This window comes from Eucyclogobius newberryi, unplaced genomic scaffold (genome assembly GCF_026437365.1).
Source record: "Eucyclogobius newberryi isolate DKJ021-1_F unplaced genomic scaffold, fEucNew1.0.hap1 SCAF_1, whole genome shotgun sequence".
Lineage (NCBI taxonomy): Eukaryota > Metazoa > Chordata > Actinopteri > Gobiiformes > Gobiidae > Eucyclogobius > Eucyclogobius newberryi.
The window spans coordinates 9,272,725-9,344,813 of NW_027315723.1; the positions used below are offsets into that span (position 1 = coordinate 9,272,725).

Genomic DNA, 72,089 nt, shown 5'->3' on the forward strand with positions numbered 1-72,089 from the left:
TCTTTGTTCTTGTCGTGATGTGACCATGCAGCACAAAGTCTTTGCAGCACCTTCAATTTTGAATAACTCAAAGAAAACAAAACTAAATAGCACAATGACCATTTAATATTCTACTTAAATACATGCGTAGTCATACATCCATGAGCAGATGAATTCTGTTAATACTCAGATCTACTACTTGGAAGAGCTCAAGAATGTGAGTGTCAGTGGATTAACACAACTACCATGTTGCTATCTCCGCTGACATTTGTGGCTTTGATATGTATCTTACTGAAGGTAGATTTAGATATCCCAAATCCCCCAGCACCTCATCACAACAGGAGCTGCTTTGAATGCCGTCAACACCTCTGCCATGCAAAACAGGGCCAACAGAAGGATGTTCTTCTAATATCATAAAATGCATTGGTCTGATATGTTCTTCAGTTATTCATTACTGTGGAATCTAATTATGCCAAACTATTGAGGTGTTTACAAGACACTTGTTTATGTGCAATATAATAATAATAGTGATGTGCTTAATTTGCTGATTGCTAACTCAATTGAAAATGTACTCAACACCTGTTGTGAATTGTGATCCATGTCATTAATAAAAAGCAATAATTGATTGTTTAGTTGTTATGATGTAATTACAAATTGCACTAATTCAAATATACACGATATATAATACACACACCTGTAAATGAATGAATGCAAGTGAAACAAGTTTTTTTGACATACTGTAGAATATTTCAGGCAAGGCAATGACCTTTCTATAAAGACAAACATGAGGCAAAACTACAAAGTGCACCTTAACAACATAATCAAATCTATCTAGAACATTTTCTTTTTTTAAAGCTACTGTTCCTAATATGGGTTACTTAAAATCATCCGCACTGAGTTACTATGTGGTTTTCCCAGTGTGCAACGTCCTTGCACCGGAGCCGACCCTCACTAACCTCCCTTTGGACCCCCCTGGACCCCCCAGGACCACCCCTCCGTGCACACAGTCCCTATCCTGTGATCTGGAGCGACTCGTATCCTCCTCCACCACTTACCCAGGCCCTGTGCCGGTCCCCGGGCATGCAGGCAGCGGTGTCCCAGAGCCCCCGCGGAGCACAGCCTCTGTCCCTCTGTTCCTCTGGTTCAGTCACCATTGAGCAGTGACACATGGGAGCTCCACTGCATCGGCCGGGTAAGCCCACCGTGGGACCACTCACACCCCACACATACTGTTGTCTCCCTGGTGCAGATAGGCCTGATCAACGCACTCACCAGTCGTATCCAAGTGATGCCTCAAACAGAACTCCATCTGCTCAGACTGTAGTCATGTTTTTTTTCTTCCTAACTCATGATTGACATTTTCGTTGTTGAATTAAAGGTGTGTTTGTGTGTGTTGTGTTTCTTTCTGATGGAGAGTCCGCCACCTGCTTGTCATTACCAGGTCAGATCCAGGAGAAGTAACCCCGGTCACTGGAAGAGCACATGTTTTTTAGCATGAAAAAGATGGATTTAAAAAAAAAACATAATAGTTCAATGACATACTGTGGAACATTCCAGGCTATGCAATAACACCTCCAAGGACCCCCTCAAGAAACAATTTATTGTGCACCTTTGAACTTGAATTGAACCCTGACCCAATCTTTTATTTAGTTTTTCTAATTATGTACTGGGTTAACCAATCTATTAATCTTGATGCAATTGACTGTATAAATGAGATCATGTTAAAACGTCCTATTGATTCAAACAGTATAATAGTGGTCAAGTGATGTCCTGTTTTCTTCAAGTGTTTTTCATGGTTGTAATGTGTGTCATTTTCACTTACAGGTAGACCTTTGTCTCAGACTTTTGAATTATTATTATTGAAAGATACATTTTATGAATCACATCCTAATCTTTTCAAAAGTCTTTATTTTTATTTTCTATGTCTTACCTTAGTTACCCAAGAAAATCTCATTATGTTTTGCATCTGGAAGAAACCTTTGCTGATGCAGGGGAAACATCTAAACTCATGAAAAGCCCAAAAAGTCCAGGGATTAAACCCAAGACCGTCCTGTTATATGGTGAGTGTTCATTTAGCAAATACCACCACTGTCACCGTCTTCTTAATTATTCATTTATGGACAGACATAAGGTTAAGGTGATTCTAAATTGAATGTTTTTTGAGGAAATAACATGCACTTTGAAATAACATTCCCTTTTTTATGTATGTCAAAATCGCTTAAAATGTTCTCCACCTATTTGTACAACGTATTGCTGTAGCAAAGGCATTCTAAAGCATAAAGTGTGGAGTGATTTCAGACACAAAAGTTTGAGTTGAAAAGCAGTTGAGTTTGTGACGGTCCATTGTAAAGGAGAGGTCAGAGCTCATGTCCACTGGCCAAACTGTAATTTTGAATAAGAAAGGAGTAAATGGAGCATAATTAGGCGGCAGAAGTTTGTGGGGAGAACTAAATGGAGGGAGGATAACGCTTGTCCGACGCAATCTCGTAACTAATGTGTTCTGATGAAGTTGTGTCTCCACGAATTTGCCATGTTGCTGCATCCTCTCCGGCTCTGACACATGCTATAACGGCTAATTAAATGTGATGGCTGGTATTATTCAATTCGGAACAGTCGTACCTCAAAGAGCAAAGAAAATTACAAAATTGATTTGATGACAGCTAAATTGCAAGCGAAGGCCTTGATTTAACCAGCCAATGTAAATGAGTCCAATTTAGAATCGTGTAATGCGGCCGAGAGAACGCCGCGGAAAATGATCGGGCCAGCCAGTCACAGATATTAAAATGAATTATATCTAATCGGAATTTTAGTCACGCTACATTAACTAATAGAAAGTTATTAACATTTCAAGAGCGCTGGTGGAAAGAAAAAAAGCCTTTGCCGGCAAAATTAACAGTGGCTGGGCTGACCTGTGCGCCTGCCGATGTGAACACAGTAATGACAGCATAATGGCATATTTATATTTAAAACCGCGCTAGCTAATATTCATATTCAGAATTAGGCGTTAAGTCAAGGAATATTTGGTTTGCCCCCGTGGCCCTTCTCACTGAGGTTTTCTCTCATTTTCAACAGTAGTCTAACTTTTAATTTCCTTCACTATTCCCGCTAATCTCAGGCATTTTCATCTCCGGACTTGTCACCGCTGCTAGTCTTAAGCCTTACTTTACCCCCTACCAGCACTTTCATCATATCTGTAGTAGCATCACTTGTTTTAGTCTTAACCCAATCTGTCAGAATGGGCCAGGTTTTTGTATTTTAACTTTTAAATGTTATTTCGCCAACATTCCTCAAGCTCTTTCTTAGGCGTCTTCAGTCCTCTACAAGTTCAAGGGCCTACGCAGAACACAGAGCCACCTCTAAAGACACACTTTTGAGGCTGTTGATACCTGCCAGCTTTCGCTCTCTTTAGTTTTTTTTTTAAAGCTAATTTTCAAAGTACAGTGAATTTCTATAATGAAGCTTGCAAGTCAGCCAAGGACCGCGGCGCATTCAAAGAAGTATCATTACTTATCATTGCGCTGCCCACTGATCCATTAGCATTCACAGCGTATTAGAAGTTTCACGGACTGATCGGATGAACTCAAAGCGGTCCTTAATAAAGCATCAAAATCTTTTTCCGTATTCGCAAAGTTTGTTTTTATGACCGAGAGGTTATTCAAATTCGAGTGCTTTTTTTTTTTCTTCCCCCGAACAATTTACAAGCACAGAAGCGTGGAGTGGACTGCCGTGTGTGTTCTAGCGTTATTGTGTTGCGCTGACCTCTTGGCTCGCCACGTTCGGAGCGAGCCTCTCCTTATTTCCACTCCTCCGCTCCGTCTCGTATAGGCCGGATGAAATTTTTACATAGGCTTGCTCCATAATTCAGCGGCATACAGGGAGGTGCAAGAAGACGTATTTAATGTTTGATAATATACAAAACGCACATGTGACTATTTCTGTGCTGGTTTGTCATTTTAAAAGCATTCACAAACATGCCAGACAATATCCAAGTTCAGAGAAGTCAAGGTCGCAGCATAAAATGTTGCAAAATGCATGTTGGTATTTGAGGAAAAGCTTGATTCTCTGTGACACTTTTAGCTTCTGACATTCATACACCGGGCGCGCGTGTGTGTGCATGTGTACATAGCGCCGGCGGTGGATTTTGCCAGTGGTGGGTCTGTTTAAGAAATAAAACACAACAAAGAGAAGACTTGGGCTCTCCTCTCCAGCCCACCATCTGATCCCCAGGTCATCCCAGCAAGCGCCAGTGCCTGCGAGCTCACTAACTGCTTTCAATATGCGCTCATGTGTGAAGCAAGCGCTAAGAGACCAGCAGTAGCCAATGCGCCTCGGCCTACATAGCAGCTTGCCCAAATAATCGCTCGGAAACATTTGACATTGTTTCCAAAAATTCTTAAAAGACCCACAGAGATGCAGGCTCCAGCCTCATTTGTTAATATAATGGCTAAACCAAGCCTGGGGTTAGCCAGGAACATGCCCAACCTGCCAATGTGAATAGTCTTAAGTTAAAATACAGCTTTTCAGAGCAATAATATTTCCATTAGGTGACACAAAATATTGAGGGACTGGACAGTGGTGGATGAGCTGTTTCAATGCTTGCCATGTTGATCAATTGATTAATTGAATATCTAAAAGCCACGAGTTTCGTTACTATAGCTTAGTTCAAAATCGTATTAGAATTTTTAGTGTCTATTTTTATCCATAATGGTGTACCATTCAGTGGCTTAGTTCCAGTGGGTCACCTGATTATAATCATTCTTAGAGCCCCGTTGTAGGTGTAATCAATTATAAGAGTACATGTAAGAGAATATGTTTATAAATCTAGATAAACACATAGTACTACCCTGACGATGTGCTGTGTGTTCTGTTTAATTCCAAGGATTTTTATCCTGTGCAAACTATTTAGTGTATACAGCTTCGCCACCAGTTATTTTTATAGCGACATTATTTTTCGTTTTCTCAGCAAAGAAAAATCTAAAGTGCTAAGTGCAGGTAGTGAACCGGTGTCTGGAGACGAGTGCTGAGGATTGATGCGTCGTGCAGTCTCTAAGGTACATGGAGAAAGTAATTGTTGTTTTTCATGGCAGCTGTGCAGAAAACTCAGTAATGAGGTAATTTAAGATATGTGCAGCCTGTTTGAGATACTTAGATAATCAGGCTGTGGTAATGGCAGTTCGCTCTGGCTCTGTTATTCTTAGGTGATGCTGCAGTGATGCTACTACCACCAAGGTGAGGCGTGTCTCTGTGTGTTTATGTGTTTGGTGTGCATTAGAAAAAGTCCCCCACTACTTTACAAATGAAATGAGTGCTGTGCAGCGGTGGATTAATATCATAAGGAAGGCCAGAGTGGCCCATTAGGGGGTGTAATGTTGCTCCGGGGCCCTGTGATGGATGGCCACGGGCGCTTCAGGCCTATTTGCACACAGTCACCTCTGTGGTGGCCACCATTAGCAGGACATGGGAGGTAAGGCTGCGGATGACCAAGGTTTTATTACTGAGGTGTGTGTTTGTTTCAACACAAGCTCAATTATCAATGTGTTTTTTCAGACGGCTCGGACCGTACAGACAGATGTTGCGCTCCCCGCCCTCCACTCCATCTAACTGTCTGTCTCTCTCAGTGGACGCTGCTAGCAGGCGGCTAACGCACACGCTGTAATTAAGACAAATTAGCCTGTGTGGCAGCTTGCAATAACACCAACATATGTCAGGAGATTTGTGTACAGAAGAATACAATCAAAATCATCATTAGTAAATTACTTATGGCCAACAGCACTTCTCCGCTCAGAGACGAACGCTGTGTGTTTGTGTGCTCCGGTCTGTCCTGCTCTATCGCTCTCATGTCACCCGTCCACTCTTCACTTCTCCCTCAACATTTCAAAAGAATGAATTACTTTGGGCCGTCACTTGGCCCTGGCCAAGAATTCATTTTTGTGGGTCAAGTGTTTCAAACTGTCATCTTTGACAGGAACCATCTCATACAATAACTACATGGATGGACCTTGACTTGGAGTGTTTTTTCCCTCCTCTTCATATGCATGCTAAGAAGATGGCAGCTATTGTTATGGAGGAAGCAGGAGGGAAAGATAAGAGTGGCTACAAAAAGGGCTCTAACAGGTAATATTACAATGAGCATAAAGGAGAGATGTTAGCGCTCCAAGGTCTGTCAAATGAATCGGTGTGTGTGAATCCAGGTTCTTGACTCTCTGTTTAACGTCAAGTAAATACAACATTGAAGTGAACGTAAAGCCGTGTGCTGTGTGTGTTAGACAGGGACAGCAGGGCTTCAATGGCATTGGGCTTGAGCAGACAATCTATTTACAGTGTGCTCAGGGGAGCTTATAAACAAATGTTGAGTAATTTCAGCCAGGAGTAATTACCCTTGCCGCTGACAAGGAGAGTGTGTTAGCTCTCCCCTTCACCCTCGGCCCTGTCCAGAAGGCTTCGCGTGTGTGCACGTGCCCACAGGAGCACGCACGAGCCCATAGGAGCACGCACGAGCACAGATGCACACATTGGGTCCAGTCTGTGTCCGGCGCTCGATAAGGCAAACACAGAACAGGATTTGGAACAAGCTGATGAAATAGTCCTCTCGCTGTGAAATAACCCAGGTTTTCTGAGCTGCGGCCTTATAGGTTTAGTCCACATTGTTTACTCTGGGATTGTATTAAAGTGCTTATCCATACACATCCCATTACTTACAATAGATAGCCACTAAACAAACACAACAGACCAGGTTCAAGGATTTGCAATAGGAAAAGACACAGAGCATTCTTTCTTTCTTCAAATGGTTGTCAGTGGCAATAAACATAGTGTCTATGTATTAGCATCCAGAAGAACCATTCAAATATATTACAATATAAAGGTAATTACTTCAGAACATTTAGTAATAATAGTAGTATTGGCCTTGGGTTTGATTGGATTCCCATTCAGTCCCAAGTCATTGTACTGGTACTATAATGTCGATATGGAAGTAATGGTATGAATAGAAGTTATAGTGTTTGCATTAGTTGTGGTACTAATAGTAGCAATAGAAGTATTATCATTAAACTACTTTTTCCTTGAATAATCTTTTGAAATAGCGTTGTTTCTCACACTCCCAGTTTTAATCAAAATCCTACCTAGTGCTGATTTTCAGACTACAATTGAGATTGCTGGTATTCTACGTACGAGGCGTGTCAGTGCACTTTAACTCCACTTTCTGACCAAACCAAGCAAACAACATCATAAAAGTTTCAGTTTTCCTTTGTGCGTCTTCATTAAGATGCTGGCAGCGTGCACATCAGGCCAACAGATCATGCTATTGAATCAGAAACACAAGCAATCAAAGTCACATTCACTGCTCCCATTCTTTTACATTTTAATCATTTGCAAACCTTAATTACAGGATTGAAATGTAACTAACGAACAGGAAAATTAATTTTCACCTTAACCTTTGGAAACGCAAGAAGGCCACGGTATAGGCTTTATCCCATCTGATCGATTATGATCTCCGGACTCGAACCGAATGGATTCCCATGCAAATTTAGAGCAATCAATATGCATCCCTACACAATCAATGCAGCCGCTTCACGCCACCTTTCCTCAGACAACACTGTGATTAGGAGAGCAGTAATAACAGGAGGGCTGAGGCTGGGAGAAACGGAGGAAAAGGTTACATTATTATTTACAAAGGCATTTATCAAAATCACATTAGGTTTTCTTTAATACATATGTAGTATTCTTTTATCAAATCTAATGTCAGTATTAATTATTAAAGGGTGCGCCGTGTAACTTTTCGATCGTTTCCATGGAGATGTTATTGCATTAATCTTATCTATCTGCATGGAGACAGGTGACAATATCAGGTCAAGTTGCCGATCAAATCTGACCTCACTATCAGATTTTAAATGTTTTTTATTTGATTTATTATTATGAATTTATTTTTACAATATGAGGGCCCGTAATTGATTAAATGCAAGCATAGATTAAATGAATGCCATACTGTGGATTTAATCAACTAATTGTGAGTAGTTGACAATAGAAAATAATAACTTTAGTCATATTTTTGGTTATAATTTGCGGGACAGGCTTTTGACGATGGCTAATGACCATTTATAACAAAGACAGTGGTGTTATTAAATTCAAATGTCAAAAAATAATTAACGACTTCAGATTTTCATGAATAAAACACTTGATTTGTAAATGTTTTTAATCTAGAAGTATTCAGTCACCATATTAACATTTTTATTGGGTTAAAAATGTACAGTATTCAAAAGTCTCAATGTATAATAGAAACAATCGTTTGATTAGTCGACTAATAAAATAACTGTTTGTTGCAGCCCTTTTGTGGAACATTAAAATTCTCATAGACAAGCAGATTAAGGAGCCATTAAAAAAGTTACATAGTATACCTTTAAGATATAATCCTAATTCACACTAAAGAGGCCAGTAAGATTAAAATGCCATTGACTTGAAAGCTGCAGAAGAAAAAGTATTTTTCTGGGAAACAAATCCGAAATGTCAAAAGTATTTTATTCCATCCAAAACGTCTGTAACCTCTGCTCCAAGAGAAGACAGTAATGTAGATATAGATAATCATGCAAACAACATCAAATGAAACTAGTCACACAGCGGCATTGAAGTTTTATCGACTTCTCGCGTGTCCCTTGAGGGTTTCCGTTCACACACTCGCATCATTTCTTTCAGCAGAGAAACTAAGGTCATTCGAGAAAAGTCACACTCTTCCATTTTACATTCACTCAACCATTTCAATGTTGAGTTTGCGTGTCCTCTGTAACATCCATATCGTGAATCTAACTAAACCCTCCTAAGCACAGTCTTTCTTATGTCATTATACACTGCATGCTGCATGTTGTTGTAGCTTTGTCCTCCTTTTGAACAACTTCTCCCCAGCCAATAGGAAATGCATAGAGGGGCCGCCTGGTGCTACGTTAGGTGCCATTGTGTAGAAGTCAGGTCTGGCACCAGGCCCAGTCGCAAGGTGAGGACAAACAGTACCCACTAACTCTACTTTCAATCCTGCAGTGAAAAAAGACAAAAAGAAAATACTATGCGCACGGTTAAGTCTTAAGTCTGTTTTGGACAAGCTTTTATCTCCGCACCTTAATTCCCCCCTAATTCCAGATTGGGGATAACCTGGGAATGGTAATGAATAGAAAGTGAGGGACAGGAAAACATCACACACATGGCTCTGGTGCCGTCTCCCTTTGAATGCGCTCGCCGTGGATTTAGGGCTTTTCCTCGAACTCTTTTAAGACGGAATGGTCTTATTAGTGGTGATTGTTAGTCATGGGATGTGGGCAGCTCCGGACCTGCCATCCTTAACCCTTTAGGCGATGCTCGACTCAGTTTCATGGTGGTTTATGATTTTTTTGCATTAATTCTGGTTATAGCCTTTTCCAGATTTAGTTTAAGATTATGTTTTTTATTGTTTTTTGTTTTTACTTATTTTTGAAGTACTGTTACGGGATAATACTGAGGCTTTGACATATTATTCTTTTGACTTCTGTATTGTAAGAAGTCTAGGGCACCTGTAGATCATTACTTAATATGTTGGACATTATTGTAATATTGGTTTAAAACAACCTAATAAAAATAAACAGTTCCAGTTCTGGTTTCAAACAGCTGCGATGATTTCCGTTTGCCCGTTTAGGGAATGTAATCATAAACGTCATCACAACAAAGTGCCGCTTTGCCAGACCATGCTATGGATAGCAACAGTTCACAGTAGAGAGCGCCTAAATGGCTACGCAATGCTGCTGAGTCCTACGTATTCAGCAGTATTGCTTGAAAAAAAAAAAAAAGAGAGAACAAAGTAAGCACAGAGCAGTGGGCATGTATGGGGGGTAGGGAAAACGGGAATTTTCAAAACAATGGCTGGAAGAATAAAGAACTCTCAAACATGCATTAATCTCTTTAAATACAATATTGAGTGGATGGATGAGAAAGGAAAACTTGTTTTTAGGGCCATGTTTACAAAAGCGAATAGCTATATAAAATCTATAAATGTTTACTTGAATACAAATATGTAAATTTATATTTTTTTCTGATCGCAAATGATCTAGTCACATACAGACTACATTGTACATGCATACACTCTGCTATATTGTACTCAGGTAATTACAGTTAATTCCATGTTTTTATGCATTCTTATAAAAATATACACTTTGATGCCAAAATATAAAAAGATAATAAATATAAGTTAAACATTTTTAATTTTAGCTACAGAATGCCAAACTTTGTCTGACTTGGACCTAGACATGATAATTTTAAGAATTGGTTCTACTTTGACGGAAACATGTCGCCCATTTTCCTGTGTGTTGTGTACTCTCTATCTTTGGTCTGTGGTATGTGCTGTCTTTTGGTGGAATGGGAGTTTAAACAGTAGATCATTGTATTAAGGATCCTGCAAAGAGTGTTTTAATATGAGAGTTGAGGCTTGAAAATGAAAATAAGGTGGTAGCAATATAAAGAGAATGGTTGCTCCCTGACTGGGAAGTTTTGGAATTTGTCACAAATGTGAAGCCTTTGTGTAAAAGCCACTGAAAAATACAGTTTAATATAAGTGGCTGCACATACAATATACTTACCTTGTAATGTGACAATTTACATATCATGTAAAGCAGTTTTCAGTTCTACTCCTTCCTGTTTCAAGCTACGATGCACTCATAACATTTATCAGTGACCTTATTTGGTCACATCCAGAATTAGAGAACTGCTAGATGTCTCATAAATCTGAGTATATTGAAAAGAAATAAATACATACAAGCTATATGGGGTTACAATCAATTGAAGGGAGGCCCTTGTGAGCATTTCCTGGCTGTTTCAAAATGTCTTTAAAATGTCACTCGCTGATATTGCACCCGACAGTGTAAGTCTATCATCTAGTCATTCTATCTATTTTATACCATATCAGCCATTACTTTTTTTGCCTCTAAAAGACCCATGACAAATTACCCTACATTCCCTGATTTACCTAATTGAGCTGTATTATGTCTTTGTTTAATAGCTAAGTCTACATCTTCAATTACTTCAGTGTGACTAATTGATCCAGCCTGAAACAGTGCCGCCCATAGTTGCGGGTCCCTCATGAGTAGACATCCGCCCTCCAGCAAGGCACAACCAAACGACCACTAATTGAAATGATTTCGATTAATACGCAGCCAAATCAGGTCTAAGTGGCAGGTCGGCACAGTTACAATCTAACCTAGATCAGCTTTAGTGTTTTGACAATATCGGCCCTCCTCGACACACAAAGCATCAATTCATCCCGCGGAGAAGAAAGAAGGGGAAAAAAAAATAGCACTCGGATCGATAAACAGTGATTTATTTACCGCTGTGTGTTATGTAGAGGCAAGGGTGGGGTGCAGCGAAGTCTTGTGATATGGCCACAGGCAGCCGACATAATGGGACCCTCTCAATCTTGGCTGAGTGGCTTGTTGGATTGTCAGCGTGCTTTTCCGACGCCGCTCAAAAGCACTATGCGATCAAACCCGCGGAGACGAGAGCACGTAGCAGACACATGATTACTCACCATAAACGATTCGACAAAAGCGGGAGAAAAAAAACAAGGAATGACTGCAGAGGATATTGATGACTGTATGGACTCAGTGACAGGCCATTTCATTTGTGTGGAGACAAAGTGTTGAGCGGCGCGGATCAATCATGATACAGATGGATTATTGAGCATAAAAAGCAGGTTTAATGTCATTAGATACGCATCTTGCTGTCTGTCTTAGCCGCGTCCGTTCTCTCTCTCTTGAGTCCATGGAATATCAGGCAAAACATTACGACCACCTGCATGTTACTGGTGGCTGTCTAATCTCAAACTCAATTTAGTTACAATGCCTCACAAATTATGACAATTAAAAGGAAGTTTAATCTTTCTAGTCTTTCAAACTAACATCACCTTTTTCTAATTCAGCACTTGTTTTAACCACATTTAATTTAACCACTGACTTAGGAGGCAGAATATATATAAAATATTTATATTGTGGATAATGTCTACAATAAAAAAAATCCTTTTTTCCTTCTGCAATCAGATTACTGAGAATTGATTTTTTTTTATTATCATTGTTATTTTTTAAAATCATTATTACCCTTTTTACTGTTTTTACTTTTTTAAATAAAAAATATTTTTTGTATTATTATAACACTTTTTTATTGTTTTTATTATTTTATCCAGCCTGCATGGGACCGGTCATGGCATATGACTTGTGCTCTCCAACCAAAGTATAATATGTCTAGACTTGTGTGTGTGGTTAATATAACTGCCCTTACTTTCTATGCAATGCTTAAACCTTACCTTAAACCAATACATTTACAAGCACGTTTTTGGCACATTGCTGGTGGATTGTAAAAATATCATCTGATCCCATAAAAAAAGCTATATTTTTGTTTATCAATATTGCCCACCTCTGCTCATGACATTTGGATGCTCAAATCTATACACCTACAAAAACTCTGCTTCTAACTCATAAACTTGGAAGGCAAGCCTGCTAAAAGAAATATAATTTTTTTGGTTCACTTCCGATGTCAGTGGTTAGAAAGTTATGCTTCATGTGTGCAAATGTGCAATGGGTGAATAAGCACACACAGCTCCAAGGCAATGATTTTTGGAGGTGGCGACTTCAAGGTTTAGGTGGGACTTTTCTTATTTGGTAATATCTGAGGCCGTCCAATAATGTGGCACAATGCTGATGTCATCACATTTGGACAAACTTCTCAGACTGTCGTGACCTTGGCAGGACACACTGCACTGCGCACTCGCCTCTCATCTCTGTCAAGCTGCCAATAGCCCAGTATTCTCCAGTAGACACAGAGATACAGGAAAACACCATCATTAATGCTGGAATGAGGAACAGGAGTAAGACAAAGACAGGGGAAAACATGAAGGTTGCATAATATAATAGTGTAAACAAAGACGTTTTATGCATTTGTTGGCTGGGGTACCTGACTTTTTTTTGTAAATGAGTTAATTTTGTGTTTTTCCTCAAAGACTATGTTGTAAAAGCAGCATTTCTTGACAAAATGAAACCATTGTGTGTTGTCTGTCTCTAATAATACATTTGTTTGTGTCTCATTAGCCTGGAAATAAGAGCTAAAAAACAGGATAAAAAGCAGTTTTAAAGCAAGTCCAAAACGTAATATGCTTGTGAATATTAAGGGTGCCAAAGGGTTTGTGAGAGCTAGGGATGAATTACATAAATAAATAAAAAAAACTTCAGGTTTTTTTGTGTGCAAATTAGGTCGCCCAGGTTTAAGTTCAAAATGTTCTCATTGGCCTGTGGTTTGGTTTAACTGTCAACTGTGAGGCAAAAAAACTCAGATGAATACTTCTAATATTTGTTCTTGTTGTAATAGAAGATTTTGGGATAGGATTCAATTATTTTCAGATATAGCTTCTTACTATTGAGATATAGCTTATTACTATTTATTACAATTATACTATACCATTATACACATTTAATTCCCAAGTCATTAAATTGGGTTTATTATACCTATATTTCCAATTGTTCAAATGCACCTGCAGTTTCCATAGAGCCAAGTCTTGCATATACCAGGCCATCCACAGTGAGTTGTCCACACCCCCAAAAAAAATAATTTATATATTTACTCACCTGCTCTTTTTCTCATGTTATATATTATACCAGAGGCCCAGGTGCAACACCTGCAGACAGCGGTGGGCCACTGCTCCAGCATTAGACCTTGATCAATGAGTTTTAGCTTTTTATAGTTTTTTATATTTCAGATGCAAACACTGCAAATTGTGTTATTGTGTTTGGCAACATTCACAATGTTGTAAATGACATGGATGTCTATAACAAAATATATTAATTGGAACTTGGATTGGAGAGCGTCAGGTGATATGGGACAGGGACAATGGTGAATAAGAAGCAGATGATGTTTTGTGATCGTTGGCTGCTTTTATCTCAGCAAATTTGAATTAAATGGAGTTGGTCTGAAAGATTTGTCAATGGCTGTCAGCTAATAAGACATTTTGTACTGTACATATGATTGCATCAGTAACCCCAGCGATGCACTGATAAACCTCCTCCTTCACCTCCTCCCCACCCCCCAGTGCCGGAGGGCCTCACCCCGGGGCCCAACTGACTGACAGCTGTTGATTTGGATCTCTCCATCATACTGGGCCAGATAAAATGCCTTGGATCCAGGGCTCATTCCTTGCTTCTCCTCCTCCTTGTCCCTGTGCTTTCCCTTCCTGTTCCCAATAGCAATTCCCATTCCCAACCACCAGACTTCTCCTCCACGGCCCTCTCCTAATGAAGTCATTCCAGGCACACATGATTGTGGGAGATTGCCACCACCTCCAGAACGCTTTAGCTGCTTCTCCGTGCGGTCTGAGCTCCCCATCCCCCCTTCCCATGTCCGCTGCAGCCATGTGGAAAAAACTGCATCCGCTGCCTGCCTATGTATGTTGTGTGGAGGTGTGTGTTCTTAACTAAGCTAACACAGACTGACTGGATACTAATTGGATGTCTCCGTCGCGGCTTGTACATGGTGTGGCATTATGGCGGAGGGAGGAATCACAGCGGCTCTGTTCGACTGCACTGCACCTAACCACAGCACCAAGGATTTTCTTTCACTACAGGGATGTATCACACGACTGAAAGCACTGAGAAAAATGTCACATGAAACAAAGGCTATCTCTGTATTTTATTATCCAGAAATATTCTATGTAATATAAATCATATGTACAGATTGTGTTTCATATAAGGTTGTACATATTTAAGTATTTGGTTATTATTGATTTTATGAAAAGTAATTATATAAATGGCTTAATACACTCAAACCAAGGCATCATGTGTCACCATCTCAGTATGGCATAAATTGGTAGAATTTTTTTACTTTTTTCTATTTTAGAACAAACTTTACAACACAAGAAATAAGAGTGATGATGAATAGTTTATTGTACAAACAAAAAACATGACAAGGTTGCTACTACCGTAAATACTACCGTAAATACTACCGTAACTACTACCGTCACGTTTTAGGGACACAAAGTCTTATGCTCTGGTTGAAAATGAATGCATTGCCTTGAAATTGCAGTGTTAAGACAAGTGAATGTTGAGTTGTAACCTTTGTAACCTTTTGTAAAATTCTGCTTTAAAAAGAAATGTGTGAGCTGTTCTGACACACATCAGTGTCTCACATCAGAGAAAGTTAATTCAATATAAACTTTTTTATTATAAAAATGTCCATGTCTGTGTGAAGACAACTTTAGAAATGGTCCAATGGTGTCATGAACAGTTTTCTGTATGGCATGAAGGCTTATTCTATTCTCTATTTATCTTCTTTTACAATTTGAGGGTTTTAAATATAAACTGCTAGTTCAAAGCCTAAATATTTGTGTACAGCGCCCAGGGGATTCTTCAACCCATTTAATTCTGCAACTGACTAAAATGCCGTCACATCCACCTGTCCATCATTTACGGTCTGCTTTTATGATTGATCTGCAACACATCGACAGATAATGAATCTCTTAGTATGTCAAAAACAGCCCCCTGCTGTTCTCCCCCCGCTCAGCCTATAAAACACTACGCCACTGTTCAGCTTCAGTCCACAGAGAAACACCTCCTCAGTGAGTCGTCTCTAGTGTATCCTCTGGAGACCAGCTCCAAGCCTGTCCGTCTGAGGCAGCTCTAACACGACAGCACTGCTCTCAACACTCTGTATCTCCAAAAGCCTTGCCCGACTCACTGTTAAAGGACGTGCTAGCTAAGGGATCACATGATTTAGATTGTGGCGCCTTTGAATTCCAACAATGGACTGTGAGCTAGGTAGGAAACATCTGATAACAGTACAACTCTGATCTCCCTATCTTTGGCAAATACACATGTACAAGATACTTGGATTTAATGACTTGCTCTGATCAGTTTTTGTCTGGAAATTACAATATCTGAATGAATGTGAATTCAAGATTTCACTGTTGTTTGGTCATGTTGTCAATAATTGTGAATAATCGTAATCGTGTCCTACCATCTTGACGAAGGTATATAATGCCTCAAATGAGGTCTAAGAGGGGCATCACGTCCTTTGTCCCACACAGCATTCAGCTGCTCAATGAATTGTAATCCTTGTACTATGTTCTGTCACATGTATGACTGTATTTTAACATTTCTCTGTTTTCCTATATTCCTCAAAACTCCTAACATCTGTACTCTGAACATTTCAGAGTGTCCTTTTATCGTGGCTAGCCTAAGGCACACCTGTGCCCTATTCATGCTGTCTGATCAGATCTCAATATGCCAGACCTGTGAGGTGGGATGGATTATCTTGGCAAAGGAAAAGTGCTCACTGAAAAAAGTTGTCTTTTGTGTAAATAGAAAAAAGTTCAGCACCTGAAAATGGGAGCAAAAACAAGTGTTGAGTTTAAATATTCTGTTCAGTATATATAAGTTTAATGCCATACTGTGGAACATTTCTGGCAAAGCAAAAAAACATCTGTGGAGACACGCAGGAAGCAGATCTTTTACATAACAAAAGTTACATTGTGCACCCTTAATCAAACTTGCCAAAGCTGCCAAATCATGGAACGCTGATGTTTGTAGAGGAGGCATTAACCCTGTCTGTTGCATGGACCCGGCTAACTTCCTTGTTTTGTATTAGCGACGCCGAGTGAACCCTTCTGTCTGGTTGTCATTTACAACATCTGAATATCTAGTGTCAATAATTAAGCCTCAGACATAGCATTTGCATAACAATAAATTCAATGCATTATCAATATGCCAGCATCATCCATTATTAACGATGCACACCATTAACATACTAATGTATTAGCATAATCAAGACCGCTGTATTTGCATGGGAAATGCTTTTGGAAACCACACAGGATCTGAGTACATCAGCAGAAACAATGTTTTTGTCCTGTGGAGAAGCTGGTTAGGTCTTCATAACCACTGACAGATGAAGTTGTACAGAAACAAATGTGTGGTATTCAGTAGTGGTGAGTGTCGGCATCAAGAGGGACTGTAGGCAACAATTGTCACGGCTTACCTGGCTCTGCTCAAAGGGAGAGGAGAGTAATTGTGTGATTGTGTGAAGGTTGACAAGGCCACCTGAAGAAGGCGTTACAACAGCGCAGCTCTCACTTCGGCAGATCCGCACCATTTTCAATAATTTCACTTTCTGTACAGAGACCACAGCCATCATTATAGGTGTGACAAGTGTAATTCTAATCAGTGGAGTCTTTTAGTGCTGTCCACTCCTCTGCTAATGCTATGATGATATCAGAAAAGCCTAATACATACCCTTCATTCCCCATTTAATCAGGCAGGTATAGTTTTAAGTTTTGTTTTCGGAGTGTGCCCCTGATAAAACAAAGCAGAGCCACTTAGCACGTGTACTGCTAGTTAAGTTTCCTCTCAGCAGTAATACAATGTTTCCGAGTGTCTGCTGGAAAACAAGTGGAAGGTCAAGAACACCAACAATAGATGTTGATTCCAATTATGTGTAAAGCATTGAACAAGAAGCGCTAATGATGGCGTTGTTGCCAGAAAAAAAGGTGTTTTTGTGGACTCTCCCAAAGCCATGGAATAGTTTATTAAGCAAAGGCTTTATTTCCATAAATGCTGATAAGACTTCAAATGATTTGGCTGAAAAACAGTCCTGGAATAAGCACAGCCACGCAAAGCCGCGTGTGTATTCATCCGGGCGAGGCTGCGAGACAATCAAGACAAAGATGATAGCACATTTTGAAATGCAGCACACAGACGTAATGAGATTGCAAGCTACTTGAGGAACAAATCCAGACAAAATGTTTTTTAGTTTTTTTTTCATAAATGCGTCCTTGTTTTATTCAAAAAAGGCCATCGTTTTCAATTAATGAAGCGGGGAATTGAGTGTGAGGTCCTGTGGGATATGGATTAAGCACCGTGGCTTGAGGGCTCAATCTCTCTGAGTCTGGACGTGGTCTGTCCCTCCAGCTCATCCAGCACTCCTCAGCCCGTGAGGTGTGCCGCTTCTGCGAACACCGCTATTAGTGGTGGGGGGAGATAAAACTGTAAGTGTTGCTCCCAATTAGTGCATCAGTGACCGCACGGTGCCTCCTCCACGGTGCGGCCTGTGGGGAGGAAGAGAGCGATGGATGGGTTAGAGAGGTACTGATAAAGGGAGGACAAGAGAGACATAAAAGAGAGAGAGTATTGTGGGGGCGTCAAAGGGAAGCCGCTCAAAAATGGCTTAAGCATTCATTTTGAGTGGCGAGACAGCTCCTATTAACATTTAACAGCGTTTGCGCAACTTGGTGTGGAGGTTAGGATGCAAATGAGGAGGAATTAAAACTGGCCAGAGGTTTGTCATTGATGGATTGCAGTCTGGAGCTGCTCACCACTTCCTCGTGTCCATCACCAGCGATTACTGTATAATTAAACCTTATTTCTGGACTCTGCGACGCATAATTACTTGTGTGGGAATGTAACCGTCATCTAAAAGCTCCGGCGGAACGCTTTTGCATTTAGTCAGGCAGGCTGCAGTCATTTTCACCTAGCTATGACAGATAGAGCCATCTGACGATCGGCGAAAGAACAGTCACTTTTAATAAGTGCTGTGGAAAAAATATTAGGCGACAGTGTGCTGATTATAGGAAAATTAGGCTTTCAAGTGGTAAAGTACTTTTGTGTTATTTGCATAATTTATTCCAGCTTTACCCCCCTGTTCAACCACCTCTGGTTTTTCGTGAGCTGTGGGCAATTTCCTCTCATATTTGAATAGATTGCACATTTAAGGCTACTTAAGGAAAATGATCACTTAGCATATTTTAATTGTCGTGCAAAGACTTGAGTTAGTGCACGGGGCCCGGCTTCAGAAACGAGGGGCCCTTTAAAGCGACTGCTGTGACAGATAACCCAGAGGTTCATAATACAGACAAGCACATTATTAGCGCTTTACACCCTTAGCAAACGGGCAGAAACAAAGGAAGAAGCCCTGTGCAATATGTAAAGAAGTTCCTTTAGTGGAAACTTAACCTCTTTTCAAGTGATGGCAAACTTCTGGTTGTTTTAGTCACAGCAATACCACCAGGGGTGGTATATATTGACAACAAAGCGTTATGTCAAATTTTCTCTGCAACCTGCTTTTAATTGCCGAGGTCTAAACATTTCAGAAAAAGTGAATGAATTGTGAAATGAAATTTAACAAAGCAATGTAGAAATATCTCCTTGGACTTGGACTGAAAGATTGTACTGCAGCAAAATATTTTTTAGACCGTTGGGAGACAGGTTCTTTACCGTACTGATGATGTGTTGTTGCAGTAGTAATTGTTGCACACTGTTGCAGTGTGGAAATATATACACTATATATATATATATATATATATATATATATATATATATATATATATATATATATATATATATATATATATATATATATATATATATACATATATATATATATATACATATATATATATATACATATATATATATATATATATATATATATATATATATGGTGTATATATTTCCACAATGGAACACTCCTGAGCAAATGAGGGATCACACAGATTTACAGATATATACTTAAAGGCTTGTATCATAATTTATTTCTGATCACACTTCATGGTTGCAGAGCATTTCAAAGTGGAGAAATGAAGAAAACAGCAGCCCCCATGCACTTTAACCTCTGGCGCTGCGTTTGAGTTTTCTCGGATAATTATATAGGCTACACGGCAGCTTCCCACACCTCAGCAACAGCCATATAATGATACCTTGGAAATATGGCGGGTAAAAAAGCACATTATTTTCATTACCCATACTCACATAATCCAAATTCTTTGTGTGGGGGAGAAAAGGATAATTAATGCTTTAATGTTTTGGTCTTGCCACTCTTACCGCAGCAAGAGAAATGAATTGTTACATTTTAATGAGAGAAGCGACAGTGCTGGCTTCGCACAAAACACCAATGATTTTATAATTGTACACAAGGGTGACTAACTCAAGCCTCATTAAGATTATTTTTCAGATGGACTACTTTTTGTCAGGACAATACATTTATTTTCCCTCATAAATAAATAGGTTTGATTAATAATCCCTTTCAATATGACCCAAGAAGCGTGAATGTGACCCACAATGTAAAATAAAATAAAAAACAAAAGACAAGTACAAGTTAGAATCTCCCAAGAAAATGTCTTTAATGAATTGTTTGTTTCTGCTTTAACCTCAGATTACATGAAAATACATTAACTGCATGTATGGCAACATATTCACACATATAAACAAGTGGTGCATTTGTTTTGTATGTATAGGTATGTACAACAGAAACACGTTACACTCTGTTTTAAAGTTGTGCAAGTGTGTTTAATATACTAACGATTTATAAAATTCAACACACTAAATAAAAAAGAAGAGTGTGCCCACGTATATACACATTCACACGCGCACAACCACAGTAGTTCACAAAAGATTAAAGCAAATGTATTGGATTATACATTTCCAGGTCAGCCTCAGGTTGACCCAAGTGTCCACGGTTCCTCCCTCTGTAGTGTGGTTTGGATGTTCTCTTCATTAGAATAAGTGTGTAGGTCTGACACAGTTAGACACACACAAGGCTCTGCTGCAGCCCGCAGTGTTACAGCCGTGTGAGGTAGACTGCGCAAACTTCAGGGTGTTCACTCAACTTTTGTCTTTTTTGTTTAATTTCATTTTTCACAAATATTTGGAAAGACATAAATCAAATACCACGTGTTTTTGTAGCCATGAGGTAGAAATGCCTTAGTGTCCAAACTTCTAACTGGACATTTACATAAAAGTTACCTTAAAAAAAGCTTGCCACCATGTATGAAAAGGAGCAAAATGGACAAAACTAACAAGCATAGCATTGAGCGTTGTGTTTGAGTTGTTTGTCGGTGCTGTTGTAGTGCGTGCTCTGAAGTGCATTAGTGGTTTGTGTCTAAAGGGAGTCTCTCTCCAGAGGATTTGCTGACAGAAGGAATTCTGGTGCAGATTGTTTTGAGGGTGCTTTTCTGACGGACCACTCTCTCTCCCCTTTGCTGCTGCCACGCGGCCTGCCTGTCTTTCCTTTCCGTCAATTCTGCTGATGCTCAGCACTGTGCTTTCCCCGCATCAGGTGCTGCACTCTTGGTGCCTATAGATACCACAGGAACATAGCAACAGAGGCCTTCACACATACTCAACGCTTAAAAAGGTATACAGTCATGTTTAAGCCAACACCTTCAGGTGAGATAAAAACAGAATTGAACAATCCCAACACTGACAATGGCTTTTCAAAAGAGCAATAAAGCTACAGTCCCTTCAAACTGCCCTTACATATCTTCAGTAATTGCATGCCACAACAGAAAGCGACACCTGGTCACACAGTGAGATGGAAAGTGTAAGAAACTAAAGTACATTCCAATGTAATACAATGAAAGAACTTTGTGAGACAAAGGACAGAGCCTCATCCTCAAAGCTGTTCCGTAAACCCTGTTCAAACACACATTCTCTGTTAAAGAAAAGATAGACTTATGTTTGACATGGACATTTTTTGGGAAAAGCTTAACACTGATTCATCATTTTAATACATGAACATATATGATTGCACACCTTAAACTAAGCTTGTGACAATGAACCTTTGAGTCTGTAAATCTGGTCTGTACAAAGACCGTGAAACAGGCACAACAAAATTAACTTCACTTTAAATTAATTCAAGTCTAACAGAAAGTATTGAGCGTGAGACAAGGCCACTCTGAAGGATTTGTGTCACATCTACTGCTTATAACCAGCAGAAATAATACTGATATTATTATAATGATTATATATTTTAATTGGCAGGTGAAAACAGCCGTGTTCTTAAGAGTCCAAAATGTAGAACGTTCTTTAGTACCTCTTAAGAAATACTGGAGGAAAGCATCAGTTTAATTTTATGTTTGTAGTGATGGATTGAGAGACGGGCAAACATTAGCTATCAGTGAAAAATGAAAAACTATTTGCACTCACTAGTGATTATTAATTATTTTCAAACTTTACAGAGTACATTCATTGTCACCTCTTTGCCTTTGATCCTGACCTTTTGTGGTTCACCTATACAATCTGCTTCAGATTTCCTAGTTAGGCTTTAATGCTTTTCATCAACATTTCTTGAGGTACTGTACAATTCACAAACGATTTCCTGAGTTTGGCCTGTTCTGTCAGTTTGCGTTGCAGAAAGAAGATCAGAACCGGGTGAGTCAGGGCCCTTCCTGTCACCTCTGGACTTCAGCAATAGACAACAAAGATCTAGTTAGCAGCCTCTGTCGCTTCGCTTTGCAGACTCACCGCGCATGTTTTAAAGCTCTTAATCATTTTCAGCTCATGCTATGAATGTAGATTGTGAGGCAAATGAAAAACAAAATCATAAAGCACCACTTCAGGCACTTGGAAAGCCAACTAAACCATAAGAACAAGAACAGAACAATATATACACAGACACTGCAGCAGTTTTTCTGATGCCAACTTTTCTTGCAATTTGTAAACATGACCTGGCCATCAGAGTGTCTAGTTTTCAAACAAAACTCCTTTTCATTCACAGATAAACTGCCAGTGTTCTGAAACTGGGTCTGTTAATGCATCTAAAGCCTGTCAGTGAGAACTCATGGGCTTGTGTTGGCCTTCTGTGTGCTGCCCTCCAGCACAATGCTTCTGCCCTGAGGGGAGGAATTGTGGAAGCCTCTTTTTCTCAAGGGCGTAATCTATATTTTTACTGGCTGCAGCCGAACATTTTGTTCCACTCAGTGTACGTGTCAATCTCTTTCTGCGATATACTGGCCTGGAATTTACAAAAGACACTTTCAAAGTCCTGGTATGTTAGTGGCCTGAACTGTCCCCTGGGCATCATGGTTGACATGTCCATGCTTTGTGCAGATGCATGTAAGAGCCCCACCAGGGCCTCCTGACATAGGCGGGCCAAGTCCAGTCCAGAGAAGCCCTCAGTGCGCTGTACCAGCAGAGCCACCTCCTCCTCACTTAAACAGAACTTGTGCTGTGACTGGGCCAGCAGCTGGTTCACCATCTGATGTCGAGCTGCATTGTCTGGGAGGGGCACGAGTACCCTCCTGGAAAAGTACCTCCTCAGCCCTTCCTCCATGTCCTGGGGTCTGCTGGTGGAGCACACCACCAGCACTTGGCTGCCTCCGTCCTCCCCTGAGCCCATTAGGAGTGAGTCCAGCTGGGCCAGGAGCTCGCCCTTTAGTCGGTTGATGGGACTCTCTTCACTGAGGTGGGCCGACAGCAACATGTCTACCTCACTAATGAACAGTACTGATGGCTGCCGACAGCGTGCCACCAAAAAAGATGCTCGAATGATCTTCTCCCCATCTGCCAGCCATTTTGTAGCCAGTGTTGAGCCATTGAGCTGGAGGAATGGCGCCCCCAGCTGGCTGGCCAGGCAACGGCCCAACAACGTCCTGCCACTGCCCCTGGGGCCAAACAACAACACACAGCGTGGCGCAGGTCCTAAACTGCTGAACATGTCCGGACGTAGGATGGGCCAAAGCACCTCCTCTTTCAGAGTAACCTTGGCTATCTCAAGACCAGCAATGTCATTCCAATCCACAGGAGGGCCCTGCTGCACGATTTCAGAGGTCACCATGTCTAGAAGGTGAGGGTCACTGCTTTTTAGCTGTTCTTCGGCAGGACGTGACGATGAGGACGATGAAGACGAGTTAGGGCCAGGAGCTGAATGGGACATATGTAGTCGATGGTCTTCACCTTGCTCGCTGAGAGAGGGAGAGGTGAAGCTTGCTAGAGAGTCTGCCGAGCGTGAGCCCCCAAGGCTGGAGGAGACGTATGTGGGGGGAGTGAGTGGGCCACCTGTAGGCTGGCTGCTATACTTCCTCTGCTGCTGTTCAGAGCCCATGGAGGACTGTTTGGGTGGATTAAAAGGTAAAGAAGACTTGTCAGAGCTCCTGTCAAATCCACCTGAGACGGCCCCACTGGATCCTCCATTGGAGCTGCTGCTGTCTGCAGATACCCTGTACATGGGGCTCTCAGCTGAGCTCCTGCTCTGTCCATAGCCAAAGTTACCATAAGAAGAGTCCACATCACTCTGGCTGCTCATGTAGAAGGCTTTCCTTTTCAGTGAGTTGGATGAGCTGCTGGTGAGAGGGGTAGGGGCGATTGGGGTCAGGTTGTGGTTCTGGTATGGGTATCCAGGTAAGGCAGAGGAGGGAGGGAGGGGAGTTGGCGCAGCTATGCCTGAGGGGAGGTATGAGGAGGGCGGAGGGGCCCCCCCAGGGCTATAGCCTGGACCGACAGAGCCCTGCGCGGGATAGCCTGCTGGGGGGTAATTATAACTGGACAGGTTGGGAGAGCCACCGTTGTAAGCAGGGACTAGCGTGGGATGTGAGGGTGGAGGTGGGGGTGGCTGCAGAAGCCCAGAGCTGTGCAGGGGGGAGGGAATGGTGGCGGCGGACTGGGAAGTGTAAGTACCGTGAAGGTAGGAGCCGCTGTAGGCCGGCCCGTATTCCTGAGAGGACATAGAGGACGAGTGCAGGGCTGTGGCTGTGTGGCTCCCACAGCTGCTGCTGGAGTAGCTGGGCTCGCTCAGGGTGCTGGAGGCCAGCCCTGGGGAGCTGCACATGCCGGACACCACCTCTGAGGCGGATGCTACCCCACCCTTCCTTACTGACACCCCCTCGGGTATGCAGCTCATTGGGTACACTCCATCCTGCCAGGGCTCTGATTCACCTTTTCGTCCATTCATCACTCCGGGGCCTTCCGCATACACAGAGGGCATCTCCAAAATTCCAGAGTACTTTTCGGCATATTTTTTGAGAAGATTGGAGGCAGTCAGAGCAGAGATGTCATCATTGGCCCAGGCATACTGGTAGGTGGCAGAACGCTGCAGGTGGGTGGGTACTGCCCGGTACGCCTCGGCTTTGTGAGCTGGGGAGCGCGTGGTGGAGGAGATGTCAAAATGTTGCTCAGCCCACTGGCTGTGCTCGGGGGTCCACTGCATCTTTATGCCTGAAAGAAGAGAAAAAAACACACATGAACCAAATGTGCTAAAATCATGCTCACAATAATGAGAACAACAACACCTCTAAATTACAATTTACAGAAGCTCGTCAATTAAAGAGGTGACATTTATCTAGAGAGTGAAGTGTTGTTTTTTGGCTAATGTTGTTTACCGTATTTTTTTTTTTTTTAAATACGCTGCATCTAGAAAGAAAACTTTGAGAATACATGAAAAAATATACTGTATAAAAGGTACTATTATAAAACAGAGTGTTTCTCTGTCAAAACAGTGTGCAGTATACAAACAGTATACGTCTGCTCCACTCTACTATGGCTGTTCTTTCTGTACCTGCTCCAGCGCTGAGGACAGCAGAGCGTCCGGCAGGTATAGAGTGTGCTGCGGAGGGATGGCTGGTTACAGCAGCCTAATGCACCCCCGCCAGACCAATAAGACAGAGGCATGGAGGGTCACTCTATAATCCCGTCTCATCTGAGGTGGCTGGAGATGGGTTTGAAAATGTGCCTCGCTGAGTGTCCACAAAGACACACACACCTGTACATGCACACACAGTTCTTACACACAGGGACTTTTTTAAAAAATGAAAGCGCCTGGCTGCATTGAGGCGTGCTGACATGCACGCGCACTCCACTGACCCAGACGGACAAACACAGGCACGCACACAGAGCTGCAGCCAGCTATGAATTACAACACATTGTGTCTCAGCTTAGTTCCTGTCTGCACAGCTCCACCTTGACCTCCTCTCTCCTCCTCTCTCCTCCTCCTTCCTTTACCGCTCTGCTTGCCTCCCTGCTGCCTTGTCTTTTCTCACTCTTTGCTTTTTGTGTAATCCATTTTCAAGCTCCCTCCTGCTAGATCCTTCTTTACTTCTCTTCAGCGCCTTTTATTCTGACTCTATCTGTTTGGATATATATCTTTACTTTTCCCCTCTTATTTACTCCCCTTGTGCTTGCTCTGGTGCCTCCCCTCCCTCCTCGCCTGCTCCATCTCATCTCAGACACACTCACCTGGCTCTCCCCTTTATTGCCTCGGGAGGCTGGAGAGCCACTGTTTCCTTTAATCCCAGCCAATGCCATCTGCAAACACTGACAGTCACACAGCGACTCCATCGTCGTCTCACTATCAAAGCCGCGGCGCTATCAAAGGCTGGACGGGGTGTAATCACAGCAGCCGCGCACCGCATTGAACCCCGTTTGATTTGACTTAGTGCACACAAATAAAGGATAATATCGGTGTCATTTAGGCTGCTTCTTGCGACTTATTGACTAGCAGTGGTTGCATGTTGAGCTTCACAGCTGGGGGTCTGGTGAGCAATGCCTTCCTCAGAATTGGTTTATGTGTGTATTGTGTGAGTAAAGAAGGCCTGCACAATACAATCCATTCATGGAGGAGCACATCTTCCATTCTCATATCCATTTATGCTCCCACAAACACACACACATCCAGTATTCACCACTTTTTTCTGAGGCCCTGCTTGTTTGTTAACAACACAGCTAAAGTAGGAGGGAATCCCCAGACTCTTATTTCTTCTCTGATTCTCCTCTCAAGCCATTTCTCGGCAGACGCCAGTGGCTAATTAGCAGAATGGCAAGCTGCTAATTGTGTTAATTTACAACGTTTTAGGCGAGGGGAGTCTAGCAAAGGGCTGATGAGCCTGTACCACCCTTTTATACTGAGCGAGGAATGCCTCAGATATGAGAACAGTGCATAAAGTTTGCATGGATAATATGTAATCAAACAACAACTGTAATAACATAACACTTGGCAAGAGTCACTGTTCAAGTGTGTGTCACAGTGTGACGCTTTTCCTGCATATTTAGCAAACCACTGCTGGTAACAAAGCCCTAGCTCTTGGATGTAGAATACAGACAATTTGAGCTCATTGAATATAATTCTAGTGTCTTCCCTGTCATAGTTCACAACACCTATCCTCTCCTCTGAGGCTTTGTCACTGTAGCAGGGTCAAGCTACGCAACATCTCCTGCCTCTGCTGCTCAAATATCCATCTTCACAAGCCATTTAAAATGGCCTTCAGTGATACTCTATTGCGTGATCTAATTATTGACCTCTATTGGCGATCAAGGAATTACAACAATGTTGCAGAGAGCTTGACCTCGGCCGGTCAGCGACTTCATTCTAAAGTCCCTTTTCTATAACACTAGCCCTACACTATTATGGGGTGAAGCAGTGAAGAATAAGTCAAGTGGGAGTTGGTCAGCGCACTAAAGTCCAGTGGTGATCAGAAAGGCTGCAGCCGACACCAGTTATGCTCACTTTAATATCACTTTAACTGGCTGACAAAGTTACTATTGAGCACGCTGACCTCATTGTCCTTAAACTGTTGAAAGAATTACAACAATGAAATTGCTTCTTAGGATTTGTTCATGACAAGTTAGACTAATCTTCTGTTTGCTGTCTGCCTTTCTAATTCTTGGACTGGACTTTGAATTCTTACCACAATAATTTCATAAGAAATGGATAGTTATTAATACACACCCATAATAAGGCTGGTGTTGGCTGATGAAATTTTCCTACAGCAAATAGTTTGGATATTTTTGTGTCTGACAGCTTATGTTTTGAAATATAAAATATGGGGAAATGTATTTATATTTGTACCAATAAAGACATTGTATGTATGCTGGTAAAAAAATTCAAACTCTCTTTTGTAGTTAAAGTTTGACTTGGATTGACTTGGACTCCATCAAAGTGGAATATGTCCTTGATTTAAAGCAACATGGATCTTCCTAATTTGGTCATTAATAAAGATAACATATATAAAAGAGTGTGTCAACCCCCATCAGGGCTTTCATCTCTTTATAATGAGGTTAATGCAGAGACGCACTGATTACCCCAGCAATGCAAATGAAGGCCAAATGATAACTTGCACTATTTAAATAAGGTAATAGCGATTACTCTACGTTATTCAAATAAGGAAAGATGCTTTGAACTGAGCGCTTTGAACTCGCTGCTCCTTCAACAAAACATATGGACGAGAGAGAGCTGGATTGACTTTGGTATCATTCAGGGTGTATCCTTTAATTCAACGTGACGTAAACCAAGGGCAACGAATGGAGCAAAGTCACTCGGCACTGGGGCAGGGCTAACCCTCACAGCTCAAGTCATGTTTTGAGATAATGGTGCATGCATCAAAATCAAGTCTAATAAGTATTATCCCTTTTAAGTAAGTTATTTGTTGCTTTTTCTTTCTGTTTTATTTCTCTGTCTCTAAAGTGAGGTTTGATGCTAACATACAGTATGCATGAAATGTGTGCGTTTTTAAAGGCTTGAGAGAAACAAGGCAACTGGATAAAGAACAAAAGTGAAGAGTGTGTATGAGCATAAGGGTAAAAAGAGTGTTTGTGTTGTGGGGAAAAAAGAGGGAGGGAGATGGAGCACTCAGCTGAAACAACATGCACCTTCTGAAGCGTCATGTTGGCCCATGCTTTCCTCAGCTCCACATAGAAAACCCTAATCATTCTCATTACACTCTGCGTCCGTCTGCATCCACAGAGCTGCCTATTAGCGCATGTGTGTCTATGTGCTGTAAACAGCTCTTTAGAGAGCGCTAATGAGCTCTTTTAAGTCTGTCCGCTGTGTGATTCTGCATGCGGGGTGTCAGTGCAAACTGCCCATTTTGGTAACGTCATAATTAAGGCGCATGTGTATCTGTCTGTGTGTGCGCTGGAGAAACGATGACAGGAAGCAAGGCCTTTTCTGTCTTCATAACACAAACAACACGGCGTGTAATATTTTAAAAGGCTTTTCAGTAAGCTGCTAAAGTACCCGAATGAAAAGGGATAACTCATTAAGAAAGGCCTATTTTATTCACCACCAGGGAAATCCAAACAGCAGTTATTCACATCCTCACATACACCAGGGGGCATATGCTAGCCTCTCAATCACTGCATTGGCTCCACACTAAATATGTGCCTATTGTTTCATATAGATGTATTCAGGGGCTTGTGTGTGTCTAACAACCTCTACTACCTTGTTAATGAGTCCTGCACTGTGTGACTAAGCCACAGGCTACACTTCTTTGGCACACAAGCTACTGTACAGAGTACAATAATGTGATTAGGCTCTGCAAAAGGCCATTCATGATGAAATTAGTCATGAGCTTGTGTCAAAACTCTTTTGCATTTTAAGATGAAGCAAAATGAAGATTAAATGTTTAGCACCTTCCCAGCAAGTGCCAAGACTTTAACAAAAGAGACAAATTATGACGACCCAGGCTAAATACAAAACTAAATTTTTGATCTTTCCAACAAGTCTGCTCCAAAAGGCAGGCTTCTCCCTCTGAGGAGACGAGACTCTTTGTCTTCAATGCAAGCCCACCACAATTTACCATCACAACCATGCCCTGTCGCAAACAGCAACAACAACAACAGCAACAACAACAACAACAACAACAACAGACAAACAGCAAGTTCAAAGTCTCAACGTGGCTGTGACCGGCAAAGATGAGCTGTCACTAACTCAAACACCGTCACAGCCACATGACAGCTCTGAGCTTCCATATAACAACATGTGACAAATGACGGACGCTTAAAAAATCCAAAATTCATTGTAATCGTCACCCTTTTCAAACCTTTATAATCTCTTGCCATCAAACCACTATACTTCCTAAAATATTCAAACACAAATTGTTTTAATGCTGCTTTTAAAATATTAGGTTGGGATTAGGAAGTATTTAATGAAAGCTGCTGTGCTAAATTTAGCTCGCACAAGATTTAAACCAGCCTAACTAAATTCCAGAGGCGTACCGCGGTGGCCCCAGCTGCCTATCAGATATTCCTTAGAGCTGTATAAATTGACACAGTCTAAATTTCCTTTTACTAGACAGACTATTGAATGGGTGGGTTAAATGGGTAGGGCGCAGTTAAACAAATGCTCCGGATCAAGGAAATTGTGCGTGGCTTCTTTTGTCATTCAGAGAGGAAATTGAGAGATATTGGGCGGGGGCTCTGAGCGGCTAACGCATGGCATTCATCTATAATGCACTGGGCCTGTCCGTCAGATACTCCATTTCCTGTGACCAGCGCAGCGTGCCTAATCACCCGGCTCCATGTGGAACTCCTTCCTCTGGCTCGCAGATACACACACGTGCCAGCACATGGGGGAGAAATGAAGAGTGACACGCAAACATGCACAGCAAAGCGCGCCTGCTGAGGCAAACAGATTATTCTTATCTCCTCAACAAAACATCTGTAAAGGCTCTTGACACCACGGTGCTTTAACAGTGTTGTGACCCTGGGCGCACATCCCTCTTTCATCATTTACACTCAAATCAGCGCGCGTTACAATAAAACGGAACCACGCAACCAACGGGAACAGACACATATGTGACTTTAACCAAGGGAGACAGCTGTTTCTGAGGTAGGAGCACTGACTTAATACAATTACAGATGGCCGCTACTTTATTTTATTCATCAAGTCAAGTTGTCTCAAAACTACTATTGTCTAACTTTGTTTAAGAAAAAAACAAAAATCCACAAAATAAAACGCTTATACTGGTAGATCATGTCCTAAAGCAAACAGCACGAACACTAACTCTGTGTTAGCAAACAGCAATGATTCAACTTCAATAACCAAACATATTTCAATGTTTGGTTATTGACTGGTAAATAAATACAGTTATTTAAGTCTCAGATATTTTTTTAAACTGTAATTAGTACACCAAACTTGAACCAATACGAATTGTACGTTAAGTTCATGTCATGAAGCTGTTACTAGAGTTTGAGTAACTTTGCAAAGATAATTCACAGCTTTTGAATTGAATGAGTATAAAGTAGATACTAACATAAAGGTAATGTAATGGTCAAAGTTTGGTAATTTTGTAAAAAAAAACAAAAGACATAAAAATAGAGAATCTGTCATATTGAATTGTACACTATTCACCGGTTTTATGATCTCAAATAGGCACATTTACAGCATTTGTTTGTATTGCAAACATACACACAGACAGTAGTCTAATTAATCTCCCAAACGTCTGCATGTCCAGACAGTTAAACTGGAGGCAGAATCACATGACTGCAGTGATTTATCAGAACTGCTCACTCCGTCACTGTGGGTCCTGGGTGTATTTATGTGGTAGGGTGAGGGTGATGTGGATTTTTCTATGTTTACAGGACACTGAGTGTTATCAAAACATAACCTGAAAGTTACACCGCTCTAATCTTGAGAAACTTTTGAAGAGCTATCTTATATTTCTAATAACTTGTGTATAACAAAGCTTTCAATGCCACAGAATGAATAAGCAATGACTAACGATTATCAAACTTGTGTTTAAGTGGACAAAGGGAGTGGGAGTCATCTTGTCTGGTGACAGGTGGCTGTCCATCAGCATTCAGCCTCTCGCTGAGCTGAGCCAGTGAGATCTTTAAGAGCGGCCCCGGGGTTAACATGGGGCCACACGCTATCAATACTCCTCCGACGTCCCGATCCATAGCTGTGAACCAGCAGTACTTTGTTTACCTGTGTGTTCAGTAATTAAAATAGATTTCTGTGAGGGTCCCTAATCCCTTTAGAAATGACATTGATCCCAGAAGCAATGCAACACAGCCACTGTGTAATTTTGTTAGCTTTTTTCTCTTAACACTCTTCCCATTCATTGGAGCACACACCGCCTTTTCCTGGATGAAACTTTGGAAAGTCCTCGACATGAAGGACGTTATTTGGGGCAGGTGGAGCCGAGAGGGGGGGGGGGGCAATTGGAGATAATAGAGAGGAAGCCCCTAACCTCGTCTGAAGCTGTCTGTCTTCGTAAATAAAATGAGATAATTATTGAGTGAACAACATTATACGCCAACGACACACTCTTTCTTCTCCCCCTCCTGGTGCCAGGTTGTAAATCTCAACAAACACGGAGCTTTTGGACATTAAGTGCTCACTAAGCACAGTGGATGCATCATATTTCAAGAGCAGGCGTTGTGTGGGTGGGGAGCTGGGGAAAATGGAGTGTAATGGTTATCCATTATCTTATACGGCAACGGCGGTGATGATCATTTTCAAGTGACTCATTTCTGGAAGTACCTATCTATTGGCCACTTGGAGAGAAGACTTTGATGGCTAATCCAAAACAACTATTCAGAGGTCATTTACTGCTGTAGCGCACAAGAGACGGCTCCAGCCTCCCTCATTATTCAAATACAATCCTCAGGAAGATTCACAAACAGCAGAGTGGGCGATTACCTCCACAGCACACTCCAGCCAGAGAGAAGCATTAGCCATCAACAAATGAATTTATCACAACACATATCTGTCAGGGGAATTAAACAATGATATGTGAGTGTTAACATATCAGTGATCCCACTTGTTGACTGCTTTTGAGTCGATGGATGGGATGGATCTGCCGGAGAAATTTCGGATTCGTCAATGGTGCCTTGTATTCATGTGGGGCGGTGTATTTATAGGTTTGTTTGTGTGGTCTGGGCTTCACATGAATGGTTACTTAACAGCACACTGATTTCCCTCAGCCCATGCTCAATGATGCATCTCAGTGTTTGTTGCCGGCAGCCTGTGTGTTGTTCTGTCTGTGTGCGTGTGCGTGTGCGTGTGCGTGTGCGTGTGTGTGTGTGTGTGTGTGTCTGTGTGTGTGCGTGAGTGTCTGCTGGTGTGCGCTTGGTGGCATATGCGTGTTGCTTTGGCAGGAGGGACTGAGGAGTGTCACCATCTGTGGACGTTTCTCCTGTCTCTGTCTGAGCCTGTGTGGGCTGCACTCACTCACAGTGGACTGGACGACAGCATCTGCATCCAGCGACACAAGTACCTGCACAAAATACCTGTCAATCTTCACACACAAAAATACATATAGGTTCAACATAATATCCTCCAAACCTTTCTTCATCAAAACAGAATCTGCCATCTCCAGACGCTGATTACATATGCAAATTTATGCCATACATTCAAATATTGTAAAAGTTTTGTTTATCTATGTAGCTGTCTAAATTTGACTGGGAGCGAAGCTTGTATTATGTAAAACCTTAAAGATTCTTGGTGAATTAGAGATGTCTGTCATTGCGGGATCAAAACGTATTGTGTCAAGTTTGCAAATAAGTTTTGAAGCTTAAGTGACACTCAATCAGGAAAAATCCTTGAAATAGGCCCTCAATATAAAAGCTCTTGAAACGTTCTAGAATAATGTACTTCAATTACGGTGTCTACTTCTCCTGTACTACTAGGCTCAAGTGCTCCCATTCCTTTTATGTTTTAATAACTTGTGTGTAATGCTAGGTTTTCTGCAGTCTACTTCAACTATAATCAGGATTTTTATTAACAATAAGTGCCTACTCGAAATCTCGAACCAGGCTGACAATACCTTTGTGAACTTAATAGACAAAGTTAATATCTCAAGCAATTTTACATTGATAACGCATTTACTATACTAAACATGTAAAAGTATTAGACACTTCACTCTAACACTAACGTACAGACTTAATGCCTTTTCACTTCGATCACCTGCTGAAATAAAACAGCTTTGGACGTGTGTTAAATGGTGGTTAAGGTGGATTTTTGAGGCGTGTGAAACATTTGGAGAGCAATAGCAGCATTTGGTGCAGATTAGCAGGGCCCTGAGTAAGCACGTGCAGGAAGGGTGCATGCATGTGGATTACAGAGCAAGCCTGGTTGGGATCACCTCTATCTCTGACCAGGACACACAGAATCCTCCGGTCTCTATTTTAGACAGGAATAAGAGCAGCCAACTGACACCTTTGTCTAAGCACAAAAAAGTGCATACGAGAGTCTGGTCGAAATTGTCTGCATCACTTTGGAAGAATATCAATTTAGATTTACAGCTTCATTGTCACATAGGACTTAAAGGAGAGGAGCGGGGTCAAAAGGTCATGGTTACAATTTAGATTTATATATCTACAGAAAAAAAATGATAAGGTGTAAATAATAAAGCAAGCTGCGTGACTTGTTGCATTTTGGAGCTGGTAATAAACTTGGGAGTCATCCATCTTGGTGTCATGGTGTCGCCTTCGCAGGGACAGGACAGGTGAAAGGGGAGTTGAGGTCACACTGTGCGCTCAGGCTCCAGCCCACACTGAGTCACAGGACGCCCCATCACAGGGCCCCATCAGAGAAACAGCGGAGGTCCTGCTGCATCACACCTGGACGACAATGCACACATGAACTGAGCGTGTGAGCTGCTCTTTAAATCCACTCGGGCTCACATTATGCTGCAATTCACAGCGCTTGTCTAAACAGTCACACACTGGATCAATACGCCTATCGATTGGTGGCATTGAGACTGAACTGGTCGAGTGGAGGGGCAGATTCTTACTCGAGCTCTATGCACACACTCCGAGTACATAAGGGAAACCTAGGATTTCAGGCACAAATATTTGTAAACTCATGTATAGATTTTGAGTTTCTCAGCCATACCTTCCTCTCTACTGGTGCGTACAGCGCATCTTGAAGACTGCGGAGTATGAACACATGCAGGTGATGTCGGCTGAGAGGAGCAGTTTGTCTCAAAGTGAGCCCGTCCACTCAGCTCCAGCAGTGGAATATCAAGCTGGCTGCCGCCGCGGCTCCATGCGCTCAACTGACACAGTCGATAGCTCTGCATTATTCATGGGGCCGGCGGGGCCCGATGAGATGGCCTCTTGCTGAGGCTGGATTTCAGACATCCCAAACTTTACAGGGCCTGGCGCACGCCTGACACCTCCAACAACTGTTTATCATCAGCCAAAATGACAAGCACAGCCATGAGAAAAAACATGCAACAACTACATTTAATCCTGTACATTTGACTATCTCAAAGCGCACATTATAAGGCTGTTCTGAAGTGAAACAGCTACATGAAAATAGTACAAATTAACACTTGTCAGCTCCTCTTGTTTGCAATCAAATCAATAAACACAGATCACAAAGCTAACATGACAATCTGAAATGTCTCTTTGCACTAATAAAATAAATAAATCATAATTTCAATTGCTGCTCATCCGTGTAAGCTGATTTCCATTACACAGACAAAAGACATCAATTAACAAAACGGCGTCTGTTCAAACGGAGAAAAAACACACAGTTATTGGGAGTAAATCAAACAAGAGGAGAAACGTCAGGCTGCTTGATATCAGATCTCAGAGGAGAAATTTGATGGGCACCGATGAGCAGAAGGCCCCTCAGGAGAATTGGACAGAGGAGAGATTTAATGTGATCATAGGGGACGCTCATCTTTCAGGGAACGGGCTAATAATGAGCAATCAATAACATCCTTAACAGAGTTAAAGCCAGTAGTTGACAGCAGATGTAAGGCAGCGGCTAACAGGCTCTGTCTCATCTCACATTACCACAGTGAATTCTGGTTTAACGGCGCACACACAAGCACCAGTACAGTAAAAGCATATGGGTCCCCTAACACATGAACACACTTCTTTTACTCAGCCTCTCCTCAGGTGACACCAGCAGCATCGTGTCATTGTGGATCGATCAATAGCTGTAATCACATTTACTGAGAGCACACACTCGCGTTTATCCCAAGACGCCTGATTTCACGGCCCGATGTGACAAGCGCTGCTGGGAGATTGTATCAGCGCTACTTAGAGGGCAATAAAAAACATGTTTAACTGCAGATTACATACACTGGCATTTTGAATAATGTACCCAAGATGCTGACTTTTTTTTTTACAAGACATTTTGAGCTGATTTATTTTTTACACTTACAGTAAAGTCTCATTTGTGCAGTTAAATAAAAACAAATCTAGTCTAAATTGACAATAATATTGGTTTAATTTGGCAAAGTAAAATCTGAATGTTCCGAATCTGAATGAAAAAGTAAGAAAAAAGTATTTTCTAAGGTTGATAAAAACTATATTTAGTAACATTCCCAGCTTAGCTCAAAACGCCACAAAGTTGGTTTTGTGCCAATAATATGTCATTAATTTCCTGCATTTCCTGCAGCTGGACAAATGTCAAAAGCTGGATAAAGACTTCCTAATTGGTTAACAGTAAGCCATGGTAGTTATTGTTTTGAAAACCAACATCCACAAGCTACAGGCAAGAATATTTATCACATTCGCCTACATGCTCACCATCGTTGAAAAGACAGTGCGCGCCGTAGCCTGTGCTCATTAGAGACCATATCAAAGTGCAAATCCCATCTTCTAGGAAACAACTTCTAGAGTCTTCTTCCTCAAAGTCACGAGAGCTGTGAACCGCACACAGAACAAGATATTGAATCCACCACTGCTCTGCATTTCCCCTGCAGTCGTGCCTGATCCTGAGTGAGAGGAGGACAGGACCTCCATAAGAGTGGATGTGCATCTTTGTGTGTTTGCAACTTAATATACTTTCACATATTTTCACAGCAATATCCCTGTGAGCGTCCGCGGTTTCAAAGTCTTGTTTTCACTCTCACTAAATAAATAATTACGGCTATATTACTGTTGGCCGCCGCATCTCTAAGCCTGAGGCAACATACAATTGGTTCATGCTTGTCTTGAAATGAAAAATGCTATCTGTAAAGACAAATGATCAGCTAATATTAGGAGTCTAAACATTTCCTCTCTTTGTGAAGAAGATCATAAGTTGTTATTTACCCAGCTCTACCCTGTGTGTGCTCAGTTTGTGGACTTTGGCAAAAGAAAGACTGCAGTTTGTTGGACTCTACAAAAGAACACCGAGATCTCTTTGAGAAAAGACCGGCAGAAGGAGTAGCAAAAAAATGCAATTCGGACTTGTCACATAAGATAAGACTGAGGCGTCCTGCTGGAGAGGGAATGTCATTCCACCACTGGGGTCCCACGAGGGAGATGAGTCAGGGCCAAGGAACGAAGGGCCAGCAAACAGCACAAGCTCAAATTCAGGATGTGATATTTTCATTTTCCAAAGCCGTGTTTGTTGTTACAGCCATTTTTCAGAAAAATAAACCACTTTTACGACTGCTGTGTGGAAATGGTCTCAAAAGTGGGCCACTGTGAAGATGGATGACAAATAGTACTCAGCGATTTAAGTAATTAAAGCTACAAGCAGTTAGAGTCAGGGAGTCTATAGTGTCTTTATTCAGCAAATGCAGCAAATGACCAAGCTCTTGTCCACAGCTTGTTGTAAAAGCTGACCAGATGTGTCCGAGGGTTTGGATGTCTCCTAGCAACAGGAACTGTGTGCTAACCTGGTCTGATGAAAGATGCTCGGTCCAGCTCAATGTGAAGTCAAAGAAGTCGTCATTTTCGCTGTGGACGTTGTAAAGTTAATGTACGTACTTCCTAGGAGTGCATCTGAAGACAGCCCTTCCAGAGGCTAAATCCTGCCTCATCCGTTCATTAAGTTGTTAGCCGTGCTCAAGCTCTCCCGACGCGGGCTTCTTATCTTATCAGTCAATCAGCAAAAGTGTGCAGGATATGAGACGCACAACAGTGACACTTGCAACAACACTCATCTTTCAAGACACGCCGGCTCAATTACCATACTGTAGCAGCACAAAGGCAGGAGCGATATAGGACGGACTGCGTGACTGTGAGGTGGAAAAATGGAATTGTTGACTGGATACAAGCGCAGTCATTAGTCACAGCTATATAGGGAAAGTAAACACCAGGGGAGGACACAAGTGTTGTTTTATTTGGTGTAGTGTCGCAAAACAGGAAGCGGTAAACTTGTAATAGCCCAGACAGAAATCTGCATTTTTTCCGCCTGTTTGTTTGGTCAAGTTACAGTTGCAGCCTCAGTCAGAAGGGAGCGAGAGGGACAATATAAAAATAGGAATGGGACACAAACTGAGGAGGAGATGGAGAGCTGGCTGAGTGGACTTCATCCCAGGGGATCACTTACTGGTTACAGACACACAACTGCAGGACAGAGCACAACAAGGGTTCATTGGCCAAAATCTCGGCTCTGTACACACAGAGCACCTCCAAGCAATATTCCTGTAAGCACTGGTCCATGGAGACTGCACGCATTGACGGAAGAGGATAGGAGAAGGGGATGGAGGACAGATAAGGCGAGGGAAAGATTCAGAGCGAGGGATCAGGGGAAGTGGAGGATGCAGGGGGAGAAGGGAGGAGGAGGAGTGTCCACCTGGCTTGCGTCCAGGGGAATTAAACAGTCTGTTTACGGCTCTCAGCGCCTCGCCAGCGCCATGTTAGCCTAATGGCATGGACATGAAGCCAATTGATTTGTGGACCAATAGACCTGTCCCAGCGCACGGGCAGATTACCTAGATCACTGGCTCGGCATTGAGTAGACATCGCTTCTCGTTGGTGCCCCACAGGCTCTGGTGTGTGCGTATGTGAACCTGTGTGTCTAGTATAACACAGAGAAATGGTGAGTGGGTGAATTGATGCTGTCAGGTGAAAACTTAAAAAATGTTTCATCACACTTTGCTCATTGATTAAACATCCCTTAGGCCATAAAGGCTTGTTAAGATGGTTCTATAGGTGAAATATGATAATGTTGCTTTGTGAGGAACTATATGCTGGTATGTAAAACCCCAATATGCATGACATTTGACGTGGTGCACTTTTACGAATCATTATACAAGCAATAATTCATTCGTCTTAATGGTAACATTTCAGAGATATCCTGTCAGGGTAATAACGTGCATGTGTTACAGATATTGGAAGTACTTCAGAACAATAACATGTCAAATTTGCTGTGGTTGCGTTGGCAGATTTGAGGCGTATTAACAGAGTTCCCCAAACTGGATGTCACAGCCATAAAAACCTTAAGGCAGAACAATAAAAGACCACACAGACTTGAAGCTACAGTTGTCCGAGTGTATGGCCCTGGAGTGAGAATAATTCCGCATTCTCCACAGTTTTCACTCATGTCAGTGTCCCACTTGATAAGCATGAAAATCCATTTATCTACAAAGAAACTGTAAGACCCATATTGGACAATGTCTCCTTTATGGTCCCTTGTGGGCTCTTTTTGGTCCACAAAGCCACCCAACTGACTCCACAATCTGTAATAGGCCACATTCATTGATATAGAAACATCAAGAGAGATATTGCAGTGGTTTCGCGGTGCATCAAGAGAAGTGGAGAGACGGCAATATTCGGCACACATAAAAGGACAATAGATGCAAGGCGCTGGCAGTTTAAGGGAGGGAATAAAAGGAAAAGGTGGACATCACATAGTACCCGTTTCTGCGTATACAGACAGTACACAGTCAGAGTTATTGTCAGCCCGTCCCAACAAGACAAAGAATTAGGCTGCTAGTAGGAGGAGTCGGCAGATTACAGATTAAAGGTGGAGAAATGCTGGGATTAAACAAGTGCTGCGGATGGAAGCCTGGCTAATACAGCTCACCACAATTCATCGAATTGAGTCCCGCGGATTAGACGCCTGTTACTGAGGTGACAAACCGCAATAAGGCAAACATTTTCAAACCACTCTCCTGGAGACGGTTATCGAAAGACTTTGGTTAATGTTATTTATTACTTATCTAATCCATATCTGTGTCCAGAGCTTTTTACAGCATATGGCGGACACAAAAACCTCTGAGACCCAGGTATTAACAATGACGCTACGTCTTAACCACCCTCAGGCTAATGCAGCTAATGAATGAGAAAACGCTAGCAGGCTAACGGCTCTAATTCTCCTTCACAGGCTATCATGTTGCAGCCCAGAGACAGATCAATACCATTTGCTCAACACACAGGAGGCCTGGGAATCTATAAAAGGGCTTTTATTGAGTAATTAAACACCCATTACTGTCCCGTGCAGCCAAACAATAAATTTGATCAGGCTCTCAGGCGCAGATCCAACAGTGATTAATACTGTGCATGCATGACATAAAGGAGCACAATGACATTTTGCCAAGTCCTGTCTCAGACCTGTACGTCACCAAGAGAAAAGGGTTGGCTGTTGTCTGAAGCTGAACTAACAGTGTCTTTGGGGCCTGTGTCTGAGCACACTGACCTGTGTTTGAGTCCAGTCCTACCTGCAGCCCAGGGGCCACAAAACAAAGCACCACACCTTTAAATTTCAAGCCTGAAAGGATCCAGCGGTATCACACAATTCACAAACTCCTATCAAACTTCAAACTACTGGACTAATGTTAAAATGTTTTCTCATTTTTGTTTAAAATTAAAAGTACACATCAGCCCACTGGTATATTTAGTCAAAATTGTATTTTAAATTATTACACACTTGTTTATCACATACAGTATAAGTATCAGCCATAATTCTCCAAAGAAAAGGAAAAATGTGTGTTAAATTGCTTTTCTAATGGCAACTAATAATGTAATGTAAGAATGATCTCTTAGACATTAGCCTTGGCATTACTCCTCACCCTTTCATTACTGAAGGGGAAAGCTGGGGCCTTTTTCCTTAATTTTACAACGTTCCTTTCTACACTTGCACAATTCACAAATCTGTTACAATCCCATCCTTGTTGGAGAATATTTAGCGTTGTTGAGCCAACAATATGGCATCTGGGTGATTCTCCTAAATATGAATGGCCCATTCACAAGGCTCAATGGAGTCGCTTGGCAATGGCCCTTTTCTCCTCCCTCTTCCATACTCAAAACAATATTCAGCGCAGCAGTCTTGGCACTTTTCCCCGAAATCAACAAAAGAGGAACTCGAAGCTGTCCCTGAAACCCTCAAAGCATTAAGCCTCAGTGAGATGCAAGTACTTGGCACAAGCAAAGCGATTTAGCGACAATGGGCAAATCATACAGTGCTTTGTGAGATTTAGGGGATACAATAGCACTCGGTTTCCAAAGCACACATTAGTAAGCATGTCATTGGGACCCCCTGGGGGATTTGAGCAGTCCAGAAGATTGTGTAGTGAAGAGGATAAATATATGTTACTGGGCAAGGCAATGGAGCTGTGCCAACGCGTCCCTCCTTCTCCCAACATACACACACTGTGGATTATGATGCTGACGAATACATTCATAGAATAATCTTCAAACATGGAAAGTACATACTAACAAACTAACTGAACCCATTTGGCTTGTTAAGTGTATACATAGAAACACATCCAAAATCAATTTACGGCCATTTAGCAGGGCTCAAAAGGAGCACATGAGGAGAATTTGCACAAAATAGTTGCTGCCACGATAAGGGAAAAAAAAGCAAAGCGCAGAATAACACTTGTTATAAATGTGCGGCGCTTGCAGCCATACTGACCTCTGAGTGCTAAACAAAACCAACAACGGACAAGCAGACACCCACTCAAAAGTCAATACCATGCGTGCCTGTTCTTCCTCTTGTATGGTTAATGCATGATGCCAGGTAGGGGAGACAGACGGAGAGTAGGATCTCATTATACGCTGCATGCTATCATTAGCTATCTACCACATGTGTCCATCCTGCCAAGTGAGTGGTAAAGGCAACATCCTAATGCTCTCGCCTGCTTCCACAGGGGCAACTTGGCCCGCTCGTACAAACACAGGGCGCACTCCTGTACATAATCACAACCCCTCAGCCGGGCCCGATGCATGAGCATGCACACACAGGTTAATTTGTGTGTTGATTCAAGGCAACGCTCTTGACACGTCTACACTTAGAACACAACCAACGCTGGAGCCATTGTTTAGCTGTAACACTGTTGTTCACAGTGGATCTGAGGTTTGTGCCCATCTCCCTCAGGCCACAGGCAGCTCAGTGCCGCTGTGCCACACGCCCAGTCACTCACCAGCCTTTGTGTCCAGCTCTGGCATTATGCCAGGCTCACACACATTCAACTATTGTTCATTAACATGCACGCACACCTAAGCCCACTGAAGTTAGTGAGAGGCTTGCCAAAATCAACTCCAGAGAAAGATATGTCTATTTTTTCAAATCAAGACATTTTAGTGGCAGACAGAAGGAGGGGGGGAATGGCAGGGGGAGGAGGGACGGGGAGGGCGGCAGACGGCCACTATCTAGCCAAGGCTTGCTGCTGTTAACAAAATCAGATCATCCAGCCTGAGCCAGAGCGAGAGGAGCAGAGATTACAGTCAGATCCTTCCTCTCTCCTCACTGTCATTTCTGAGGCCATGTGAAAAAAGGCTCTCGAGGATGTGGTTCGGGCCAAATGAGTGACGAGCTTCTACGCATATCAATGAACAATTTAACTTAAGATTTCTATGGCAATAACCTAATTATAATGGTGCCTTCTCATTTGAAGCCACATTGTAAAGGATAAGCTGTGTGCAGCATATTGAGGTCTAATGGTGTAGAATATTCCATGTGGAAGTTTTTCTTTTTTTTTCTCATAATAAGCCCTTAGCATATTTAACACTTGCACACGCTGAATGTTTTAATATCTGCCAGGGAATCCGTGCCATGGGTGGCCAAGACTGCTGTTGAAGAGCAAAAGGAGGTGAGCGCAGGTCTGTTTAAAATTCAGAGAAGGGGCAGAGGACTGCAAAAGATGGTAAAAAAAAGCTTTGATTTGATTAAACCTGTGAAAATGACGCATTATATAAATGGAAGAACTTCAAACATTGAAGTGATTCTAAGTTCAAAGAATGTGAGATAGAGCTTTTAATTCCAGAATTTACATGAAAATGAATTTAACTAAATGTCTGAGAACAAGAGCAAAATGAGGAGTGTGATATGGATAAGTGGAGGAATTTGGTGACACCAATTTAACATGACTTCTTTGATTTGTCTGGACTGACGCTCAAACTGGGATTCAAACCCCCCAAACATAACTATCGCGGATCACCTACTACATTTTAGTATTATTTTGAGGCCTTTCCCAAATGTACAGAATAACTTGGCTTAACATATACATAAATATATTACATTTGCATGCATTAATACATATTATTGTTGCCCTGAGTCAGGATGGCAGTGGCCTGAAGTCCACACTGCAGATTGTGACACCGGCCTGATGAATATAAATGTGTGTGAGCATGTGCACTGGGCTGTGCACTCACACAAACATGCTGTAGAAGGAAGGAGACAAGGGGATCAACCGGCAACTGTCAGTCAAAGCAACGCTGAAAAAAACACCAAACAATCCCAAAACCCCCATTTGAGGCAAAAATCCTGGCTTCAGTGAACAAAAGTGGAGAGGAGATTGAGTGGATCAGTGTGTCAAGGATTTTAAGGAATTGGCGTCCACTCATCTACAGGGAAACATGTCGGGGGCAGCGGCACTGTACGACAGCTGCCTGCCATCTTGGAGAGGAACTTAGATCTGCGAGGAGGGGCTGTCAGCATACAGCAGAAACACACAAAGACTACACAGCCCAGCTACAGTTAGCTGACACACAGCCCCAGCACTGTCTTCGGGGATGGAGATGGGGGTGAGGCGAAGAGGGTGGGGGAATAAGTGGACAAAGAGTGAAATAGATGAGAGAGCAGGAAGACAAGACAGGCTGACGCACTGTCGAGCATATGTGGAAAAAGAGGAAAGAAAGATGAGAAGACAGAGGAGAAATGAGAGAGTGAAACCGACAGACAGGTCCGAGAGGGATTTGTTCTATTTGCATGCGCCCGGCTCCCATGGGGTCCGGCTGCGCTCCGCGAGCCCACAGCACAAAAGATAACACTTAACGTATTTGCTAAAAGATGACAACCCTGCGTGGATCTCGTTTGAAGAGGGTCTTTTGTCAGGACATGCAGACAGGAGAAGTCCACTGATATGGATGTGACTGGCTCTAACAACCATCTCTCTCTGTCTGTGGAAAAGCACATTTCCCCACTTATATGTGTGTCTTGGCACAAGTCCCATGAGGGTGGGCTAGATCGCACATAGGTGACTTGAGGACGGTAAAACTGCTTTTAACGGTAAACATTACAGACTGATAGAAAGTGTCAGGATAATTTATTTATACAGTCCCATGGGGAGTAGCTTAGCCACCCGCGCGGCACACCGGCGCTCTCTATTCATTTGTGTGTCTCTGGGAAAGTCCGTATTTAGATAAATAAAGCCAAAAGAGGCAGAATAACAGGGTCCCTGTTTCTACAGTAGTATTTCTTCTTTTCCTATTCGATCTCCTTTTTCGGTCCCTATTAGCTGTATCGGGGGCTACCAGAGATGTGAGGCGATACAATATGTCTATAATGAGAGGGATTATTGCTACTGTCACTGCAACACGCGCACAGACAGCACATGCAGAGGATGGATCTTAAGCCCAGTACTGAAGCAAACAAATAGACTTGGAGAAATAAACAAACTGCAAATGAGCTACAATATTTACATTACACACCAAATCCACAACAGGATTGTAAATGCCGCTGTTCCCTGTTAGGTACATGCAAACACAGGAGTCCCAATATAAATGGATACAAACAAACAAACAAACAAACAAAAGTAAAGTCAAAATTGTAATGTAAAGAATTAAAATAAATGTACATATATCTTATTTTTGTATTCTCAAACTAGTCTAAAATGTCTGCAAGAGTTGGTCAATATAACTGCGGCCGCTTTGAACACACACACACGGCGGTGGAGAGAGCGGGAGAGAAAGTTCAAAGGTGAAAAGTTGAGTCCGCGCTCATAACGGCTACAAAAACCACAATGTGGGCCAATGTCAAAGTTTGTTGTTGCGTTCAAAAAAGAGGAGAATACGGCTCTGATCATAATGAAAAGGGCACACAATTCTCAGCTAAAACAGGGTTGGCTATTATTACAACAATAAACCATTGTTCTTTCACAATTGTATTTAAATGTTGTTGGAAAAAAAAGTTATTAATGCAAAACTCAAGTTGAAAAAAGATGATATTTTTTTGCATGAAAGATCAATTTCTTTCATCCTAATACATTGTGTAAATTTGACCTAAAAAAATGATTTCAAAATCCTAAAAAGATGCATAAAAGCACCACAGTATCATAGGCCTTCCACCACGCCAGCCTCTTAAATGAGGAAAGAAAAACAAAAAAATTAATGCTGTTTGTTAGTTTTTAACCTTATCTCGAATGTGTTATACCTTATCTCAAAGATTTTGAGATAGTGTGTGTTTAAAATACAGCAGAAATGTTGAATTGGAAATTCCAATTATTTACTTTTTACAAGAAAAGTTGTTTACATTCTCGGCAGTGTGAAATAGGCTTTGTGAACTTTGAGAAGGACAAACTTCAGTATAACAAAATAGAATATGTGTTGTTAAGCAGTTTGTGTGTATAGATGAAGAGTGCATGAATCTGTAAAAAGACTTACCATAGACGCTGCTGCTGCTGATCATGTCGTGCTGGAACAAGGAGAGGGAGAGGGGATGATAGCATTGACATTAATTTCAAGGAAAAAGTAGAGAAATCAAGTAATCACTCTACAATAAAAAATCTGAACATCATGAAGAAGCTAGAGGCAGTTATTTTGGAGCTGCAAGTATTTGAAGCCGCGTGAAAGGTGGGCCCTTCAGGTGGAGCTTGCAACTCAATAGGACGCATCCAACCTACATGCATCTCATTAGAAAGTGGACCCGGGATGACAGGCTGCGCGGTGCTGCTGCTGCTGCTGCTGCTGCTGCTGCTGCTGCTGAGGAAGAGGAGGGGGCCGAGGAGGAGGCGGATTCAACTGGTGCATGTTTTGGGGGGAAATCGTGTCTGAAGTGTCAAGTTAAATCTACCAATAACGCCCTAAAAAGTCTCGGCTTTTTCAAAAATACATGATGCGGTGTCACTGGAGCCGCAGCGCGCATAGGGCAACTTGTAACCGTATCAGCACGGCAGCCTTTCTGATCGAGCTCCAGAAAACCCTCCGCGATCACGCAACTTGTGTATTTTGTCGCTATAATAGGCGAGTGCCGCAAAGCGCACGGAGAAACACGGGTCCTACATTGCAGCCTCCGTGCCCGTGCCTTTGCGAATGTAACCGTGGCGCAGGTGCACTTCAGACAATTCAACATTGACAAAAGAGCAATAGACGCGCGGTGAGACGATGGCAAAACTTGTTATATGGGAAAGTGCACAAGAGTAAATCCGGAATAAGACGAGCTTCTCTCCTCTACGGACGCGCTGGTTGGGAGTCTGTCTGCTCTGTCCACTCTGTCTAATTGCACACGGACTAAGCGATCTTCTTACCTGCTTTTTTGTTTTTTTTGTTTGCGACAGGTCAAAGTCTCACGTGGGTTAGGGTCCCATCGATGCCGCGGAGGGCTTCTGCTGACGAATGTGGTGCCGAGGTTAAGCCGGGCTGCGAGCGAGCTGTAACCATCCCAAGTTAACGCAGGAAACACTGACCACAGCTACTGCCATGTTGGAATTTCACCAGCCCTGAACAGCTGCTTCTCAGACTGACCAGTGCGATCCACAGTGCGCATGCGTTTAGAGGAGCAGGGGAGAAGAAAAAAAACACCCTCTATTCCAATTATTGCCTATAAGGTTATTATAGGCGTCTGGTTAGTATGGCAGGGGGACTAGGATTTCACTGGTGAGCACAGATAAGGCAGCACAAATACTAAGAAGCTCGTTTTTGGATCTAATTAAGCAGCCTCACCTTTTCAAAGATAAGATGCGATGTGTGAGTGATATAGCCTTCAATAACTTTATTTAGCCTAATATATTCAGATGACTAAGAAGCCAGTCTTTTCTGCTATTGCAACCTTTTTTTTTTCTTTTTTCTATTTCTTATTTTGTTTTGCTGTAAAAGCAACCACCCCGATTATTTTTTAAATGACATGACAGAGTATGTAATGTGCAAAACGTAAATAGGCCTATATTTATTACAACACCGTGACGCGCTGCAATTTGGCTCTTTTCATAATCGTTGTATTTTACTTTTAAAAAAACAGTTCGGTTTAATTAAAACGTGATTTTCCTTACATGTTAAACTGTCTTTGGACCCCCCCGCTGCGGGAGACCAAAGCTCTCTCAGTGCACGCGCAGTTCACGTGAGAGCAGCAGCCTGCGTGCGCGCGCGCGCGTCAGCCTCTCTCACAGACACACGCGCATTTATTCACCTTTCGTTTTTGCCCCGAAATCTCGCAGTGTCTGTGTATCTCCCAGTGATAATTATAACAGCGATATGGAATTAGCAATTGAAGCCCTAATTAGAATGAAAATGTCCCAGTTAGCGCGTTATCAAAGCGTCAGCGGGGAGGCCATATTTAAACAAGACATCAAAGACGGAATAACTGTCAGTTCATTGTTGCCAATCATCCCCACAAGATTGCCATCACGGACTAGTTTATGTATTAGTTATTGACAATATTACATTTTTCTGTTACAGTGTTTTTGATAGTGGATTTGAACCACGTTGCTTACTGTCTAAAGTTTTAGCACCTCTCACACACACGCGTTCTGACTATGATGATGGGCGCCCTCCCGCGAGTGATGTCCAGGAGCCGCGTCGCGAGGAGTCAGCCATCTTTCCATCTCCACGAAGCCCCCCGTGCGTGCGTCTCTACATCTCCACACACACACACACACACACACACACACACACACACACACACACACACACACACACACACACACACATCAGTCAAACGTGCTGTCCTTGACTCCCTCCAATATATATATATATACGTATGCAAGTGCGCCGTGTCCTTCTCTCCACCTGCTCGCATCCTCAATCTGTAGTGCTGCTGCAAATTAGACTATTTACCAGCCATAGTCTTGTAAGTTAATTCATGCAATAAACACATCAAAACGAACTACTGTTGATAAAATTAACCCTGTTCTTATTGTCTATATTTAAAATGCATTTTCAGTAATTAATTGCAACTGGCAAGCCTCCTGCTATTGTTAGTGTTATTATAATTGATTGAAAACTTAAGTAATCGGTATGAAATAGCTTAGTGTAGACTCTTGCTCCTTTTGTTTTCCGATTATTAGCTTGTAATTAGAGAATGCCTCTTTAGTGAAGAAAACAGCTCGGTGTAGTGATAAGTTATAACCCGCATTACCAAGCCTGCTCTTTCCCTGTCTGATTTACATACAGGCAGGATCCAAAGGTATAATTCAAGTGTATTGAATATGCAGTGTTGCTATAAAAAGAAAGGCTCCCACTCTAAAATGAAAAATCATATGTAAAATCATAGGACACTGTACAGTTGCTTCTACATTATAGTACATTATCTATGATTTGAAATTAATTTTACCACACCATTTGGGAAAGCATTTTATCCCAAGTGCATGTGCAAGAGATTTAACAGCAACATAAATCCAAATAGATTTTAACTCATTATCCATTGGAGAGGTAATGATGTAAGTCTGCCACTAATGAGCTTAAGCTCTTAATTGAATAGGAGGGGGGTTGAGGGACACACATAGACAGTGCATAGACGCCCACACAAGCACACACCTCCAAACACATCCCACCTCCCCGTTTGTACGGCTGCCTTTGCCTCCTCTCCACAGGGTCAGCGAGGGGGAGGCCCAGTCACATGACCAGCCAAATTTCAACTCCAGTGCCTGCGGACCCTGTGTCGTCCTCTATCACTTCAGCACGTTTTGTCCTCCCCACTACGGCACAACACAGCAATAGGAAACTCAGCGGAAGAGGTATTATCAAGTCACTCATGCTATGATATGTAATTGAGACAAAAGCTGTTTATCTTATACAAGAGAAGACAAAAGACGTCCTCAGCACAATCAAAGTCATCTCTTCAAAGGAATGTCACACTAATCTAACATCTAATGAAAGCGTCCATATTGCACTATACGCAAAACACGCACAACACTCCATGCTTTGATGTCTCCTCCACAAGACACATCTTACACTTTTATTCATCTTTCCCCAATAATTATCAGCACTTAACCTGCAGTGTCTGCATAGACATAGAAATGTCAAATTCTATTTGGATAAAGAACAAAGCTTACAGGATAAAATGTCCATTTTCTAAAGTGTGCAATGCATTAGAATAGAGCACATTCCCTTGGTGATACTGTCTATGAAAATGATGATATCCAATTTCTTAGTGTCTTCTATCAAATACGAGCTGATGTAAACAAAGCCCTAGTGAATGGGGAACAATGGTGGGAGTCTCAAAGCAGAAATCCAGAGGGAGAAAAGGAGAGATTAGAAAAGGCCAGACAGTGTGAGGGTGCTCACTGCTCAGATAAAGCAGAAATAATGTAGCAAAATAAAAGAAGAGGATGAGTGCTCTGCCTCAGAGGCCAGTGTGTGGCAAATCCTCTCCATGAGGCCTGATGGGACACCGTTAGATTGGAGCAGAATCTACCGAGCATAAGCTGCTAAATTCAGCAATAAAGTGAATGTGATTTAGTGTAAGCTCCAGTGAGCGACGCGGCCCAGGGCACGTTACAGACAGGTACACTAACAACAGTGTAGGGCTGCTGTCTGCTCCTTCACACACACACACATGCGCGCACACGGCTGGCTGCGCTCAGCCTCGCGCAGCCACTCAAGCGGCTCAGCGCTACTGACTTTGACAAATAACCAGGAAGTCCTGGTGTTGGCTTAAAAACTCCAACTTGTTCAGTTGCAATTCTGCATTTGTCCTGCTTTAATGGCTGTGGAAGTGGCTTTGGAGGTAATCTGTCAGTGATTGATTAGACCCCGGCCAAATCCTCTCAGTGAACACATTGGTAGGCTGCAGCAGGGCCACGCTGCTGAGGGGCACAGAGCCAGTGAACATGCATGAGCTCTATGCTCAAATATTACATGTGACCAAATGTATCACACAAGTCTCACTGAAGGGTCAATACATAAACACAACACTATTAGTTTGGATTAGATTGGATTACTTGAGTATGGAGTTTAACATATTGCTCTTTATGATGCCATTATTTCAATTGTAAATTGTCACATTTATATAGTGCTTTTCTTCCTTCAAGGAGCTTTACATCAAGGAAAAACTAAATGGATCATAAAGGAAAATCAGATGCCTGAACCTTACAGATCTGCTTATAGTGTAGTTAGTAGTTTCATGTTTGTTTTTTGTTAGGGACACAAGCACGTACTTATAAATATTCTGAGATCTTTGCTTAATCCATAAGGACTCTGACATTGGAAATGAAGTAAGAGCTAAACAGTGTACCGTCCATTTTCTGAGCCCAGAAATGACCAGGAATGTTTTTATAGTCACTTCATTCACAAACATTCCACTTAAATTTTTATGCTTTTCTTTTCATAATCAAAGATGAACAAGTCCTTTTGGCGAACATGGCCATGAAAATGTTCTGTATGAATCTTCATATCACTTAAGTGATGAGAGCAGAATAATTATTTATTCTGCTCGCCACAAACCTGTCTAACAAAATGGAATTCAATCAAGGCCGTGCATAATGACAGTCATTATGAAAATAATGAATAAAAAAAGTAATAATGACAACCCTATCTGCATTCAGACCTTTTCCCCTCACATCTCCATGGTGATCAGAATCACTTTTTTCTACTGTGCGTTTGGCTGGCCCATGGCTGCTTTAATCACATTGTTTATGGTAAACCAAGCGTTGTATGTTTGGACTCATTTAATTAACCACTTGAGAGGTGTATCGGAGCCTACAGTCCGGCATTGTCTGGAGCCGTGCAGAGTGCTGACCAGTCCATCTCACAGCAGTTCTCTCTGCTGCTTCTTTGAAATGAGACAAATCTCCCTCGGAGCCAGAATCTGCCTTTCCAGGGCTAATGTGAAGGAAACACTGGTGTAATTACGAGAAACCCTCTCACCGGGGCTGTGGAGCAACACATTACACCTGCTGCGATGAGTGATAAGACATTGGCAGCTCTCACATATCACCACATGCCCTTTCATTTAAAACTTATAATGTTACAATTGATGCCAAAAGTGATGCCACTAGTTACAGTGCACCACTCTGCTTTGGTGTGTGCGTATGTATATATATATATATATATATATATATATATATATATATATATATATATATTCCACACAATGGATGGTGTGTGCTGGACCATGTCCTTGAGGTTTACACTTTTGATTCAATAGCGCTCCACATGGATGGACTCAATCAGATACCTCAAACTCACTGAAGGGTGCTGTTCAATGGGGCTGAAGTTACACTACAGCAGCCCCTCTGAGACAAGAGGCCTGCTTCTGTGCACATGTTTACATGTCAAAGCAAGACTGCACTGTGGCACCTGATTCAAAAAGTCTGCGCTGACTAGTTCCATTGCCCACATTAAAAACAATATTAGTAAAGCTGTGTGTGTGTGTGTGTGTGTGTGTATGTGTATGTGTATGTGTATGTGTATGTGTATGTATGTGTATGTATGTGTGTGTGTGTGTGTGTGTGTGTATACTGTATACTGTATACTAATGTATATATAAGTTTAAAGAGCTTTACTAATGTATATATAAGTATATTCTTGAATTTCTTTGTATCCCCCATTACATGTAAGTGCATAGAATAAAGTTTATCTTTGATTCTAATGACCAAATGATTAACTGCAGTTTCCCAGAACAATAAACAGCCTTAAAATGATGAGCATTATTATTCATAAACAGATAGTTGCATGTGTCTGTCACAGCAGGTGCTGCTCACAGACAGATGAATGTGACAGATGATTGTAGCTGTAGAATCCTTTATGATTACCTCCACCTCTCCACACACATGCATCCACAGAACAATGACTGCAGCTCTGACCAAAGAACTAGAAATGGCCAGTAGGTTTGCAGCTCCAGAAGCCATTACTTGTTGAATACCTTGTGGATAATGAAAGTGGGCTAAGGCAGAGCGGAGATGGAAAACCGTGCTGTTGAAGTGCACTGAGCCATTGCAAATTTCTGTTTGAACCATAACACTGTGGCCATGTGACAAATGATAGCAAACACAGAGCGGGCATGGCGCACACCATTATAGGCGGCCGAGCGGCAGACTAGACTCCAAAGGTGCTTTGAATCTTCCTGTTATGTCTCTGCTGACAAGAACCTATTTGTATCTTTGTACCCCACTGTCACATCCAGCAGTCACAGTCATTTGATTCCCTGCCACATGTCCCACTAAATATTATTTCTAAAAGTTTCCATTTGTTATTGCGTTCCACTGGTAAGTCATTTTATTGATTTTTTTTGGACAGAGAAACATATTGAAGGACTACCTCGACTTTACCTACTGTGAGTCACATGTCAATTTGTGAAGAAATGAGCATTGGTTGGGAGCAGACTTCCTGATTGGTCATTTTGAAGCAAGGAAGTGTGTGTTCGTGTCCTGACCTCTGCCCATTGTTTCTTCATGCTCGTGTATAACAAGAGCATCACAGCACCGACGGGAGACAGGTCTCAGCTGCTGTGTCTTATCAGAGCAGCCCGCCTCGAGGAAGTATCAGTAAACAACGCTATAGGGTTCCAGTGTCTATACGCTCAGGCGCTCATGCAAAATTCAGCACTTTGTATGTAGACCGAGACAGAGGCGAGCCAGCAGGCAGAGGTTAGGTTTTAACTGGTGAACCTTCAGAACCGCACCAGCCTCTCTGCACTTTCAGGAAATGTTTGCCAATTTGACCTGAGAGCCAGAAGCAGAAATATTAATTGCTGCTCTTCTACTCAGAGAAATGAGTGTAGCTCAAACCAGTTATGTCTGGCAGTCTCCTTGTGTCTGCTTTAATGGTGTGATCGCCCTTAACTCCACTGTAAATCTCTCCCCAACGGCTTTTGGCTCAAATTAATGGCCCTGCCATAAGTGTTTGAATTTCATGAATTGTAATAATACTTACATCACAAGACACATGAAGTCATGTCGCCGCTCTACAGTGGAGATATGATACATTTTTCAGGGATGCACAAAGTGGTCCCCTGGTAGGCCAGTGATGTATTCTAATAGACTGTGCTGGCCAACCCGCGGGCACAGATATTCATGATTCATATGAAGGCTTAGAACATTTAAATGGGACATTAAGTGGCCTGCAAGATTAAAACACTGTTAGCTTTGTGGAATCACTGGGAGCCCCTATTGTCGATTTATTTTTAAAATTAATTTCACTGCTTGAAAGAGCACCCAGAATGTTACAGTCCATCGCTCTATTAGTGATTTTACTTGTAGTCTTATATGATTTGCTGAAGTTACTGGTCTTCTTCTTTGCCTTCCAAGATATTCAATGAATTGGGGCCAACACAATCCTTGTGAGTGGACTCAGTTGCGCACCCCTCCCTGTCATAATGATATTTTAAGTTTATTCCAGCTCATTCGTGTTTGTGAGTGGGTTCTCGGCGGGACACACTTGATGATCCCCTGTCTCCTGGTGGCGGTGCTGAGGCAGCCGTGCGTGGTGAGGCTGCCATAACTACCAGTCGAGCTCTGTCAGGGAGATGACCCACTCTCTATTCAACAAGAACTGCCATTCTGACAGACAGACCCACTCAGATACCCAGGCACAGGAATATTTAAAACCTTAAATGCTAGGACTCACTGTATCACTTAAAACGCTGCAAACAGGAGAGAGTAGTAGGTGTAATTGGCCTGCAGCAGCACGGGTCAGAAGTCAATAGTCTTATTTGAGGGCTAACACCATTTAAGACTAATTTGAGACTATGTGTTATTGTGGCTTTAACTAAGTTTCTCAGCTGATCTGTACAGAGGTTCATTGTGCTTTTAAAAGAGACCTGGTGCCCTGCAAAAGGCCATCTAATGGTTTTTCAAACCCAACGTATTACTTTAATGTACCAGAGATCAAAGGATAAAAACTACCTCCTCTGCACACACAGGAAGATTTGAGACGTTCGCATGAAATCTCTTTTGGTTTATCACAATCACAATTCAGTATAGTGCCATGGAATCAAAATATTTCCTGCAAAAGCATTTTTCTAAGCACTAAGTCTTAAATACAGATAGAGGTACAAAGAATGAACGTATTTCTTCTTAGCGATGTTAATAGGTTGCAGTCACGTGACATCACAATATTCTAATGCCTATAGTTTTAAATTGAGCTGGAGGTCAAGTAAGAATTGTATAATAGAATAGAATAGAACTGTCAGATTCCAGAATTGCTGACCTGGCTTTATATCTCTGTATTTACTGAGCATATTCACATGAAACAAAAACTGGCACAAAGTCCAATGTCTTTTCTGTCAACATAAATAAACAAAATGTCTTTTTTTTTTTTTTCACAATAACTTCTGAAAGGTGTGATTTTTGTCAATTCAAATGACTTTTATCCATGAGATTAATCTGACAATTTTGTGGAGCCAATCCTTAACAAATAATTATTAGGTCTAGCGTTTGTGGATTTCTATTTTGGATACTTCTTTCAAAATGTCCTATAGTATTACTGTATATGTAGGCCCTTGCCCATCATCTGAAATTATGACATCATCAAACACAACCTATACTGTTATTCACCTAAGTATCATCGACTATTATCAGTCACATTATTATTTCAGGCAAGACCATACCAAGTTTTGTATGATATTGTCACATTTGACAACCCCCAAAATGTTGACTGTTAAATTTGTATTTAAAAAGTGTCATTTGAACTTTCTTATTGTACAGTACAGGCCTTGTTCCCTGTTACACAGTAGTTCAGGGCTGGGGTGTACAGTGAGTGGGAGTGTCCCGAGGCCTGTTGCTTGCCTTACCTGCTCAGCCTGTGCTCACCGTGTCACTGTTTGTGTGCAGACTATGGAGCTGAGGTCAGGACCCTGGCTGGAGGCCTGTCCCCGGAGAGCCAGCCTCCAGCGTGGCCAACTAACACTACAAACAATTAAAAAAGCAGCGCTGCTCCCCCCGGGGCTGCTCAGGCTTTATCTGGCACAGCTCGGAGAAATCTCTGCTGTGCTCTGCGGCGCACAAGATTCACTACCCACTAAGAGCCGGGCTATCTGGTGTATAACGATGGCGCGAAGGTGGAGCGGATCGATACGGCTACAGCCTGTGGACCGGCGTGGAGACAGGGCTATTATTAGGACGTCCTCTCTTTACCACCTGAGCCACTTACTCTGAGCACGGCCCCAGCACACTGTACAAACAGCTAATAGGAGGTAGCTGACTTAGTAACTGAATTATTGTAACAGACAACTTTGTCTTTGAAGCTGCTATGTTCCCTCAAAGACACAGGAGTGATGCAAAATGAGTCACAACTTTGAGAACAAATATAGATATAGATATTAGTCCGATATAATGCAGAGCTAAACATGGACAAAGGGCCCTGCGTCTACACTAGTCTGTTTGAATTAAGGGATGAGTGCAGTGGACACGGGCAACCAGTAAGAGAAGCAGCCAGCCAACCAGTGGTCTCTCTGGGCATATGCTGGACTAGCGCTGCAGAGGCGTGCTGTCAAAGCCATTGTGAATCCTAATGATCACAATGCAGTGCGGTCCTCGCTCCAGGGGTCCTGACAAACCCGGAGACGTCGGGCACTCGTCAGAAGACAGCAGAGCCGCATGCTCCACCTGCTCACTGATTCTTCCGCCTGGAGGAGCCTGAAGGCACTGCCATCACACCCTCCTTTCCACACACACGCACACACATGCCCAAAGTCCACCACTCTGACCCGGTCCATTTCCTCACAAGCATCTTTTATTGATGCTGAGGACAGAGGAGACAGGCTACCACTTTTCTGATGTCCCGCCATAAATCTAAAGTACACTGCATTGTATGCAGAGAGTAAAGTAGAAAGCTCCTCTTTCAAGCAAAATGGTAAAAGTTAGATCCAAACAGTTTGTTCAAATCTTTTCAGATCACCTATCATTTAGGTGACCACACTTGGTCCTTTTAGATCTTAGCCAATTTTATTTTTCTTAATAAACTACAAATACATTACAATACAGCATACAAATCTATTACTTAAAGGCGCAATGGACGATTTTTCTACGATTTGAGAACGCAGGCGGAAGTGCACATGCGCACTCCCCCGTGCGGACTGATGCAACACACATGTGCGTTTGTTTATTAGCGCAACGGATCGCATCGCATCTCTCGTCTCCCGTAGATTTCAGTCTTCTTCTGAGTCAGCTCGAACAGTCTTTCTCCGTCTTTATTTTGTCCCGTACACTGAGGGAACTATATTATGATAGATCAATGCGCTTAGGCACGCGGAAACGTGGGGACGAGCCACACGCGGCTGCAGGTGAGCGATAGGTGCGTTTTATGATTGATACGTGGCAGGACTAATCGGCCGTCCACGTCACGAGGAAATAAGACTCAAACAACCTTTAAATATATGTCTGTTGAAAATTCTTGCAGAATTATCCCACATTTTTCTTCTTGGATATTAAAAAAAAGGAAACATTTCAAAACTAACAATTTAAACTTCAGGCCATAAAAAAATACTTATTTTCATTGTTTTAAATGTTGCTTGAAACAAGGTTAACATTTTATGTTTAATATTAAGCCCAAATATGCAGTAGTGAGCATTCCTGCTTCTCCTGTTTGGTGCCATCAGCCTTTCACAACCTGAGGAAACATGGCAGATTTTGCCCTTCGAGGCAACTGCAGTTGTGATTTTGGGCATTGCAAAAAAAAATGTAGTTGAACCTCTCATACTTGGCTGCATATATGCTACATACAGAGAGCTACACAAACCTGATAAGTAAAAGAACTATTGCTGCTCAAGTGGACACACCAGCGTTCTATAGGGTTAGTACTACGAAAGTACTCAATATTAAAGGAAAAGTGTAATACTATTACATAATACTTCTGCTCCTGCCACTAAAAACTACTAGCCTAATATAGCTGTTGATTGAAAAACATTGTCCAGATGACTACATTTGAAACTGTTTCTTCAACTACTTTAACTAGTTCTGCTGGTTGCATTTACATGGTTGCAAATTACTACATTTCTGCAAAGTCAATAACGCATTCAGCAAACGAAATGAAAATGTTCCTCCTTGTTTGGTGACAGTATATTAAAAAATCCAATCTAAATTAAAACAATTTTTTGAGACAATCTGGGGAGTAGGAACTATATATGTTTATGGAAGTTGTAATAATCAATAAAGTGAGAGAAAGAAACAAAAGAAAATCGCGAGGAACAGTCTGCACAGCCTCAAGGCCTTTTCACTATCTATCAAATTCAACAAGTTGGCCCGTAAGCATGCAGCTGCCATATGTGCTGAACCACTTTTATATCCAGCAGCAGAGCACGATGGTGTGTTACCAAAAAAACCTCCCTGACAGATAGACAGACAGCTAACAGTGATGCACTTTACATTTGGTACTCATTTTAATCCAATTGGGTTTGGTTTTTATTTTTACAGATCTGAAACGGTGCCAAACGTGTACAATATGATAGGATTGTGATGTGCTCTCAGCCCAGCTCAAGCCACACTGGGGTTTGACAGACACACCATTTTGAGCTATCAGTCAAACAGAACCAAAAAGCAAATGGGATTTTTCTTTGCTAAAATGCGGCGATGCTGCAGTACAGCAGTAGAGCGGAAAGCAAAATGTCCACCTACAAACATGTCATGGGGAGAGTTTGGCGCTGGATAAATATTGAATAAGTTTGACTACTGTAACTTGCAGAGGTGGGAGTGTAGTTATGGAAGTGGGATGAAGCCATACACAACAGATAATAGTATTAAAAACAAAAAAGTAACTCCAACTTTATCAAATTCGGTGTCTAAATCATGCTCAGCTTTAATTAAGGTGCAGATTCTGTAGAGTATAAATTCAATCACAGTATATTTTTTGCACAGATTTACATTTCTTTAATCCAATTTTGGTTAGGGCTGGGAAAAATTGTCATATTTGCACTATTAATGGGTAATGTAACGATTGCAGTAGTAAGTGCAATTGAATGCTGTCGTAGTACACTCCACTTTATATACATTTTTAATTACATAAGTACCTGTTTAAAATGCGTTTTCATCCCTCTATAGGTGACAAGCAATATAAAAGCATTGGTTAGTGAATTTATTTGTCTTCTCCTTTATGCCATTTCCACTAAATAATGTGGACATATTTGTACCCAAAACAGGCCTCGTGCCCAACTCAATGTATTCACAGCACCAGAATGAATTAGTAATATGTCTGCAAGTGCCGGCCTTGGGAAAACCTGCGTATTTATAATTAAGCCTGTGGCACACATGGGTGGAACCTGAACTCAAACCTCTGCCTTTCCCCGCGGTTTGAGGAGAATGTTAAAAGCCTGTGCATCTAATTGGTTCCCCTGCCTCCTGTTTGTCCTGGGAGCCAGCACAATGCACGACTCCATCAGCTGCCACAGAACCAGGGAGGGAATCGTTTTAGAAAGAATGCATGGATTGACAGTAGAGCGTAGAGAAGACTAGTGTTACAAAGGAGGAACTTGGAGAAGGGATCTGTTTCCATCAGTGACAAAGACGTATAATTCACAATGGAGTTTGGTCACAGGGAATTCATAAGGCTACAGTAGTGAAAGTGGCAACAAATGCATGGGGTGTTTTCATAACATGATTATGTCACGCTCTCAGAGGGGGATAGGAGACTATTATGTATATTATAGTTGAATTATATTTTAACAATAAATGATGTTAAAGGCACACTATGTAACCTTTCTGCTTATCTCCATGGAGATGCCTTGAAAGGATGCTTTATCTAGATAGTTCTACAGTATGGCATTAAAATTGTCTTTCTCCTTGAAGACAGGTGAGATCTGTGGAGAGGAGGCCACACTCACAGATGGGATTGTACCTGTGCTAACTATTTATCATATAGTGTAACATCATTCAAATGGCAGTTTGTGAAGAAAAGTTTTAAAAAATAAACACAAAAAAGGAGTAGCACTGAGTTCTAAAGATAAATCATTCCATCTGTGTCAACAATATACGGTGCATTTAAATTCCATCCAAAATGCAGGAAAAATGTACGCTGGAAGGAACACAATTACCGTATACATTTTTCAACATTCATGCAACAAAATAAGGTGTTGTCATCCATATTAAATTTATTGAATTTGTTCATCAAATCATAATATAAATTAGTCAAGCTTTCGCCCTTTGGCTTTAGCCTCTGTTTACAGAGTTATTGCCGGGTGACAGTTATGGAATTACCTCTACATCACATCTGCTGCCCATGTGTAGAACTATAAACTTCACCAAAGTGGTCCAACAAAGGAAATCTAGGCCAGATTGTTTAGCTAAATCTTAAATATGACATTGAGACCCTCATCAGAAAAGTTACTTTGTGCTTCTATAAGAAACAGTTTGTTGAGTGCTTTTACTTGAGTACAAAGTCCTTCTCTCATGTGGGTTTTTAATCACATATAAGTAATGATAATAGTTTTATTGTACTGCACTTTTCCACTTCTTTGAGGGAGCTCTCCTGCTTTTTTATCAAATAGAGCACTCCATGTAGATTTGAGGAGCTATTTGCAAGTTAGAGGCATCCTCTCCAACAATAACCACCATTTGTGCTGCTTATCATGTGTTTGCACGAGGACCGTTCCCACACGGCACAATGATTTGGCTTCATCAGAAAGAAGTGGATCTTCTCAAAGCAACCATTCGCACCCGTGTGTCATTCCCCCTCCCTGCCCCACACCTCGAGAGACAACGCACTGCTTGATTCTCCTTTGTTAAGTGCCTCTCCAAACTTACATCACGTATTGTCGGGCCGCCTGCCATGTGTTCGCTATATTTGGGTGCTGGATTGAGTGTGTGCAGGTTAGTGGGTGGGCAGCAGGAGTGGGTTCTCTGTGAAGGGGGCAGTGGATGCCGGAATTCCTAATAGGAGGTAATTGAAAATGGTGTGCAATGAAGAGGTGTGGTAATCATGTGCTAGACTCCATACTCCAAACTAAGAGGTTATTAGGATAGTATGCATTATATAGGTAGTGGGTTTCTACAGATTAAGCATGACCAATGATGTGAATAACACAGATATACTCTTTTAGGCCTCTGGGTCAGTCTATAAAAACGGGCTTTTTGCCATAAAAGAATTTGAAAAAATAATATTTTTAAATAAAAATGTGAACATACTTACACTATAAAGGGCACTTTTATCTTTCTAAAAAACACACACACACATTTCGCCATCTCAGACATAAAATATTTTTTATTCTATTTTTTTTTTTATTTTGGACCGAAGACGTTTTGTGATGAGATATAGTATATTTGTAATTAAAATGGTCACAAGTAAAGATATTTCCTTTCCATGCATTTAAGTGAAAATAAAATAGTAAAATACATTTTTGCCAAAAGTGTAAAACTTTACAAGCCACAAATATGTGGAGTCACTGTAACTTACAATGTACAATAATTGTTTTTATAAACATCTAAATTTAACATGATGGGGTGAGTCAAAATTGTGGACAATCTTTTTTTTTTTTTACATTGAAACAAAACCACCAAAACGTTTAATAAAAAATACAATTCTGTTGTTAAAATATAAAACCAAACTGCCAACATTGAATTATGGATGATAAAATGTGCAATTTTAACCATTTAAAAAATCTATTAGAAAATATATTTTACTTTTTAAGAATTACAAATACCAATATGTTATATGATTTAGTACACATCAAATAAAAAAAAATCTAACTTTGAAACAGATATTTTGACAATTATTAGTTTTCCCTCCATCAAAGATGGACTCAAAAACACGCTGGTTATAAAAATAATATGGAAGTGAGAAGTACTGAGCAAGTTTTGACAAAGGTGAAATAGGGCTGGGTGGACATCTTTAGTTCTTTTTTCTGTACATGAACGTGTTATATGTAATGCTTTGCCTGGAATGTCCCATAAGTAGGCGACTTACCCTACTCTATTAAAAGTTACATTGTACACTTTCACACAATATCTGTTTTCTATACTGACACTTAAACAACACATTTTTTTATGTTATTTGATCTGTGGCAGTATTAATCATTATCTTGGACCAAATAGGACAGAACAATACAATACATATATTACATTAATATAATACAATTTCTTTGAGGAAAATGTATTTTTAATCTTTCGTTTGTAGTGACACTTACACTTTCACTTTATAGTGCGCTCCTGGGACCCACCTAGCATTCAAACTTATCTACAGGAGTTTTCTTTTTGCTTGTAAATCAAGCGTTCCTTACTAACGATACCCACCTCTAAACTTGTTCAGAGGTGGCATCTTGAGAAAATGCTGCTCATGTGGATATTCAATGGTCAGTAATCTGTAAAAGTGTGATAAGAAAAGAACAATGACAAACCAGCGACAAATTATTATATGACTAAAGCCCTTGTGGTTCAAGGCAACAGAACTTAAAGTGTTGAATGCAAGTTTTTTTTTTCATTTTGTTGTAAAAGCAGTTACAGTTTAACCATAATACTTACCAATACACCATCATACTGTATGCTTTGTCTGATTGAGGTGTAGACGCTGTATAGTACGTTTCTGCAGTAGGAACATAATATATGATTCGCTGATGTTGAACTCCAAGTCGCTGGTGGGCAGGGAGCAGCAGCCTTGAAAGTTTTACTGAAATGTGACAAAACTCAAAATCCGTGTTGGAGTGCTTGAGGACGTGAAGAGGCTGTCTGACAGAAAGAGCCTTCCACTTGAGTATTCCAGCTTCTTTCTGTGCCGCGGTCTCGCTCGGCAGCGTACAGGACAAACGCTATCCTTACCCTCAGATACTTTTGCCACCCTTGGATATATTTAAACAGTTGCTACTTGCTTCTCATCCCACACTTCATGTAGAATAGAATCTTGTTTCATTTGTAGGAGTTGAATGGCAACAGAAAATAAACCCTTGAAACTCTTCTGAGCAAGAATGTGTGGTGACCATGCTGGGAACAGTCCCTATTAAACAAACGAAGGACATTTGTCACAACAGTGGGAGATGGTTAAGTGCTCAAAAACTTTATAACAAAAAATGGTTAAGCAAATGGCACTTGATTCCATTATGCTGTAAATGTAAAGCGCTTTCCTTGTGATTGAAGCAACTTGTTGATGGAGGAGACACAGGGAGGTCACGTGATCTGGTAACATCCCGACAATTCACACTGTGCCATGGTTCGACAGTTCGACAGCCATCTGCCTCGCTCAATCACACACAATATCTTGCTCCAGCAAACAGAAGCTGTGGCGTGGCCGCTTAGCACCGGGATAATGATCAGATTAAAAGCTTTGACTGGTGAGACTTGGACTAATGCCAGGTGATGGGAGCAATTTGCTGCCCAATCAAGGCTGAAAAGCAGGAGGTAGAGGTGTGGGATTGGCCGACCAGGACAGCAGGGGAGGGTCGCACTTGGACTCATCCCAGAGCCCAAAAAGCAGCTGGGGAGTCAACAGTTTCCTATTGTCAGATTCCATTACATCCCCCAGGCTTTGTCTTCACTGTACACGTCCTCCGCCCCCTACTTCTAATCAAGTTCTTCCCCCGTCTTCTTCACTTTCACTCAAAAAATGGACGGTCAGCATAAGGCCTGGTTGCTGGAGAATATTTTAAGGGGGCACACACGTAGACCAAAGCGGGGTGAGCGCTCACACATAAAGGAGACACACAGAGCCACATAAATGCTGGGAAAACAAACGGCAGCAGTGGAGATGTCTTTGTCAGGCTGAAGGAGACATGAGTGGGCCGGCGCGCTAATCATCGATCGGATGATTAAGGTAGATGAGGAGGGCTTTTTCCCCCAGTGAAGGATCTGATTGTTGGTCTTCTCGTGCTCGGCTCCAGGGAGCTCGCCGGCGGCACCAGCTCGGGATCAATACACTCAATCAGGGCTGAGAGGCCAGTCAGTCACGCTGAGCTACACTATTAGAGTCGCAGACAGTCAAGTCCAGTCTTCCCTATCCTTCCCTTTGCAGCCACAGGGGGAACTGATGAACTGGCTGGATGCATTGCAGGAATGTGTGTTAGAGAAAGGGTCGTCACACCTGCTCGTTCAGCACAACTCAGCACAGTTTATGTGAAAGGGCTTGATACATAGGGACACAGGTATAGAAGGAACATGAAGAACAAGCTGCTGAAAAGGAAAAACATGTGCGACGGACTCAATTTATGTCTTTGTACAATTTAAACAGACTACATTACATTATACAGTACAAGCCTTGACACTTTGAGTAAATTAATTAAAAAGCCCCCTCGCAAGAATACATTTGAATCACACCATGATCAAGAATGTATGTTTATGTAAAACTGGGGTATTTTATTTTTAAGAAAAATGCAAAGATTCATCCATAATGCCAGTTCATTTTTCCACTGTTCATTAGAGGGCAGGCTTACATCATGAGTTCAGATGAACAAAATTAAGCCTTGATGCTCCTACGTCTCCTTGGTGCCTTTTGTAAGGCTCGATGTTGTCAGGAGCAGTTCTCAGTGCTTATATAGACCTCCATGTCCTATACTAAGGTGAAAGAGGCAGGAGAAAGGAGCAGACGAGGAGGACAGCTGTGTCCCTGACAGACAATGGATGGCCTGGATCCATCTGGAGGCAGCAGCCCTGGACCAACATGATGTATACATCTTCACTGGCCAATGGGGGCCATCAATCCCTCCTTCACCATGGTGACCGCGCTGACAAGGAGACAGGCTCAACATCTATCCACTCAGCTAACCAACTAGAACAGCTACTCACACACCTCTGTTAGCATGTACTTAGCAATCAGTCTTATGAAAAGCATGGTTTTGGACCAATGAGAACATGTCACTACTCTGCCTTTTTTAAAATGTATTCTAGGCTGATGTTATAAATTTAAACCAGAGCAACTCTTCACAGAGGCTGCCTCCAATATAAATGAACAACTTCCTTCACAGTAATAATTGTTCTTCATGTGCACGTGGTAGAGAGGTAAGCGCTCTTGCCTCCCAAGAAGGAGATTGTGAGTTTGATTTCCAGCAACATCACATGATCTCTCTGGGTGGGTCTCTGTCCTCCCCGTGTTACCGTGGGCATGTCCAAAGACACGCATGCGTTGGACAAAATTGGCAACTCTTAAATTGGTCCTAGTGAATAAATGTGATGTGACCCCTAATGGGAACAAGCAATAGTGAATGAATGAATTAATCATTTTTTTTCACTATTATCTTTCACTAATTGGGCATTGTGTTGAATGGCTATTTCAGATGAACTTCCTGTCTGAAACCCTTTCTCCAGATTTGGGACAAGCACAAAAACACCTTCATAACCATTTTTCTACCTTCACAAATATTAACCTGACTCATGCCAGATTGAGCTGTGTCTCACCCTCAATTAAGTTCTTCACATGAATCAATGTGGGAAGGCTCTCGCCAAAAAACAATGGAACATTTAAAAAAAATCTGCACCCTGGCTGGCATCACAACAGCAGAAGTGCCATTGTGTGCATGTTTTTGTGCACCACCATGTTTGTTTTGGTTCAGGTTGTTTTCACTTGCGCCCAGACCACAATGCTGCTCTGTGAGTTCTAGTCCCGTCCCCGGGCCCTAAATGCATTGTGATTGGCTCGTTGGCGCAGACTGCAAACAAATCAGTGGGAGCCCAACAAGATGGATTCTCATGAAAATCTTTCTGGCAAAGTTAAAACAATAGCAGACTGTGTTGAAGTAAACGCAGGTTTTAATTTATACTACACTTTCTCCACCTTACTCTCCCGACTTTAATATGTGTTGCTTTCTGAAGCACTTGTATTATTATTTCATTATTTAGTCACCAAAAAAGATTTATTCTTAGACCTAAATACAAAATTGGTTCACCTGATAAGCTAATGAAAACTAATTCACATTTATTGCTATGGTTTCTTGGCCAAGAAAGCTTTAAAAAGATTGGAATTAATATATTTATTTTTAGTGTACTTTTGTTACTGCTGATTTTTTTCCAGCAGTATCTGGAGAAATGCTAGTGTTGTGCATCTTTAATTCAAATCTACTTACATTTCCAGATTCTACATACCGGCAATTACTGATCCTTCTATGTGGTGCAAAGAGGGGCAAATAAATGTGTCTGTACTAATAAACACATCAGTCCAACCGTGACACCTTGCTTCCAGGTGTTTGAAATTCAACATTATCCTTTTAGTAAGCTGTGCGTTTTGAGGGGAGCGATTCTGCTGCATTCCACTGTAATCTCTTTGGCTTGGAAAAAAAAAAATCAGAGGCAACCTTGTCAGACGCGAGAGTGGAAGATGCAAAGAGGAATTGGAGGAACGGCCTTGCTACGGGACCATTCTGAATATGTTAACAGTTCCCTTGAACCGTCACAACTTGAAAATCCAACGTGCTAAGAGCTCCACGCAGCCATGAATATCTGCGCTTCACATAGACTTGGCCACAGTAGCGCTTAAAAGGCACTTGTTGTAATACATGACCAATTTCCCGACAGCGAGCACGGGTGCAGAGGAGGGCTGATATTAACATCTCTTCAGGCCTGGTCCGGTTTAATGTGATGGAGATGTTATTAGAGCCATCGCCAGGCCCAAATGAATGGCCCGGAGAAGCACCACCATGGCAGGATTGAGAGAAAGAGAGAGGCAGAGAGAGTGAGAGGAGGGAGAGAGAGGGGAGAGGGGGTGATCGACCTTCGCCTGACCAAGGACAAGGACACTTCTGCTCGTAAAAAGGGGTGGTCCAATTGTTCACCACGGGCAGAAAGTCAGACCGCTGTTCCGATATTGCACTCCAAGCTGGCCAGTGCGGATTTCTGAGGTAATATCCAACATAGTGTGAATAAAAGCTTGAATGAAATTTTGGAAGGGCTCCAATAATCAATCAAATAACTGAGTTTATTATTTAAATCATGATCAGATATATTATGTCCCCCATGATATTTCAAAATAACAGGCTATAAAACATAAATCTTTGAAAGCCCATCGATAACATGATCAATTATGTATTTAAATCTTAGCATGTCTCATCGTTGCATCTTTTTAAAAGGGCGTTTGTATTGCAATGGCTAGAAAACAAACCTTCCCGTCACCTTTTTGTGCCATCTCTCTGCATTAAAATGTTTGTGTCCCTTATATGAAGAGTGCAAGCCAATTGAAAGCAGCAATAGAACAATTTGTATGACATCCCAAACTAAGATTTTTAACAAGTCCATCCTATTTTTTTGTGTCCGTACAAAGCCTGGACATTTTTTTGAAGATAAACCATGTTACAACATTTCACAGCAGGGATTCAGCTTACCCGATTGTGTGTTGCAGTTGTAATTACTATATAGACTCATACATATAACACTCTTAATTTGTTGATTGTTTTACAAAAGCCTATTGTTCAGCTATCATTAATATGTATTTATGTAGTTCATTGTTACAGGGAACAAGTCTCTCCATGACCACCACTGTTGTCTCCTTGCGTTTGTCCTGCACTGCCGATCCTTTGAAGTATAATTATTTCCCTTTAATTAGACCCGAATCATGCTTAGTAAACACAAAAACATGCCGCACTTTAGATAAATAAGGCGCGGTAATGCGTTAGGCACGGGAACTATAGCTCTGAATGGGGAACCTTGGCTCCGCTCCAATTGGGCCATGATTCTCATTGTGAGGCAGCTTCCCCAGCCTTGACGGACTGACCAGTGACTTCAGTGAGATAGGGGCAGCAGGGCTGTGCTGTGTACAGAATGCAGCTATTGTCTGCCCACAAAAACATGCTGTTCTTTGTTGTCTCCTATTAATATTACATCGGACTGGAATCTGTAAGTCAAATACGTGTGAGTAAGGCAAAATGGAGAAAACACCTTGTTAAAAGTATTAGATAAGAAACAAGAAGGCATTTTGTTTGAGGCAATTACGGGGTGATATAAGTCTTATCCACACCGCTATACTGTGATATTGAGTACTAATTGTAGTCAATTTTAGTTTTAATTTGAGGTTGCCACACTTTTCAGGCCGGGATCCTAAAAATAACAATGCCTAGGGCTCCCTCAGCCAAAATAAATTCATGCCTTTGACGATTTTAACTTGCAAAATGTTGCAAATTGTGTGATTAAGTTCTTACTATTTATTTAGAACCAACTTTGACTTGAGACAATATAACTGGCAAAAATGTTAATGTTAAGAAGCATATATACATGTATGCAAATGGTATCGCTGCATCGGACCGTTGTGGTGAAGAGGGAGCTGAGCCGAAAGGCAAAGCTCTCTATTTACCGGTCGGTCTACGTTCTGACCTCACCTATGGTCATGAGCTTTGGGTAGTGACCGAAAGAACAAGATTGCGGATACAAGCGGTCGAAATGAGTTTCCTCCGCCGTGTGGCTGGGCGCTCCCTCAGAGATAAGGTGAGGAGCTCGGCCACCTGGGGGGAGCTCGGAGTAGAGCCGCTGCTCCTCCACGTCGAGAGGAGCCAGCTGAGGTGGCTCGGGCATCTGTTCCGGATGCCTCCTGGGCGCCTCCCTCGGGAGGTGTTTCAGGCATGTCCTACCGGGAAGAGGCCCCGGGGAAGACCCAGGACACGCTGGAGAGACTATGTCTCCCGGCTGGCCTGGGAACGCCTCAGGATCCCCCCGGAGGAGTTGGAAGAAGTGTCTGGGGAGAAGGAAGTCTGGGAGTCCCTGTTCAGACTGCTGCCCCCGCGACCCGGCCCCGGATAAGTGGCAGAAAATGGATGGATGGATGCAAATTATTCAAACTAACATTAGCATTTTTAATTAGATTAATGTTGACAACTTGTTTAATCTTTTTTTATGTAGTTCCTCTTCTGGACTTCATCGCTCATTTCCTGATCCCTTTCTTAACCAGTAGCTGTGTCTCAGAACACACATGCACTTAACTTTATTTACAAGATTGCCCAGTTTTTTTTCCATGTGATCTCTTAATATTCCAGATAATCTTAATTTTCCTCACTTTTGCCAAACCCTGATGATATAATTGTCCCCGCAGCTTTGTGGAAGGTGTTTAAATTAGCATACTAAAAGCTCTTTGCAGCCAGTTTGCCAAGATTTAACAGTGTCCTGCGTCGTATCCCACAATCTTTAGATGAATTTAGATTACAAAAATCAGCCACCTTTACCTAACATGTTTAATTATACTATCAAGCCCAAAAAGATAAAATGTTCTAATATTTGCTTGCCAGTTTTAGCAGCTTGGTGAATGTGTGTGTATGTGGTGGGGGGTGTCGCTCTCCCAGCAACTAATTACTTAAGCAGTTGTCAAAGGTTTGAAGCTGGCTCTTGAATTCCAATGAACAGTGTCCACGGACAGCGGTGGTTTTGCATATATTATGAATATTTCAGCTTCTCCCGGTAACCTTGGTGTCGTTTGGCAGATAGGGGCTGGCATAGAGCCATTTAAAAGCTTCTCTGTTGCAGAAGGGAGGAGACAGGGTATTAAGCTTTATCTATACTTGACATTTCCAAGCATTTGTAATTAATTCATATAGACAATCGCTCACACAGCTTTCTAAATTACTGGTTATTGTTTCATTCAATATAACGTACGGCTGCATAAATGCTCAAGTTATAAAGTAAACCAATGCAATTCTTCTATGGATTTTACTGTTCAGAATTCGAGATATGTCCAAGCCGTCAACCTTTGAATGCAAAAGGTTTCAGTTTCAAATGGTGAATAAAGGTGCACATGTAAATCCTAAGAAAGAGATGTGAAATCTGAAAGCGCAACCAGATGGACAAAACTAAAGTCCGTCTGCGTGTCACTAGACCTGGCACGGAGCCCGAGACCCAGGTGTACTCGCGTGTGAGAGTGCACGTGACGGGTGTGTGTGTGTTTGTACCATGTGAGTCTGAGATCAGTGCGATTAAAGGAAGAGAAGAAAGTGTGTTCAGAGGCAGAACTGTGTGTGTGTGTGTGTGTGTGTGTGCCGTGTAATGTTTCAAGAGTTTATTTTATTTTGCTGTTCTTGTAGTTTTTGTGTTTCTATGTTGTGGCATTTGCAGAAAGTGAGAGAACAGGCTTGAGATCGCCTAAAACTACAGGATCTGAGAGTCCTGGTTTAGTCTTGGACAGGAGCTGGGACGGGAACAGAAACAGGAGCCGGGACAGGAGCAGTGACAGGAGCAGAAACAGGAGCAGAGACAAGAACTGGGACAGGAGCAGAGACAGGAGTAGTGACAGGAGCAGAGACAGGAGCAGAGACAGGAGCTGGGACAAGAGCAGAGACAGGAGCAGAGACTGGAGCAGAGACAAGAACTGGGACAGGAGCAGAGACAGGAGTAGTGACAGGAGCAGAGACAGGAGCAGAGACAGGAGCTGGGACAAGAGCAGAGACAGGAGCAGAAACAGGAGCTGGGACAGGAGCAGAGACAGGAGCTGGGACAGGAGCAGAGACAGGAGCTGGGACAGGAGCAGAGACAGGAGCTGGGACAGGAGCAGAGACAGGAGCTGGGACAGGAGCAGAGACAGGAGCTGGGACAGGAGCAGAGATAGAAGCAGAGACAGGAGCAGAGACAGGAGCAGAGACAGGAGCAGAGACAGGAGCTGGGACAGGGGCAGAGACAGGAGCAGAGATAGAAGCAGAGACAGGAGCAGAGACAGGAGCAGAGACAGGAGCTGGGACAGGAGCAGAGATAGAAGCAGAGACAGGAGCAGAGACAGGAGCAGAGATAGAAGCAGAGACAGGAGCAGAGACAGGAGCTGGGACAGGAGCAGAGACAGGAGCAGAGACAGGAGCTGGGACAGGAGCAGAGATAGAAGCAGAGACAGGAGCAGAGACAAGAGCAGAGACAGGAGCAGAGACAGGAGCAGAGATACAAGCAGAGACAGGAGCAGAGACAAGAGCTGGGACAGGAGCAGAGACAGGAGCAGAAACAGGAGCTGGGACAGGAGCAGAGACAGGAGCAGAGACAGGAGCTGGGACAGGAGCAGAGATAGAAGCAGAGACAGGAGCAGAGACAAGAGCTGGGACAGGAGCAGAGATAGAAGCAGAGACAGGAGCAGAGACAGGAGCAGAGACAGGAGCTGGGACAGGAGCAGAGACAGGAGCAGAGACAGGAGCAGAGACAGGAGCAGAGACAGGAGCAGAGATAGAAGCAGAGACAGGAGCAGAGACAGGAGCAGAGACAGGAGCAGAGATAGAAGCAGAGACAGGAGCAGAGACAGGAGCAGAGACAGGAGCAGAGACAGGTGCAGAGATAGAAGCAGAGACAGGAGCAGAGACAAGAGCAGAGACAGGAGCTGGGACAGGAGCAGAGACAGGAGCAGAGACAGGAGCAGAGACAGGAGCAGAGATAGAAGCAGAGACAGGAGCAGAGACAGGAGCAGAGACAGGAGCAGAGATAGAAGCAGAGACAGGAGCAGAGACAGGAGCAGAGACAGGAGCAGAGACAGGAGCAGAGATAGAAGCAGAGACAGGAGCAGAGACAGGAGCAGAGACAGGAGCTGGGACAAGAGCAGAGACAGGAGCAGAGACAAGAACTGGGACAGGAGCAGAGACAGGAGTAGTGACAGGAGCAGAGACAGGAGCAGAGACAGGAGCTGGGACAAGAGCAGAGACAGGAGCAGAAACAGGAGCTGGGACAGGAGCAGAGACAGGAGCTGGGACAGGAGCAGAGACAGGAGCTGGGACAGGAGCAGAGACAGGAGCTGGGACAGGAGCAGAGACAAGAGCTGGGACAGGAGCAGAGATAGAAGCAGAGACAGGAGCAGAGACAGGAGCAGAGACAGGAGCAGAGACAGGAGCTGGGACAGGGGCAGAGACAGGAGCAGAGATAGAAGCAGAGACAGGAGCAGAGACAGGAGCAGAGACAGGAGCTGGGACAGGAGCAGAGATAGAAGCAGAGACAGGAGCAGAGACAGGAGCAGAGATAGAAGCAGAGACAGGAGCAGAGACAGGAGCTGGGACAGGAGCAGAGCCCCTGACCATTATCAGGGGCGGGGCTTAAGTGTCCTTATGATCCCTGTCCTCATAATCCATAATTATGTGTGTGTGTGTGAGAGAGTGCTGGGTGGGCGTGTGTGTGTGGGCGCAGACATGGGGCTGCTTTTGAAAATGTCACATCCCTTTTGATAAAACCGAACTTAAGATCTATTTTACAAGCCACTTTTTGTCTTTTCTTTACATTCTACGTCTCTATAAAAGAGACAAATTATGATGTATTCTTTCTTTATTCATTTAGCACATCTCCTTATGTGGCCACTCTGAAAAGACCAGTTTCTGACACTTGAGTCAGACTGAAGTTTGGCCTTGCTGTTATTACTTTTTTCACAGCTTGTTTGGTGTCCATTGGCAGCCACTTGTCTGCACCTTGAAGACACAATGGCCAGTGCATTTTTCACTAATGAGTTTTTGGTGACGGCTGTCTTAGACGTTCCTCCACTGGCAGAGAGGACTTGTAAACACATAGCAGCAACAACAGCAGGAGCAGTGGGTGAATGATCGGGCCCCTCTGATTGGCTGGAGGGAGGTCAGTTGAGGTAGATCACTGTGTAATGTACTGTGACAAAGCTGTCCCTAAATATCAGTCAAGAGCAGACGGACAGGAGCAGGTAAAATCATAGGGCCTCAGACAAACAAATACTCCTCATCTCCTCTGATAATATACATCTGTCATTTGGACTGACAGCAAGTTCGCAGTGACATATTCACGTCACTAGGTTCTACAGCGGAGAGTTTAGACCTTCCATTTTGTGGATTTAGTGTTCCATCAGGACTTTTGTTTTAGATATAAAGTGTATATTTACATGATGTGATTACAATGCATTTGTACTGTTGCTGTCTTTTCTGCTCTGATTATGAAGGTTGGTGAGTTAGCTAACTGCAGGACTGTGGACAGTGTGTGGTTGTCTGCAAACTAAAGGTAATCCACAAATGATTGTAACTTTCCAGCCCAGTTTAGTTTGCACTGACCTTAAGGTCATATTGGCAGCCTATTAAATCTTACAGTGGGTGGTTAAGAGCAGAAAATAAACATTTCCTACATGTGCATTACACAAGCTGCCTCGGACTCAGAATGGAGACTGTAGTGTTTTGTAAGTGATTGCATTATATAATATAATGTAGGTTATTGATGCAAATTCATAGACAGTTCTTCCAAAGCAGAGGTATAAATGAAGAGGTATGAACTCTGAATGGCTCGTCGTTGGAGGTGATGTCAATCCTTGGATGACCGACCCAAGTGCAGAGAGTGGAGCCATCCGCACCATTGTGTCTGTTTTCTAAAAGAGCGAGCGCTGAGCTGGAGGGCGCGTGGGGCCAGGGGGTGGAGTGTGAGTGTGCCTGTCCAAGAGCTTGCCAGCTGGGATTAGGGGAATGTGAATCAGCCAGGACCACCGCAGTGGTATGCAGTGGTGTTATAGTGTCCACCCCCCCACACCTCCATACCCACATGAGTGTGCCTGGAGCTTTAGCACTTCAGACCTTAGTTCTGCCTCAGCGCCAACACAGCCAGCCTCAGTACAGTTTACAGAGAGGAGCTGCGAGATGAACACAGACAACACATTCATTCACTCTGGCTAACCTCGTGTGGCACTTTAGTCAAGACAAATACTGGCTCACATTACAGGGTTACAATAATACAGCACAAACAATATTCATAAAATGACCTAAATGTGGCGGCCTCTGGAGTTGATTATATTTTACATGTATTGTGTAATGTGCCTAAT

At 42.3% G+C, this 72,089-nt stretch overlaps 1 protein-coding gene across 2 annotated transcripts; it reads right to left on the bottom strand.

The window, feature by feature from the left end:
• Nucleotides 1-21,641: 21,641 nt before the first annotated feature.
• On the bottom strand, nucleotides 21,642-45,343 carry LOC140373560 (fidgetin-like). 2 transcript variants are annotated; one of them, XM_072460156.1, is made up of 3 exons: nucleotides 45,003-45,343; nucleotides 32,678-32,719; nucleotides 21,642-24,941 (listed from the first exon to the last, which is right to left on the bottom strand). In XM_072460156.1, the coding sequence occupies exons 1-3, from the start codon at nucleotides 45,025-45,027 to the stop codon at nucleotides 22,675-22,677; spliced, it is 2,334 nt and encodes a 777-aa protein (XP_072316257.1). In that variant the 5' UTR covers nucleotides 45,028-45,343; the 3' UTR covers nucleotides 21,642-22,674. The 2 variants fall into 2 exon arrangements, with proteins under 2 accessions (XP_072316257.1, XP_072316337.1); XM_072460236.1 differs by lacking the exon at nucleotides 32,678-32,719 and having other exon boundaries at nucleotides 45,003-45,317.
• Nucleotides 45,344-72,089: the final 26,746 nt, after the last annotated feature.

Coding starts and splice junctions, on each gene's coding strand:
- LOC140373560 (XM_072460156.1), bottom strand. CDS start 45,027: ATGATCAGCAGCAGCAGCGTCTATG. Junction 32,720..45,002: donor CAGCAGCAGCAGCGTCTATG/GTAAGTCTTTTT, acceptor TATTTTGTGCAG/GTACTTGTGTCGCTGGATGC. Junction 24,942..32,677: donor ATGCTGTCGTCCAGTCCACT/GTGAGTGAGTGC, acceptor CTCTTCTTTCAG/GCATAAAGATGCAGTGGACC.